Genomic DNA, 66,906 nt, shown 5'->3' with positions numbered 1-66,906 from the left:
GAGCCTTCCTCCCCCGCCGGGGACGGCACCTCGGGGCTGGCGCGGCTGTTGACCGCCTGCCCCTCCCTGGAGGCGCTGGAGCTGACGGGTCCCGGGTTCATCTCCGCCCTGCCCCGTCTGGAGCCGTGCACACGCGCCTGCTTGAAGCCCCGGGGCGTGTGCGCGTGGACGCGGGGGGTTGGCGACGCGCACGTGGCTGCGCTGGAGGCGTTGCCGTGGTTACGGCGCCTGACCCTGGCCGGCCTGCCGGGGGTCCTCAAGGGCACGGGGCTGGCGCGGGTGGCCGAGCGCTGCCGGGACCTGCGGACATTGTCCCTGGCCAATCTGGGGTCCCTGAAGGCCATGACCTACGCCCCCGCCCTGCTGGACACGCTGAGGCACTGCACACAGCTACAGGAGCTCAGGTCAGAGGGAACCTCCGCACGGTAGCGTCTCTAGATCTCATAGCCGGGAAGGACGCTTGTACATTAAGGGATAGAATTATAATAATGGTGACCTGCTGGCTCTCACTGCCTATTTATCTATCTACATGTTGGGTTGTGGTGGCCATTAGGGGCCATGTGGTAGGGTATGTAGCATCTATCTACACGTTGGGTTGTGGTGGCCATTAGGGGCCATGTGGTAGGGTATGTAGTAGGGATGCCCCGATCACGTTTTTTGCCACCGATACCGATCACCGATCGTCGTGATCCATATCGGCCGATACCGATCCGATACCGATTGTTTTTGATTAAAAAGAAATTAAAAATTATTTTATATAAATTTTTTTTTTATTTTTTATTTTTTTATAAAATATATATATTATATAATTAGACTTGTACTTGTATTATCTGCGACTGCGAGACATCGCCACCACGCAACAAGTCAAAATGCTCACTATCTGCAAACAGCTCCACTGTCTGTGTGTACTCTAGTAGCCCAGCTCAAAAGGATTCTCCGGCGCTGCAGCGGGACCCCATTGGTAACGTTAAGTGCTTTGGTCGTTTCACATTCAGCAAGCCCTCAGCTCGAATACGCATTAAATCAATGTTATAAGACATTGATATCAAGAGCTATCTGTAGCTACTGCTAGCTGGCTAGATGACGTTAAGACAGAACTTTAGTTCAATGGGACATTTCGTTTTGAACAGTAAACGAACGTCAGCTAACGCAAGCTAACTGAGGTATGAACATGAACTACTAGACTTTCTGGATCATTTGTTGATATCAGGAGCTATCGGTAGCTAGCCGGCTAAATACCGTTAGACAATGCCTACTAAACGTGAATAGTTGACTGGGTAATTTTGTTTAAACAGTAACGATAGCTAGGTAGCTAACGTTAGCGCAGGTCGAATGCAGTGCACTACAGACTCGAGCAGAGGAGCCGCACCTCTTTGTTTACAAACTCTACACGGGGGCGGGCGGGGCTAGGGAGGAGGAGCAGCGGCAGTTTGCAGGTCGTGTGTGTCTGAGACAGACAGCGAGTGAGAGCTTCGCTTGATCGGTTTCCGCTATCGGCGAATATGACTAATTATCGGAATTCACAGATTGCATATTTATACTGAGTATCGGCCGATAACGATCGGTGGCCGATCGATCGGGGCATCCCTAGTATGTAGCATCTATCTATACGTTGGGTTGTGGTGGCCATTAGGGGCCATGTGGTAGGGTATGTAGCATCTATCTATACGTTGGGTTGTGGTGGCCATTAGGGGCCATGTGGTAGGGTATGTAGCATCTATCTATACGTTGGGTTGTGGTGGCCATTAGGGGCCATGTGGTAGGGTATGTAGCATCTATCTATATCTACATGTTGGGTTGTGGTGGCCATTAGGGGCCATGTGGTAGGGTATGTAGCATCTATCTATACGTTGGGTTGTGGTGGCCATTAGGGGCCATGTGGTAGGGTATGTAGCATCTATCTATCTATACGTTGGGTTGTGGTGGCCATTAGGGGCCATGTGGTAGGGTATGTAGCATCTATCTATCTATACGTTGGGTTGTGGTGGCCATTAGGGGCCATGTGGTAGGGTATGTAGCATCTATCTATCTATACGTTGGGTTGTGGTGGCCATTAGGGGCCATGTGGTAGGGTATGTAGCAATGCATCATTGTCAATACCTGGAGGTATCACATCAAAGGGCCACAGCTTTGTTGAAGTTGGCAATGCTGTTTGGGGGCCATTATGGGCCATGTAATACATTCATATAGTGTGTAGTTCCATAGTGTAAGTGTCTATAGGCATGTTAGACTTTTGGACTCTTTTGGCAATGGGATTCAAGTTTCTCAAGTTCAAGTTTCTTTATTAGTTGTCATACAGAAGTACAGAATACTTTTATATAAAATGCTTCTTTCTGTTTTGCTCCAGAGATTGTGCTAGATAAAAATAGATAAGTATAAAAAGTATAGTAAGTATAAAATAGAAGTCAAGTACGTAGACAAAAGTGTTCAATATATACATATATACAATGTACAATGCAGAGTAGAAAAGTAACTGAGTTGAGGCCGGGATTGGGTTTCATTGAGTGCTTATGCTCATCATTAGGGTTAGTATTTTGTGTTTGAAGATTATGACAAGTTATGGCTTTGCAGCTTGGCCAAAAAGTGACAATTCCCATGAAAACATCCTTACTGGCTATTGGATCTAGACACTACTTACTGGTTATTGGATCTAGACACTACTTACTGGCTATTGGATCTAGACACTACTCTTCTATATCCCTCTTCATGTTGCATTATATGAATAAAGTCATTATAATATCTAAGGCAAATTTTCATTGTTACGACTTTGAAATAAAATGTGTATTCTGCTGTGTATAGTATATAATTAATTAGAGCTCTGTGGTATGAATACATTTTAACGCATTAAGAAATCCAATCGTAGAGCGGTCAGGTGGCGTAGCGGAGATTGCGCTCGTCACCAATGCAAGAGGCTGCAGTCTCGACTCCCGGAGTCAGCATTGCTTGAGGCTTGGGCTGATCGCTATACTAACCCGTTTGGCTGGGTTAGGGGGAGGGCAAGTCATGGGTGGGAATCTGGCGTTGTGGACAGCGACGCCTACAGGTCAGGTCTGGACGCTTGCTCAGCGGAGGCAGGACTTGATGAAGGCAGCGTGACCACCCACGCGTTACACTTCACCAATGAGAGTCCTCGCTGCCAGGTGAAAAAAGAGTCACTGGCTGTCGCCGCGGGGGTCATCCCTATGTTCCCCGGGTTCTATGTTCCCCGGGTTCTATGTTCCCCGCTTTTTTTTCCGAAAAAGGGTTCTATGTTCCCCCATCCGCAAAAGGGTTCTATGTTCCCCGGGTCCTATGTTCCCCCTATGTTTCCCATGTTCCAAAAGGGTTCTATGTTCCCCGGGTCCTATGTTCCCCCTATGTTTCCCCGGTAGCGATAAAGGCTCGCCCCAGGCTCGCCACAGCAGTGGATTTCAAAGATAGCCACTTTTATAGATAATTCATTTGTATCGCAACGGAGTCACGGATCTAGTCGGGCCACGTAGCATTATGTCGACAAAAATCAAATACAATAAACAAGTGTAAAATAAAGAATTTTAAACGAAGTTTAGCCTATTGCCAATGGCTGAATTGGAGTATTGCACTGTGCGGGATTGATTGATTGAAAACTTTATTAACAGATTGCAGAATGGGTACAGTACAGTTTCGTCTTGTTTACATCAGGGTCCCCCATTTTCAATTCATAATGACATTTATGACATACTCAATGCAGTACTGTTACATTTGTGACATACAGTAAATATATACAAGGGGGAGGGAACTGTACATTTATGATGAATTGAAAATGGGGGACCCTGATGTAAACAAGACGGAAGTCTTTCTCTGGTCTGCATCCCCTTAACAATTGTGTGTATTGAGCTGTACTGTACTGTACCCATTCTGCAATCTGTTAAATAAAGTTTAAATAAACGCATCGCGGATCTGCCCGCAGGAACGCCCTACCCAAAGCTGTAAAGGAATGTGAATCACTACCCACTTTCAAAAACACTCAAAGAACACCTATGGGAGACTGCAATTCGAAACTGGCCCCCACAAATGTCCTAACCCAGTTGTACAGTAAATGACCAAGTATGGCTTTGTCAGTATTCCAGTGTACAGTGTCCCCCACCCACCCCCTACTCAACCCCCCACCTCCAATGTACAGTCCCCCCACCCACCCAACCCCACCCCACCTACCCAACCTCCTCCAATGTACAGTTTCTACGTCAAATGTATATACACTCTTTTCTGGACACTTTTTGTATCACAAACAGTACTGTATTTGCAAATCTGGTATGTCATAAATGTATAGATGTAGCAGTATTGTCTATCTGTATGTCATATATGTTATGATTAATTGAAAATGGGGGACCCTGATGTAAACAAGACGAAAGTCTTACTCTGGTCTGCATCCCCTTAACAATTGTATGTATTGAGCTGTACTGTACTGTACCCATTCTGCAATCTGTTAATAAAGTTTTCAATCAATCAATCAATCCCGCACAGTGCAATACTCCAATTCAGCCATTGGCAATTCAGCCATTGGGTGGGTGGCGCTGCTGAGCGGGCCTGTGACGGCCTGACAGCGTGGGGACAGAGAGTGCTGGGCTGTTGTTCTGCAGATGGATGCTTCTCACACAGACAGCAAATAAACTAACGCTTATAAAATGATTTAATAGGCTAAACTTCGTTTAAAATTCTTTATTTTACACTTGTTTATTGTATTTGATTTTTGTCGACATAATGCTATGTGGCCCGACTAGATCCGTGACTCCGTTGCGATACAAATGAATTATCTATAAAAGTGGCTATCTTTGAAATCCACTGCTGTGGCGAGCCTGGGGCGAGCCTTTATCGCTACCGGGGGAAACATAGGGGGAACATAGGACCCGGGGAACATAGAACCCTTTTGGAAAATGGGAAACATAGGGGGAACATAGGACCCGGGGAACATAGAACCCTTTTGCAGATGGGGGAACATAGAACCATTTTTCAAAAAAAGAAAAAAAAAGCGGGGAACATAGAACCCGGGGAACATAGAACCCGGGGAACATAGACATGTTCCCTCGCCGCGCATGTCGGAGGAAGCGTGCGGATGACTTCAGGATTCCCTTGTACCGACCAGGAGGAGAACATGCGCACAACAACCAGGGAGGGGAGGGGGGGAATTGGCACGACAAAAAATTGGAACGGGGAGAAAACCGAGAAAGAGAGGATAAAAAAAAAATCCCAAAATAGAAATTGGGATAATGTGTGTATTTATTGTTACAGTGCTGCTGGCTTGTGTTGACTACTGTCTGTACTGTATCTATCTACACGTTGGGTTGTGGTGTCATTAGGGGCCATGTGGTAGGATATGTAGCATCTATCTATCTACATGTTGGGTTGTGGTGGCCATTAGGGGCCATGTGGTAGGATATGTAGCATCTATCTATACGTTGGGTTGTGGTGGCCATTAGGGGCCATGTAGTAGGATATGTAGCATCTATCTATCTACACATTATGTTGTGGTGGTCATTAGGGGTGGTAGAGTAGGTGTATGTAGTATTTATTGTTACAGTGCTGCTGGCTTGTGTTGAGCTTGTGTTGATCGTGTGCCTCTCTGTGTGTTTCCCCAGGTTAGAGCAGCCCTACCTGAGTGCCAACGCACCCTTCTTCCAGGCTCTGTCGTGCTGTTCTCGTCTACGCCGCGTCTGCCTCATCTCGCGCAGTGGGACCTTTGACCCCGTCGCCGTGGAGACCTTCATGGAGCGTTGCCATGACGTTGTCATGTGCCACATGTTTATGGGCGGGACCCTGGTCGCTTGTCGTACGTTGCAGAAAACGCTACTGGACAGGTCAGTCCTTCTCTCTCTGTGTGTGTGTGTGTGTGTGTGTGTCTCCTACCTCCGGTCAATGGTCTCGAACTACACACCCTCAAGGCCCCTATGCTCTGCATCTTCTAACTACACACCCTCAAGGCCCCTATGCTCTGCATCTTCTAACTACACACCCTCAAGACCCCTCCACTGTGCATCTTCTAACTACACACCCTCAACACCCCTACGCTCTGCATCTTCTAACTACACACCCTCAAGACCCCTACGCTCTGCATCTTCTAACTACACAACCTCAAGACCCCTACGCTCTGCATCTTCTAACTACACACCCTCAAGACCCCTACACTCTGCATCTTCTAACTACACACCCTCAACACCCCTACGCTCTGCATCTTCTAACTACACACCCTCAAGACCCCTACGCTCTGCATCTTCTAACTACACACCCTCAAGGCCCCTATGCTGAGACCTATTCAGGCTCCTGGGGGGTCCAAGAAACAAAGCAGGCTGTTCTCTGTTTTGGCTCCATGGTGGTGGAACAAACTTCCAACCACAGTCAGGACAAATTAAACCACCACAGTCGGAACAACTTAAACCATCACAGTCAGGACAGCTAAAACCATCACAGTCAGGACAAATGAAACCACCACAGTCAGAACAACTTAAACCATCACAGTCAGGACAGATGCAACCATCACAGTCAGGACAGCTGAAACCATCAGTCAGGACAGCTGAAACCACCACAGTCAGGACAGCTGAAACCATCAGTCAGGACAGCTGAAACCATCACAGTCAGGACAGCTGAAACCATCACAGTCAGGACAGCTGAAACCAGCACAGTCAGGACAGCCAAAACCAGCACAGTCAGGACAGCTGAAACCAGCACAGTCAGGACAGCTGAAACCACCACAATCAGGACAGCTTGATTGATTGATTGAAAACTTTATTAACAGATTGTAGAATGGGTACAATACAGTACGGCTCAATACACACAATTGTTAAGGGGATGCAGACCAGAGAAAGACTTTCGTGTCCTGACACCACCACAATCAGGACAGCTGAAACCACCACACTCAGGACAGCTCAAAACATCACAGTCAGGACAGCTAAAACCACCACAGTCAGCACAGCTGAAACCATCACAGTCAGGACAGCTGAAACCATCACAGTCAGGACAGCTGAAACCATCACAGTCAGGACAGCTAAAACTATCACGTCGGGACAGCTGAAACCACCACCGTCAGGACACCTGAAACCACCACAGTCAGGACAGATGAAACCATCACAGTCAGGACAGATGAAACCATCACAGTCAGGACAGCTGAAACCATCACAGTCAGGACAGCTGAAACCCGCCCAATTGTCTGCCGTCACTTAACCCTTTAATCGCCAAGGACGACTTAACACGTCATTCTCCGCCATGCATAATCTGCCAATGACGTCGTACAGCGTCTTTGAGATCAATATTTCAAAAATCTGTCATGGCAATCATATTTCACCCACAGAGACTTGAGATCTCCTGTAGATCTCCTCTCAACTCTCCAACGGTTCAAGGCCGCCATCTGGTGGCCGATCGGCGAATCGCCAAAACCGGAAGTGACGCGCCAGAAGTGGTGCTCGCCCATATTTCGTCCGGGCACTCGCTATCGCTAGCGGGACTCCATCTTGATACACTGGACATCGATCGGTTGCAAATAACTCGATAAATTGGACGCATATAGTATTATACAACCTGGAAATGGATCGCATATATCAACATCCCATAATAGCTATCTTTCTGCTCCACGCTGATCACCCAACGGTCAGAGGAAGCCGCGGTGAGTTTCAGCGTGTTTGATTATTTTTTTTTGGTCCACTTTTTCTCCCATTTTCTATATTTTCTCCCATCCCAATTTCGTATCATCCAATTCAACCCTCCCCTGTCACGAACGCTGTTTCTTGCCTCCCACAAGCCGGCTGCAATGTGGACTAAGTCATACATAGCACAAGTCCCCTCCGGTACTTGAGGTAACAGCAGTCGCATCTTTTCACCTGCGCAGCTCGATCTCTCAGTGGCGAGGAGTAACGCGTGGGAGGCTCACGCTGCCCCCGACACTTCCTGATTCTACTGCGCAGGCGCACCAACCGACCTGTAGGAGTCGCTGTCCACAACGCCCGATCCCCACCCATCAGTTTCCCACCCCCTAATACGGCCAATGTGTATTATAATGTATGAACGACCAGCTAAACTGAAAGCAATGTGGAGCGCTGGGCTCGAACAGGCGAGCCCAGCGTCTCCGCATTCGTGGCGAGCGCCTTGCCCACCTACGCCACGTAGCCGCCCAGCGTGTTTTTATTATTATTAACCATATAATCTGCTCTGATATATATATCGCCCATACTACATGAATCATTTAACGTCGGCCACGGACTTATAAACCCCCCCCCCCCCCCCCCCCCCCCCCTCCGGTCACCAGCAGATGATGAGGCATGACGTTTAGGACCTTGTACAATTGAAATTTTTTATCTGACGTCAATCGGTATCAAACTACATTTGATGATCTAATATATGTATTTGTGGCTATAACTCACGTTCTATGGAATGCTGCAGAAAACGATAAAAACATATTTATACTTTAGACTATATTTTAGTATGAATGTGTGAATGAAAAAGTAGAACGTTGCTACATCCTAAACGATAGATACTTGATGTTGAATGGGCCATAGTAATGTCAATTTAGCAATACAATTTAAAAAGTTATAGCCCTGCAAAGAAGTGCTATGCTACTATGCCTATACTACTACCTACTATGCTAATAAATCTATACTACTATGCACTAGGGCTGTCTTAAATACTTTGAAGCTTTGTTCGCTGGGCATGGGATTCGAATGGGGAAATAAAATTTGAATATTTTTTTTTAAATTAAAAGAAATATTATTATTTTTTTTTTTTGCAAAATCAACTCTGCCTCTTTGTTAACTACAACAAGCAATGCTGTTTGTTATTTAAGATGAGGTCGGACTCGGCATTGACAGATTTGTGTTCATTGTGCTGCTTTTATAAAGCCTCAAATGACGGCTTACACTATTTCATGAAAGCAAAGTGTTTCGTTTGTCTAAGATTTAAAAAGGTTTAAACTTTACAGCACTGACAAAGTTGAACAAAGTGCTTTACAAGTCCCAAAAAAATAAGAAGATTTTTAAATCTTGAAGCTTCGAATTAAAATCAAATCTCGGCCCCGAAGCTTCGAATGCCAAAAAAAAGAATTCGAAGGTCAGCCCTACTATGCACTCAAGAGTGCAGCACTCCTAGAAGAACAATACCACTTACAGAGGACTTGACATGGACCACACACATTGACAGTGTTGTGAAGAAGGCACGGCAACGCCTCTACTTCCTCAGGCGCCTAAGGAAGTTCCAAGTCAGTCAGAAGATCCTTAAGAACTTCTACTCATGTGCAATAGAGAGCATCCTGACTGGCAATATCACCTTCATATCATCAACCTATCACCTTCATTCATCAACCTGATGAATTGAAAATGGGGGACCCTGATGTAAACAAGATGAAAGTCTTTCTCTGGTCTGCATCCCCTTAACAATTGTGTGTATTGAGCTGTACTGTATTGTACCCATTCTGCAATCTGTTAATAAAGTTTTCAATCAAACCTCCTGGTTTGGGAATAGCACCGCACAAGACCGTAGCAGACTACAGCCGAACGCACAATTGGAGGGGGGCTTCCCACTCTCCAGAACATTTACAACAAGCGGTGCATGGGTAAGGCTAAGAGAATTATCAAAGACTCCAGCCACCCAAACAACTGCCTCTTTGAACTGCTGCGGTCAGGCAAGCGATACCGGAGTCTCATGGCAAGCACAGAAAGACTCAGAAGAAGCTTCTATCCCCAGGCCATCAGGATGCTCAACGAACAATAACACTATGTAACAACCATCAAATGCACTCACAGCACACACATTCACACGCACACACTCACTTTAAACAAACAACTCAACACAACCACTTTACACACTTTAGAACACCTAAACACACTTTATATTTATTGGTAAAGAATTTGCACTACAACCCATACCTCATTACACCTTACTGTAAATTGTACCTAAATTGTACCTCATCCCATTTCTGCTTTGCACTATATAGTATATTGTATAGTAACTCAGTTACTTCTACTCTGCATTGAACATTGTACATATGTACATACTGAACACTTGTGTCTACGTACGTGACTTCTATTTTATACTTGCTATTCTTATTTTATTTTATACTTATCTATTTTTGTCTAGCACAGTCTCTGGAGCGTAACAGAAAGAAGCATTTTGTATAAAAGTATTCTGTACTTCTGTATGACAACTAATAAAGAAACTTGAACTTGAAGCGCTATATAAATCCCATTTATTGTTATTATTACTCTTTTGATGTGAAACCTACGCTCCTCCTCCGACACACCTGTCCAAGATATACAGGTGTGTAAAGACACTAACCTCACCAGTCTCTCTCTCTCTGTCTGTCTCTGTCTGTAGGTACTCGGCGGAGAGACCAGCCCTGAGCGTGGTCATCTATCCCTTACAGCATGAAGACCTACCTCTGGTCATCAGAGACATGCCCCTCCCCCTCCTGGATCAGATCACCTTGTTCCAGAGCCACGTGGCCCAAGCCACACCTTCGCCGCCGTGGTGACGCTCCCTGCCGTAAAGGACTGTCCAGTTGCAGTAAAAGACCACTTGACCCCGTTTTACGCCAACGTCGTCTTGCCAATATTTATTTAAATAGCATATTCCACCTCTGTGAGATGGTCTACACAACATGAACAACTAACCCAGGGGAACGAACCCGGGATGCTCACATGGGAGGCAAGTGCCTTTACCTCAAGACTATCGAGACGCACTTTTCTGATAGCCTCGCCCCAAACCCTAACCACACTGTTACCATAAACTAACCATAACCTAACTTGCTATCTCAACGATAACCGTTAAAATGAACTATCATCATACTGTAGCTGTGTTTGTATCAGGGTGGGTGGTTGGCTTAGTCTAGTGGTGAGAGCACTATGTGTCTTGTCTAGTGGTGAGAGCACTCACCCGCAACCACAATCATTGTTAGTTCGACTCCCAGTACCGCTGTTTGTTTTGGACTTTCGTCTATACGAAACGTAAATATATGACTTATACAATAAGTAAATATATTACTTATGGCTATAACATAACATACATTATGTACCTTTTTTTCCTGTGGTGGATTAGTACTTTATTTACCTCTTCTGGTGGAGATGGTGTTGTCGTCGGACATGGTGGGGTTTAGAGTCTCTCCCCCTCTGAAGTCTCTCCCCTCTGAAGTCTCTCCCCTCTGGAGTTTCTCCCCTGTGGTTTGCTTTGGGAAGCAGAGTATTTACTACAAACATCATCATTGTTTACATACAGTAACGTAGTCTAGCGAGAGTATGGTGGGGTTTGAACACTGTGTTGACCTGGGTTTGAGGCAGGGATGGTTTTTCATAGTTTTGACGGTATTTGATGGTATTCAGTTTTCCAGTACAAATTTTGTTGTTTCTTTATCTTGTAATACAGTTGTGACTGTGCCGTTTCATTCAAAATGGTTTATATTCCTTTACTTCTTTAAATGAAAGAACAAGTTTTTGATTAAAAGGTGCTACTAGGAAGATTTTGACATCGGTATATTATGGTCAACTCAACGTCCATACCTTGGCAGGATTACTGCAGAAACATGTTGAGATCGATAGAGACTGAAAAGACGACTGCCGTGACCGCCGTGAGTCAAAGATAAGATGATTCGTTGTTAATCCCCTTGGGGAAATTCAGGTGTTAAAGCAGCATGGGGGGGCACCACAAGTAGCAACAGCAGTAAACTGAGTGGTGCAGTATTATAGCAGGACAGAGACTAACTGTATTATAAATAAATATGAGCAAATAAATAAATATATAGTACTGAAGACACTAGCGGTATGAACAGAATTAACACTATGGACAGTATAAACAATATGAGTATATATATATATATAACAGATAATAAGACTAATATGACTAGTATGAGTGTAAAGGAGTATGTCAATGATATATGGGTGAATAGGTGGATGGATATGAGTGCACGTGGTGAGAATAGGGTGAATAGGAGTCATCTCTCTAGTTGTTCTCGAGTTCTGACGCAGTTAGTTCTTCTGGCAGCAGAGCCGGCCATCCGAGCCCTTGGTTGAAGAGCCTGATGGCTGCCGGTATAAAGGACCGGCCCAGACGGTTTGTGGTGTGTCGGGGGGGAGGATGAGTCTTTGGCTGAACGTGCTCTTCATTCTGGCTAGCTCCTCATGGAGGGGGTGGGAGGGGTTCTCCAGGATGGCTTCTAGCTTTTTCCTCATCCTCCTCTCAGCCACCAGTCCATCGATATCCTCCATGTTCTACTGACGTTGTGTGTCTGGATCCACAGGGTTCTGCTGAAGGCATCAGCCTTTCAAACTAAACCTGCTTCATCAATGGAAATAACTTCACGCTCACCGTTGGCAACGCTTCATCAAAACATTTCCCCTGGCGGAGGCGACAGGGTTTATGGGAACTTGGGGTCTTATCGTGAGAATTAGGCTACCAATTGTTTCAGCAATGGTCTAATTTGTTTACCGTAGTTATACCAAGGTATCGCAACCATATATCATATCGATGATATGTTTTGTTGACCACCTCGTAGCAGCTTTAACTTAAAATGATACAGTATGTATATATCGTGGACGACGGTCAGGTAAAAACCCATACCTTTGTGTGAATCTGTGACAGTATACCTTCATATTTGGTAAACCTACATAGTTTGAGGGGACAGACCGTTTCCAATGTTTACTGTGGACTCGACCGGCTGGTGTTTCATGCTGGGTTTCCTGCCAAGAAAGGAGAATTCACAGCTATGACAACCCAGGCCAGTGAACTCTTGTTTCTGTGATCTTTACCGCCACCTAGTGGCACAGGCCCCACGCTGGAATGCTCATTATTAATTGTAATGTTTAGCAAATGTTGAGCTGTTTTGCAACTTTGACACAAAGCTGAAAATAAGTGCCAAAAATATGAAACGTGCAACATTCTGTACATGTGTTCTTTCAATTCAGAGATGTAATAAAACTATATAAATGATGGTATTAACTTGTCTGCCTTATATTTACATTTACATTTAGTCATTTAGCTGACGCTTTTATCCAAAGCGACTTACAAGTTCTGTACGACAAGTCATCAGGAAGGGTACAACTCTATCAGCTGAGTAACAATGGGTCTCATTCCCGAAATTTTTTCAAAGATATATTCTGGAAGACTTATCTTGGAACCACTGAGACATAATCTATGACAAGTACACTCTGAGTCCTGAACGTGCTGGAGATATGTCTTAAGTGGCTGAAACGGTCGCAGAAATTATATGATCTGATATCTGCTTGGAGAATGGCATTCTGTCGTAAACTCCAAAGCGCGTTCCCGTTCAGCTCATTTGCATACAAAACACCGCCTCCATAGCTCCTTATAAGGCAACTGGTGACGCAGCTGTGTGAAATGGAATGGCGGAAGTGCTTTGTGAGCCGCGTGATTACGAAACCTAGCGTCAGTCAGTGCCAATCAGAGAGCGTCTCCGAGAAATGCGGCTAGGTTTCGTAATCACGCTTGCGCCCATCAAAACTAGATTAGATTAATGTATTGGCATCATATACAGCTCGCGGTACACACCTGCCGCAGCGCGCGCGCACACACAGAAACACGCGCGCGCAGTACTGTATGAATGAATGAATGACATAATATATATAGCCTACGGCGGGCGTAATGAATGAACGCAGTATGGCTTATTATTCCATAATTAAGCCTATAGGCTACTGTTCATTCGTAGGCGCACACAAGACATTTACATTTACATTTAGTCATTTAGCTGACGCTTTTATCCAAAGCGACTTACAAGTTCTGTGCGACAAGACAGCAAGAAGGGTATAACTCTATCAGCTGAGTAACAATGTTCATAAAAGTGTTGCGTGTTACAGTGTAGGTTAGTTTATTAGGACAAGTGCATGACATTAAGGTTAGTCAGGGTTAGATTTTTTTTTTCTTTTTTTTTATCATTTCAGATAATGGTTGAAGAAGTAAGTAAGTAAGTAAGTAAGTATTTATAAAGCACCTTTCATACATGTCATGTAGCTCAAAGTGCTGTACACAATTATAGGCATATATAACGATAAAAGCAATAAAGTCATAGTGAGTTCAATGTTTAAAAAAAAAAAAAATAATAATAATAGTAACGTAAAAATGAAAATAACGTAAAAACAGTCATTTGCTTACCAGTTTGGGAGAACAGGTCCGCACAAACATTTCCGCTCAGTGGCAACCGGAAGTGCACTAAACCAATGCACTTGTATGGTAGGTAGCAATGTTTAGGTCTTATAATGCTAGTGTAGTTACGTTTTTATCAGTGGTCATAGTTGGGTCCATAGTGCTTTACCAAGTCCCATGGATTGATTGATTGATTGATTGAAAAGTTTATTAACAGATTGCAGAATGGGTACAGTACAGTACATCTCAATACATACAATTGTTAAGGGGATGCAGACCAGAGAAAGACTTTCGTCTTGTTTCCACCAGGGTCCCCCATTTTCAATTCATCATAACATATATGACATACATGACATACAGATAGACAGTACTGCTACATCTATACATTTATGACATATCAGATTTGCAAATACAGTACTGTTTGTGATACAAAAGTGTCCAGAAAAGGAGTGTATATACATTTGGCGTAGAAACTGTACATTGGAGGAGGTTGGTGGGGTGGGGTTGGGTGGGTTGGGTGAGGGCTGTACATTGGAGGTGGGGGGGGGGGGGGGGGGTTGGGTAGGGGACACACACACATTTTACACTGTACATTGGAATGTTGACAAAGCCTTACTTGGTCATTTACTGTACAACTAGGTTAGGACATTTGTAGGGGCCAGTTTCGAATTGCAGTCTCACGTAGGTGTTTTTTGAGAGTGTTTTTGAAGGTGGGTAGTGATTCACATTCCTTTACAGCTTTAGGCAGGGCGTAGGCATGGATCCATCAGTGGCCGTGTATTGTGTGCGTATGTACCCGTTCGCTCATGTGGTCAGTGGCCAGAGTTGGGTCCACAGGACTTATCCAAGTCCCATGGACCCATCAGTGGCCGCGTCTTGTGGTAGAAAGAAAGAAAAAGAAAAACGTATAAAGAAAACAGTCTCAAGTTAGAAAGTTTTGGAGGTCCGCAAAAACACGCCTTCAGCTCAGAAGCTGAGGCGTGTCAAAAACTTTTGAAAAACTGGAGGCGTGTCTCCTATTTTACCCATTCCTTCATCTAAAAAGTTTGAAAGTTTGGGAGGTCCGCAAAAACACGCCTTCAGCTCAGAAGCTGAGGCGTGTCAAAAACGTTTGAAAAACTGGAGGCGTGTCTCCTATTGTACCCATTCCTTCATCTAAAAAGTTTGAAAGTTTGGGAGGTCCGCAAAAACACGCCTTCAGCTCAGAAGCTGAGGCGTGTCAAAAACTTTTGAAAAACTGGAGGCGTGTCTCCTATGTACCCGTTCCTTCATCTAAAAAGTTGGGTCCACAAGGCTTATCCTAGCCTCATGGATCCATCAGGTTTTTCCAAGCCATAACTATTTGTAAGCTAGACTGTATAGGTACGTTTTTAATTTTCCTTTAAAAATGTGTATAGAGCTGGCGTTTCTGATGTGTGTTGGTAGTGTGTTCCATAGTTTTGGGGCATAGTTGGCAAATGCCATACTTCCTATCCTTTTTTGGTTTCTGGGCGTGTCTAGTAAACCTGTAGTGGATGACCGTAGCGTTCTTGAGGGCAGATAACTAACTAGGGAATTTGCTATGTATTTTGGGCCTTGCTCATTAAGAGCTTTATATGTTAGGAAAAGGACCTTAAAATCAATTCTATGAGTTATTGGAAGCCAGTGCAGAGTGGCCAGGACTGGAGTGATATGTTCTCTTCTCCTTGTATGAGTTAGTAATCGAGCTGCAGAGTTTTGGATAAGCTGAAGCTTCCCAATGGTTGCTTTGGGAAGACCAGTGAACAGTGCATTACAATAGTCAAGCCGACTTGATACAAAAGCATGAATAAGTTTCTCTGCATCCTTTTTATTTACGAAAGGTCTTACTTTCGCTATGTTTCTTAGGTGGAAGAATGACGTTTTCATGGCCTTATTTATATGAGACTTAAAGGTCAGGTCTGAGTCCAAGATGACACCTAGGCTTGTAACCTCAGTCTTTACATAGGATGACAGACTCCCCAGGTTTTTACAAAGCACTTCCCTTTTCGCTTTTGGGCCGATCAATAGGATTTCGGTCTTGCTTTCGTTTAATTTTAGGAAGTTATTGTTCATCCACTTGTTTATTGCTAACAGACAATTTGTAATGGACTGTATGGCTGTAGTGTTATTTGGTTCTGCGGAGATATATAGTTGTGTATCATCAGCATAACTATGGAAGCATACATTGTGGTCTCGAATGATGTCCCCGAGGGGCAGCATATATAGTGAGAAGAGTAATGGACCAAGGCAGCTTCCTTGTGCGACTCCAAAATTGCTGTCATGTTCCTCGGATACATTGTCTCCAAGCTTAACATAGAACCTTCTCCCCTTAATGTATGTTATGAGCCAATTTAGTACATGATCGGAAAAGCCAACCAGTCTTTCTAGACGACTGATCAAGATATTATGGTCAATCGTATCGAACGCTGCACTAAGGTCCAATAGGACAAGAATTGAGACTTTGCCAGCATCGGAGTTTAGCCTGAGGTCGCTAACTATTTTGGTAAGGGCAGTTTCAGTGCTGTGATTTGTTCTGAAACCTGATTGTAGTTCCTCCATGATGTTATTATCTTTGAGAAAGGAGTTTATTTGTACTGAGACTATCTTTTCTAATATCTTGCTGATAAATGGAAGGTTCGATATTGGCCTATAGCTTTTTAGTTCGTTTACATCCAAGTTTGTTTTCTTTAGTAGTGGTTTTACTACAGCTGTTTTAAATGCATCTGGAAAAGTGCCTGTTTGAAGAGACATATTTATGATTTCAAGGACATGATTTGAGACACTATCAAACACCCGCTTGAGAAATGCTGTTGGTATAGGATCGCGGCAGGAGGTGGCGGAATTACACTCAGAGACAATCTTACAGAGGTCAGGTAATGTAATACATGTGAATTCCCCCATAGTTATCTCAGGTGGGGTTTCACTCATAGTCAGATCTATATCAGCGGTAATGCTTGCTCTAATCAATGATATTTTTTCATTAAAGAAAACTGCGAACTCTTCACATTTTGTGGCTGATTGCTGCGGTATATGGGGGGGTGGTATGTTAATCAGCCGGTCAATGGTGGAAAAAAGTACCCTGGAGTTACCCATATTTTCTGAGATCATTTTGGAAAAATATTCCTTTCTCGCAAGTTGTATTGCCTTATTGTATGCGCCCATGGCGTCTTTGTATAAATTAAAGTGAGCTGTGAGTTTGAGTTTCCTCCATTTTCGCTCGGCTATCCTACATTTTCTCTTGTTATCTTTAACATTGGTTTTATTTAGCCATGGAGAGATTCTATCAGTTTTTACCTTTTTAACCTTTAGAGGGGCAACAGTATCTAACACAGTTGACAAGGTGCTGTGGAAGTTTTGCACTTGCTGATTTAAGGAGGATTCACTGCATTGGTCATATGATTTCATCATACTAGAGAATTTTGCTTCAGCTCTAGCGTCCAGAAGCCTTCTGTGAACTAGGAATTCGCTTCTGGTCTTATGTAATATTAGGCTTGTACCATAGAACACACAATAATGGTCAGAAATTGGAATTTGTTTTACTGATATATTCTCAATGTTTAGCCCTGTTGTTATTAGTAGGTCCAGAGTGTTGCCATGTTGGTGGGTGGCCTCGTGAACATGTTGCATCAGTCCAAAACTGTCCAGTAGGTTCAGAAACTCACAACCCCTGGGGTCATCCTTTTTGTTGATATGAATATTTAGATCTCCATTAAGAATGATTCTATCATACCTGGTAATGCAGATCGATATGAGTTCTGAAAATTCCTGTATGAAGAGTGGCGAGTACCTTGGTGGTCGATACAATGTCACACATATTACTGGCATTTCTGTTTTCAATACAATAGCAAGGTATTCAAATGATAAAAATGTTCCCAGGTCAATATCATTGCACACAAATTGAGTGGAGATGATTGCTGCTATTCCTCCTCCCCTCCCACTCTGTCTGTTTGATTGATAGAATTTAAAATTGGAAGGGCAGGTCTCAATCAGTGTTGCTACACCAGTGATATTGTCTAACCATGTCTCTACTAAAAACATACAATGTACACCATGTTTTACTATGAGTTCATTTATCAGAAATTATTTTTGTTTCAGCGCTCTAACGTTGAACAGTGCTAGTTTTAGCTGTACGGGTTCTGTAGTGGGGTGTGAGATAGTCTGTGGTTGAACACTGATATTGATAAGGTTAGATTTACATATGGGACGTGATAATGAGTAATTGATTAGTCTTTTGGTGATCAGAATCGGGATGACACTCAACGTGTTTTTTTGTAGTTTAGGCTGCTTCTGTATATAGTCTACAGAGCTAGATATGGTTGGTTGTCAGGCCAGTGAAGTGAGTCTTTAGTCGACGGCGAAAGATTGGACGGGATTCGGCTGTCCTAACTGGGATGGGTAGTTCATTCCACCATTGTGGGGCAAGGACTGAGAATAGGCGGCTTCTCTTTGATGACCCTCCGGGAGCTTGGATAGGAGTAGATCTGAGGCGGCCAGAAGATGCAGAGCGTAGGGGTCTTGAGGGTGTGTAGTTAGAGACCATTGACCGGAGGTAGGCGGGAGCGGTTCCCTTTGCCGCACGGTATGCTAGGTCGAGGGCCTTGAAGCGGATACGTGCAGCAATGGGGAGCCAGTGCAGGTCCCTAAGAAGTGGGGTGACATGGGCCGACTTCGGTAGGTTTGAGATCAGGCGGGCCGCTGCATTTTGAATGAGTTGAAGAGGCTTGGTGGCAGTGGCCGGGAGGCCAGCTAGCAGTGCGTTGCAGTAGTCGAGGCGGGAGATGACTGTTGATTGGACGAGGAGTTGGGTGGCTTCTTTTGTCAGGAAGGGGCGTATCCTTCTGACGTTGCTCAGGAGGAATCTGCAGGTTCTGGTTGTCGCTGCGATGTGAGCAGAGAAGTTCAACTGGTCGTCGAGGACAACACCAAGGTTCTTGGCGGTCGGTGACGCGGTCACAGCTGCATTCTCGACTGTGATGGAGAGGTCGGTCAGGGGGGAGGATTTGGCCGGCAGGTGGAGCAATTCTGTTTTGCTTAGGTTCAGTTTGAGGTGGTTGGTCGTTGTTACAAAGGGTCAGATTGAATAGTATTTGTATGTCGTTTGATATCCCTTGTATATTCTTTGTACATATACACTGAATATCCCTTTAGTCTACTACAGCCCATAATAGTTCATTCTCTCATTGGACAAGAACCTGGCGCCAGCAGACAGGCCCCTTGAGTCAAGTTCAATAGTGCCGACGAACATGTCCCAACTAGCCCCGGTTCCACGTAGGAATACGGCTACCGAAATACGAATGGTACTATTTGTTCACCGTGCATATAAATAGGGCGCAAGAAATGTAGAATTCCTCTTAGTCCCTTGTCCCGTTCAGTCTCGTTCAGTTCCAGTTATCCAAGCGACGTCTCTCACCCACTACGCAACGTGGGCAGAGTAGGGCTCGTATTGCCCCAAGATAGTCTCGTGTTATCCTAATACGTTTGTTTAACGTATCGTTTGCTCCCTACTAGTAAAAGCCTTCATTACGAGTCAAAGACCACGTGAAGTGGGTAATTGTGTGTCTACATAGAGCACTTATTGCCGCGTGCTAATAAGGATAGTAACGTCAAGTTCAACTGTGAACTACCGTGCACCACGGAGGATACCTACACCGGTGATTGCAGAGCCACCTTCCGGCAGGATTATTGCTTTTGACTGTGGCTGCTGGAGCAGAGAACCGTCTACCCCACTGCTGTGAGATCTACACATGCCCGTGAGGACATCACTCGAGCCCGTCTCTGTCGGAGCAGAGACTCCACGGCTTCACCTGTGCGACGCGCACCCTGGGATCACAGCTGCTGCTTTCCCCGCTGACACAGGGGTGATATCGCCTCCGTGGACCCATTGACTTGCATAGAGCATTGCCTCCCCCTGCTGGCTTACAACCGGTAGTAACTCTGAGTACCATAGATAATTCCTAACATTCATTATTGATTCGCCTATGCACATTCTATTTGCCTTATAAGCGCAATTAAAGTAATGTAATAATACCCTTTTGATGTAATAAATATTCTAAACAAGTATTTGTGTGGAAACCGTGTTATTGTGGAGAAGTTCTCATCATATACCTGTGTACGGTATTGGCCAGTAATGTACATAATACGGTAGTGGTTTAATGATACCAATACTTGATTAATACAGTCAGGGAATTGTACCCCTCAGTTACAATTGGTCCTTCGAGCCCCGGATAATAATTAGCGTAATATTAATATAATATTAATATTGACATGGCCGATGACGAACACTCCACAAACGGTTCTCCTAAGCTAGATCGCCCGCAGCGCAGACGGCAGCCACCTCCCTATCTAGAGGCATACGCTGTCAGTCCAATACCTAGCTTTAAAGGGAAATTAGATACGGATAAAATAACTAAAGCGGATAGTAAAATTATGTCCGACCCTACCAACCAGGCTACCCCGCCAACAGAGGCCCTAGTGGGTTCTAATGTAACTGACCAAGCTCACGGTGGGGACCAGGAGGGAACTGACACGACTTTATCCCCCGACAACGCCGACGAGGTAGTCCCCGGAGCGCTCCAGGATAAAGAAAGCCCTCCCGGGATGGAACCCGACCCACCACAAGAAGAGACGCGCACCCAGGAGACGGATCTCCTCGGTACGCAACAGGAGAACGGGTCTCCAACAAGTACTGCCGGGAGCCGATCGCCCCGAACGGCGTCTTCCCCCAGCGCGGCGGACAAGATGCTGGCGCAAGCACTCATCGCCACCCTGGCAGGCTCCACCGAACGCGATCGACTTCAAGCGCAACAGACGCGCGAGCGCGAACAGTTTGCAGGCGAGCGAGAGCGCTTCCAGGCGCAACAAAGGAGTGAAGACGACCGCATAAGACTGGAGACCAGACGCCTCCAGACAGAAGAGAACATTGAGAGAAGCCGCGCCGATGCACAGCACGCCGCCGCCAATGCACAGCGCGACGTCGCAAATGCACAGCTCCACGCCGCCCATGCCAGCGCCAATGCCCAGCGCGACGCCGCCAACGCACAGCGCGACGCCGCCCAGGCCAGCGCCAATGCGCAGCGCGACGCCGCCAATGCCCAGCGTGAAGCAGCGCGCGACGCAGCCCATGCCCAGCGCGAGGCAGAGCGCGACCGGCTGCAGGCGGAGCTGATGGACAAACTGGTTGCCATGGCGACACCCCCTCACTCCGCACGGAGCTCTCAGAGATCGTCAAGACATGGGTCTAGGACACATTCCCCTACCCGACGAAGCGACCCGGGACTCCGCCAACAGGAGGATCCTGTCCACGTCTCCGAACCCCCTCCCCAGCCGGTCCATACGAGACCCAGCAACCGGGAAGAACCGGACCACGCCGAGAGACTGAACAGAAGACTCCAGGTCCTAGCAGAGGAAGAGGAGGAGGAAGAGGAGGCCCAGTACAGCCCCGACCAGCAGCAACGTACTCTGGCCCAGGAGGCCCAGTACAGCCCCGACCAGCAGCAACGTACTCTGGACCAGGAGGTCCAGTACAGCCCAGAAGTCAGCCCCGAGGCCCTGCGCTACAAACCCCCGACTCAACTCACGGGTGAGTTTGACGCACCGCCAGCCCCGAGGGACAGCACCTGGGTACCCGACCTTCGGTACCCACCAAGTACCAGCCCAAGACGACACGCATGGGGAGACTCGCCTAGGAGGCCTCTTCCCCAACGCTCAACGATGTGCCAGTCATCCATGACATCGTACCTTGGCGCACCGACGTTTCCAGACTTCACCCATGAGAACCGAGCACAGTACACGGAGCTACGGATGTGCTTAGAGACAATGATGGTTGATGTAGCTGATGAACGCCACAAGTATGCTACCCTATTGAAGCACCTCAAGGTGCCCCGAGCGCACAATATAGCGCTGGCCTATGCCAACTCTACTACCCCATACACAGCGGCTCTAGCAGCACTCGACCAACGGTATGGACGCGTATGGGACTACGTGATACAGGAGATAAGAGACATTGACCGTCTCCCCCCAGCCAGAGACAACAGAGCGCTAGATGACCTGTCTATCAAGGTACAGTCCCTGGTAGGGATGCTGGGGTCCCAAAAGGAAAAGGGTATCTACGAACTGTACGCTAACTCCAACGTAGAGAGGATATTAGAGAAGCTCCCTCCCGCCCGACAAGAGCGCTTCAGGCGGCAGAGAGACTACCGCGACCCCAACGGTCCAGAGGCATCCCTCCTAGACCTATCTGAGTTCCTCGCCAGGGAGGTCAGTAGCCTACGACTCGACACGTTCGTATGGAGTGGACCAAGCCCAAGACTCGGACCTCGGGGACAAACGGATAACCGCCGGTTGGTGACTGTTATGCACCAAGCCGAATCAGTACCACACAAGAACCACAACACCCCCTCGACGAAAGAGGACCAGTGGAAGATTGAGTGCCAGTACTGTGAGGGAGAACATCGGCTGTACCAATGCGACACCTTCGGGAAGCTGACCACGGACGAGGTGAGTCAGTGGACCAAGGACCACCGCCGCTGCTTCCGCTGCGCGCGCAGCCACCTGGCAGCTGAGTGCCGCCTGAAAAAGAAGTGCAGCAGGTGCGGTGGCACCCACCTGGAGGTCCTGCATGATATCAACAAGCGTCAGCCAGGACAACAGAGTGGGCCCGTCGCGGTAATGTACCATGCCGAGGCGGTGGCACCAGTACCGAAGAGCCACCAGACCGCTCCCTACTGTACCTACTGCAACGGCGGACACTGGCTGGCACAGTGCGCCGAATATAAGACACTGAACCCCGTCCAAGTGGACCAGTGGCGTGAGGCGGCCCAGGCGGGCGCCGCTTACCGCGCAGCACGGTGCGGAGCCCACCAGAAGGTCCAAGACAACCAACCAACAGGAGTGCTCCACATTGACCAGCATAGCGGGACCCCCCGTGTGCTCCTCAAAGTGGTCAGAGTGCTCCTGAGCTACGAGGACAAGGTCCTGGACACTTACGCCGTCCTGGACGACGGGTCTGAAAAGACTCTCCTCCTCGCTTCCGCAGCAGCCCAGTTGGGCCTGCGAGGTGTCAAAGATACAATGACCATACGCACCATCAGAAGGGACCAGAAGACCATAAAGGGTGAAAAGGTCTCCTTCAAGATAGCAGCGGTGGACCAGCCCGAGAAGCAGTATAGTATAACTAACGTCTTCACCAGCCACGACATAGGCCTGTCTCAGTACACCTACCCCATCCCACAGCTGATGGCTAAGTATGTGCACCTACGTCAACTACCTATACCGCTTATCGACGGCGCCACACCGACCCTGGTCATCGGCTCCGACCACGCGGACCTCATTCTCCCAATTGAGGCGGCCCACGTCGGACCCAAAGGATGCCCAGTCGCGGTTCAGACCCGACTGGGATGGACGCTCCAGGGCCCCCTCTACGGACTTGACAGTCAACCCACGTCTACACGCTGCCTACACACAGAGGCGAGCGACACCGGCCTCTCCCCCGTACAGCAGAGGCTATTGACATTAAGCGAGAGGCCCGTGAGAGAACCGTGGGCACCAGAGGGAGTTCGGAACTCCACCCCCCTCAGCTGCGCTCCAGACGTAGCTGACATCGAACCCAGCACCCCAAGCGACTCCTTGACGGGGCGGCCGGGACCGGCCCCTCCTCAGATGGGGTACAGAGCAAACAAGAGAAACAGAAGGAGGAGAAGGAGGCACAGCCAAGCACAGATCAAAGCAGTCTCAGGCCCGCTTCCTCCTAAGCCCCCCTTTATCCCGTCCAGTCGTCATGACCATAGACCAGTCACTACCCCGAGCTGCGTGGCCGGCCGGCCGCGTAAGCAAAGTGACCACTGGTGCCGACGGGAAGGTCAGAGTGGCAGAAGTGCTCGGCCAAGGGCGGACCTACAACCGACCCGTGGCGAGGCTGATAGAGTCGCCAAGGCTCCCCGACTCGCTTAATGACGACCATGACCCATGACTTTGTGAACTGACCGACCCCTCACAACGGACATTGAGTAGTGGACAGTGCGGTTAATCTGTCTCTGCTTAGCTAATTAGGTGGGACTAATTAGGGGGCGGCTGTTACAAAGGGTCAGATTAAACCGAATATATATATTTATTTATGGATATATATTGAATAGTATTTGTATGTCGTTTGATATCCCTTGTATATTCTTTGTACATATACACTGAATATCCCTTTAGTCTACTACAGCCCATAATAGTTCATTCTCTCATTGGACAAGAACCTGGCGCCAGCAGACAGGCCCCTTGAGTCAAGTTCAATAGTGCCGACGAACATGTCCCAACTAGCCCCGGTTCCGCGTAGGAATACGGCTACCGAAATACGAATGGTACTATTTGTTCACCGTGCATATAAATAGGGCGCAAGAAATGTAGAATTCCTCTTAGTCCCTTGTCCCGTTCAGTCTCGTTCAGTTCCAGTTATCCAAGCGACGTCTCTCACCCACTACGCAACGTGGGCAGAGTAGGGCTCGTATTGCCCCAAGATAGAGTCTCGTGTTATCCTAATACGTTTGTTTAACGTATCGTTTGCTCCCTACTAGTAAAAGCCTTCATTACGAGTCAAAGACCACGTGAAGTGGGTAATTGTGTGTCTACATAGAGCACTTATTGCCGCGTGCTAATAAGGATAGTAACGTCAAGTTCAACTGTGAACTACCGTGCACCACGGAGGATACCTACACCGGTGATTGCAGAGCCACCTTCCGGCAGGATTATTGCTTTTGACTGTGGCTGCTGGAGCAGAGAACCGTCTACCCCACTGCTGTGAGATCTACACATGCCCGTGAGGACATCACTCGAGCCCGTCTCTGTCGGAGCAGAGACTCCACGGCTTCACCTGTGCGACGCGCACCCTGGGATCACAGCTGCTGCTTTCCCCGCTGACACAGGGGTGATATCGCCTCCGTGGACCCATTGACTTGCATAGAGCATTGCCTCCCCCTGCTGGCTTACAACCGGTAGTAACTCTGAGTACCATAGATAATTCCTAACATTCATTATTGATTCGCCTATGCACATTCTATTTGCCTTATAAGCGCAATTAAAGTAATGTAATAATACCCTTTTGATGTAATAAATATTCTAAACAAGTATTTGTGTGGAAACCGTGTTATTGTGGAGAAGTTCTCATCATATACCTGTGTACGGTATTGGCCAGTAATGTACATAATACGGTAGTGGTTTAATGATACCAATACTTGATTAATACAGTCAGGGAATTGTACCCCTCAGTTACAGTCGTCATCCAGGCGGAGATGTCGGACAGACAGGCCGAGATCCGCTCAGAGACGTGGATATCTGAGGGAGGGAAGGAGAGGAAGAGTTGAGTATCATCGGCATAACAATGATATGAGAAGCCATGAGACGTGATAATGTTACCCAGTGATTTAGTGTAGAGGGAGAAGAGAAGGGGTCCTAGGACCGAGCCCTGGGGGACACCCGTCCGGAGGGGGCGGGTGGCCGACAGAGTCCCTCTCCATGACACTTGGTAGGAGCGGTCATTGAGGTATGATGTCAGCCATGTCAGCGCAGATCCAGCCACTCCCATTCCTGCGAGGGCCGCGAGGAGGATCTGATGGTTGACTGTGTCGAAGGCTGCAGATAGATCTAGGAGAATCAGGACAGAGGAGAGGCCTTTTGCTTTTGCTAAGTGAAGTGCCTCTGTGACCGCAATGAGGCTTGTTATGGAATATTAATGCAGTCTATTTCCACCGATTAGCTTTAGTTCTTTTTTTTTTTTTTTTACTTTGACCAGACAGCTGGTTCTTTTAGCGTTTATCGCTTTTTTCTGGTCAAGCATGACCGACAGAAACAGGTTGAATGGGGTATAGATCGGGGGAAGACACTCTGAGAAAATACGGCGAGTCCGGGAGTCGAACTCGTGTACCCCAGATCCGTGACGCACACGGTTGTCCCCGACGCCGAAATAGCGCCGAGATACGCGGTGAGCTACTGGAGCTCCCCTAGCTTTAGTTCTTATTTATTTATCCACTGTCATTTCAGTGTTGGTGTATAGGCTATATAGTGTATTTCAATATAAGTTTAATTGATTAATGCAGGTTTATAGCTATATCAACCCCCTCCAATGTACAGTAAATGACCAAGTATGGTTGTCAATATTCCAATGTACAGTTTTGCTTGTACAGTGTAAGTCTATCCCCCACCCACCCCTACCCAACCTCCTCCAACAGTCAGAGTACGTCAAATGTACTCTCTTTTCTGGACTCTTTTTGTATCACAAACAGTACTGTATTTGCAAATCTGGTATGTCATAAATGTATAGATGTAGCAGTACTGTCTATCTGTGTCATGTGTGTCATATATGTTATGATGAATTGAAAATGGGGGACCCTGATGTAAACAAGACGAAGTTCTTTCTCTGGTCTGCATCCCCTTATGTAATTGAGCTGTACTGTACTGTACCCATTCTGCAATCTGTTAATGAAGTTTTCAATCAATCAATCAAACAAAGGTCTGTCCCATTGTATACCAATCAATGGGATACATTGCATGTTGACCTGCATTCTTTCAAATGTATATAATTAATCATTAAAACAGATGTGTAACAAATAAGAAATACAAATTCCACAGAAGGCATTAAATTATTATTATCTTCAATCATTTCACAATAATTGCATAATTGTGTTTGAATATCTGAGTAATTATTTGTCCAAAATAGCTGGTTCAGATATGGTTAATCCAGCTGCCCTGTGATCAGATGAATCCATATTATTTATTTTTCCGACATCAAATTCGTAATTTCTTATCGTACAAATATTGTCATATTTATTTTAATTATGATTAAGTAATTAATTCCAAGGAGGCCTGTAGCGTTGACGTGAAGGAATCACTATGAGAACACAGTCTGTCAAGTTATAATAACATTTTAAATTAGTCAATCAATCATGAGATTTGATCGTGGGCTGAGAGCATATTTAAGTGTGCTCCTCAGCACTCTTAGATCTGCTCTCAAATAAGATCTCAGGAAAATTTGAGGACTCCCACTCCCAGCCCTAATATGTCTTAAATAGGCCGAAATCTGGCTAAGACGAAATATTTTGTCGTAACTTCGTTCGAGAATGAGACCCAATGTTCATCAAAGTGTTGCGTGTTACAGTGTAGGTTAGTTTATTAGGACAAGTGCATGACAGTAGCCTAAGGTTAGTTAGGGTTGACTTAGATATTTTTTTTTCTTTTCATTATTTCAGATAATGGTTGAAGATAAGAAGTGCGTCTTTAGTCGACGGCAAAAGATTGGACGGGATTCGGCTGTCCTAACTGGGGTGGGTAGTTCATTCCACCATTGTGGGGCAAGGACTGAGAATAGGCGGCTTCTCTTTGATGACCGTCCCGAAGCTTGGATAGGAGTAGGTCTGAGGCGGCCAGAAGATGCAGAGCGTAGGGGTCTTGAGGGTGTGTAGTTAGAGACCATTGACCGGAGGTAGGCGGGAGCGGTTCCCTTTGCCGCACGGTATGCTAGGTCGAGGGCCTTGAAGCGGATACGTGCAGCAATGGGGAGCCAGTGCAGGTTATCTGTCTGGAATAGAGCCATGGTGTTGGGGGGGGTATATCAGTGTTATTAGTGGAAGTGACGGATCACAAATATTAAGATAATTAACATATAATAAAAAAATAATAATACCCTGATAGATTTGTGCTCTGAAGTCATTTGTTTCACATTCTACTAAAGTGTTGGAGTATGTACTATTAGGTAATGTACAGTATGTACTATTAGGTAATGTACAGTACATTGTCAATATAATCAATCATTTCATTTATTTCTTCATCTTAATTTGACAAAGATTACAATCACTACTGATTATAAAGAGGTACATAGTGTTTATTAAACAAATAGACGATAGAATCTGCAACAGAATACATACAACAGTGACATGACGATAGTGATTCACTTTCTATTCAACCCATAAAGGTGACATGCATTATAAATGTCATTTTTCAGTCTCTAGAATTGTATTATAGTAATAGGAGTTAGTATCAATGTGTTTTTGTGTCTAAATACCATATTGGCGGATTGCTCTGATTCAGCTCAGACCATTTCCTGCTCCAGTAAATTAGGCCATCCTGATTTGAGCCATGTCGTGACGTCACTCGGGCTCTGGGTAGCGGACAGTGATGTGATTGGCTCTGTGGTTGTAGCTAATGCCCGCCCACAATCTACCTAGACTGACTACACAGCGAGTGGAAACCACTTCCTCATTCTCTCTCTAACTCTCTCTCTCTCTAACTCTCTCTCGCTCTCTAACTCTCTCTCTCCCACCCCCCCTCTCTCTCTCTATCTCTCTCGGTCTACCAGTCGCAGACTGTGTGGACTGACTGTCACTCAAAGTGCTTATGGGCGGAGCCAGGCCATAACAGCCTGAAATCCTGAGGTTGAAAAATGATGGTTTTGAGTACTTGATTAGAAATATAAAACAATGCATTTAAAAAACGTACAGATGTCTTCAATAGACTCACAGGAATTGTGTAAAGTTGCCCAAATAGTGCTAGGAATAGCAATGCATGTCCCCTTTAAAAAGTGTTCATACTATTCACATTGTCAGTTGACTTGATACAGTTTAATTGGGTTGCTGTACTGTAACTAGGGTATTAATTAACAAAGTATAATTTTTTTATTTTTTTATTTAAGAATCGAAATGCAAATATGTTACTTCCGGTAGGAACCGGTTCCTATTAATACGGCATTTGCTTTTGGTTATTATATTCCTTAATGACAGTGTTGGTGATATTGTTTATTTACCCTGACTGCCACTGCTGCTGCAGGATATTTTCCTAAATATAAACTTGAATAGCTTTCATTCAACATGTATGACCCGTAGAGGGTGAACCCTCTTGATTTTGGTGACCCCATGACCTTTCCTATTCACCATCAGTACAAACTTTCAATTTTGGATTATATATTTGGATAATTTACCGATATGTAATATTTGCAGAGGATAATGAATTGATTAATTATATATTCAGGTTTGAATATAATGTGAACTCAAATGTTCTTATAATAAAACAAATTGCTGACAGGCTCACTAGAATGAAATGACTCATAACTAAGGCAACCCCTCTTACAGAGGTTTGTCCGTTATTAACGATTGCTGATTTAATAAAGAAAATCCTAAATGTTATTAGTTCCTTGCCGTCTATGGTTATTAGGAAAAGATGAAATTACATACCTAGGTTCCATCCTAGAGGCAAATCTTTCCTGTGACAAAATGGCATCCAAGGTAATAAAAAAAGTCAACCAACGAACTCGATTCTTGTACCGGATCTCCTCTCTGGTAAACAAGAATACCCTGAAGACTGGCAGGAGCACTCATTCAAGGGTACTACGACTATGCTTGTACCTCATGGTACCAAAGCACCCCAAAGGCCCTAAAAACAAGCCTACAAACATCACAAAACAAACTGTGGCGGCTGGTGAATTCTTCACGGGGGGGGGGGAATTAATTAGTATCCCCCTCTATCTCTCCTTCTCTCTCTTTCTCTCTCTCTCTCTCATTCACACACAGCGCGACGTGGAATCGATTCATTACACAATCAGACCTAGTATGTGTAGTATATACCAAGAATAACTTCAGTATGAGTACAGGGCTGTACACATATTTTGCATATTGTTAAACGAGCCAAGGCTAGCTATTAAACTATCGATATGAATCGAAAATGGGGGACCCTGATGTAAACAAGACAAACGTCTTTCTCTGGTCTGCATCCCCTTAACAATTGTATGTATTGAGCCGTACTGTATTGTACCCATTCTGCAATCTGTTAAATAAAGTTTTCGTTCATTCATTCATTCAAACATAGACGATATTGAACAAGCCATAATCCACTTATTTTAAATCCAAAAGAAACTCCACTCTCTCTCTGATCAATACAATAATGAACACATGTATATCTTGTCATTTTAAACAAGTTACCATTCATTGTCTGGTTGATTATGAGAGAGAGAGGAGAGAGGAGAGAGGAGAGAGGAGAGAGGAGAGAGAGAGAGAGAGACTGCATCCAGCTAGCCATTATAGCGTGTTGTTGTTGTTTGTTGTCGAACCAGCTAAGACAGAGTATAGCCTACCCTAGTTCGAGAAGCTTTGTGGTCCAGACTCCAGGCTTGAACTTTCCATAAAAGTGTCCATATAAATCTATTTAGTTAGATCCAACACTGTCTGAATGTACAGTTCCTGCTCTAAGACAAACTCTAACCTTAACCAACTTCGAAGAGTAACTAAGCCTGTCTCCGAGAAATGCGGCTACGGAAAGTACTGGCGTCGGCCAATCAGAGAGCGTCTCCGAGAAATGCGGCTACGGAAATTACTGGCGTCGGCCAATCCGAGAGCGTCTCTGAGAAATACGGCTACGGAAAGTATAGACGCTGCTTGCTTAGATGATAATAGATCGCTTGAAAACGCGCCCGGCTTCCATCATAATACATCATATTTCAACGCACAGCGTGTTACGCACTGATTGGCTGCGACGGATACAGCGATGAAACCAGTGCACGCCCACTGTAAGCGCTATTGCGTCTAGCCCGAGAGAAATGCGGCTACGGCTAGCCCGAGAGAAATGCGGCTACGGAAAGTATTCTCTATCAGACAGTCACTTCCTGTTAATGAAAACAATTATTTATATTTGATATATTAACGTTATATTGTGCATTGGAAACACAAACATACTTAAAATGAGTAAATATTACTCATTTTAAACATGTTTATTTTATTTATAGGGCTCTAAAAAAAATTAAAAAATCTTCTTCTTCTTTTAACCAGGGAGGGCGGCGCTCTAGCGCCCACTATCGGCCGGCCGCCACACTCAGACCACACTCAGACCTTGCTCCTAAAACCCACCTCACCCCTGCCCACTTTGACTACCTATAGGATGGCTTAGAGTAGACGACAGAGTACAGCAACTTGCAATGGGCCTGGTCTACAAGATACACTATACGACTAAGGTATCCATGTACATGTCAAAATACTTCCCAAAGGTCAGTGAATACCATGACCACAACACCAGAGGAAGCTCAACAAATCATGTTAAACCCAGATTCGTCTCAAACAAGGGACTAAACACGTTTCGCAATTATGCCACATCAATGTGGAACGCCCTACCCAAAGCTGTAAAGGAATGTGAATCCCTACCCACATTCAAAACCGCTCTTAAAGAGCACCTATGGGAGGCTGCAATTCGAAACTGGCCACCGTAAAAATGTCCAAACCCCCCCACCCCCTCCTAATAGACAGTCTCCTCCCCACTGTGTGTATATATTCTCTCCCCACCGTATGTATATTTCTCTCCCACCCACCCACCCCCTCCAAATGTACAGTCTCCTCCCCACCGTATGTATATATTCTCTCCCCACCTATGTATATTTCTCTCCCACCCCCCCCCCCTAATGTACAGTCTCCTCCCCATTATGTATATACTCTCTGTCAGGATATATGGGTAACAGTACTGTATATTTGCATATCGTATATGTCACAAATGTAACAGTACTATATACCTGTATCATGTCATGTAAGCACAACAGCGACATCTGGCGGGTCAGTGCCCTGGACAGAAATCTTAGAACTTCATAATTAAAATGACTGCCATGATCAGTTAAAATCAGTTAAAATGATTACCACATATTAACTAGTCTAGACGTATCAAGTTAGTTAAATGTTTTCAAAACATTTAGGGAAATATTTGACGGTGTTCAGAGAAACCGAAAAGTCTGGTTCCGGTGGGCGTGGCACCGCGACAGGAAGTATGTCCGTCTCTCAAAGAGTTCCGATGTTGTTCCAAGTGGCATCAGACTTGTACTGAGCCAGACAGTCGACATATTAATAAACATGAACACGAATTTGACAGGAGTATTGGAGGACATGGACTATCACATTATACAGGTAAGAGTGATTGAAAAGCACCGAGAAGATCCAGCTAACATTAGGTAACGAGTAACACGTTAATGACAAGCCAGCCAGTGGTATTAGCTAACAAGCTAACGTTAGCTAGGTAACCGTTACCTAACTGTTATTATATAAATAGTTTTTCGTTGTGAATATAGGGCGGCTCAACTAACTAGTCTACCATAACCCTTTATACATTTTGGGGTATAAAAAATCTGCACTGAAATGACGAGGCATCTCTGCATTTCGTATATTAGGTAGTTTATTAGGTAGGGCCTAATTCGTGTTCTCTCTTTCTCTTGGATCAAATAACAAACTCAGCAAAGGCCAACGGCTTCTCAGTTACAGTGGGTGACAATATTGTCACAAGGAAAGATGAAATTACATACCTAGGGTCCATCCTAGAGGCAAATCTTTCCTGTGACAAAATGGCATCCAATGTAATAAAAAAAGTCAACCAACGAACAAGATTCTTGTACCGTATCTCCTCACTGGTAAACAAGAATACCTTGAAGACTCTAACAGGAGCACTCATTCAAGGGTACTACGACTATGCTTGTACCTCATCGTACCAAAGCACCTCAAATGCGCTAAAAACAAGCCTACAAACATCACAAAACAAACTGGTCAGACTACTGCTTGACCTTACTCCTAAAACCCACCTCACCCCTGCCCATTTTCACAACCTAGGATGGCTTAGAGTAGACTACAGATTACAGCAACTTGCAATGGGCCTGGTCTACAAGATATACTACACCACTAAGATACCCATGTGCATGTCGAAATACTTCCCAAAGGTCAGTGAATACCACAACCATACCACGACCACACAACACCAGAGGGAGTTCCACAAATCATGTTCAACCCAGATTCGGCTCAAACAAGGGACTAAACACGTTTAGCAATTATGCCACAACAATGTGGAACGCCCTACCCTCAGCCGTAAAATAATGTGATCCCTACCCTCCTTCAAAACCGCTCTCAAAGAGCACCTACGGGTGGCTGCAATTAAAAACTGGCCCCTGTAAATTTTCCAACCCCCTCCAATGTACAGTTTCTTCCCCTTCGAATGTATATATTTCTGTTTCTCATGATCTATGTCTCTTATACAGTACTGTATACTTGTATGTCATAAATGTATTGATAAAACAGTACTGTATAGCTGTATGTCATAAGTGTCATGATGAATTGAAAATGGGCCTGGGGGACTCTGATGTAAACAAGACGAAAGTATTTTTCTGGTCTGCAACCCCTTAACAATTGTTTGTATTGAGCCGTACTGTATTGTACCCATTCTGCAATCTATTAATACAATTTTCAATCAATCAATATTTTTAAGGAGCAGCAGTACAGTTAGGCTGCTGCTGGCCGTTCATCAAGCGAGACATTGCTGATTGTTTATTTATTTTATAAGACAAGACTATGACTACCAACTGCCTAGCCAGCCGTGTATCAATCTTGGACGTAATGATAACTTTACCACACTGACTGTGTCGATGGCTCATCATTGATTTACCTGTAGCTAGCAAGCCAAGTTACTTACCGTTATTTGTGCAGCTTCAAATGTCGAACGAAGTTGGAAGTTGTTGCGTCTCCATCCGTGATTTCGACCCGCAGCACGTTTTGCAAACTGCAATTTGTTTTTTGTTGACCACCACGTCGTTTTTATAAGCAAACGAAGCAAATCAATCTTTGGTATCATTTCCCACTGGATCCGTCATTCTGAATTGTAACGTGTAACAATTGTTTCAAACAAAGTGGGCAGTAGATAGCCAAGATTTTCTTTGAGCCAAGACACAATTTACATTTAATTAAAACTTTCTTTTCTTTGTGCTCAATATATAATATTTGTGAGAATATACATAAAAACTCGACTATTGGGCGCCGCCATGACAGTCTAGACTGGGGTAAACAAAACACGCCCCCCAACGGACAGGAGCCAGGATGACCTGATACCTCGGCTGCACTGTGGGAAAACCTACGATGGAGTCTTTCTGGCCAACGTGCTTCATCAGCACCCAGGATGACTAGGTCCATGTAGCCTAACGTGCTTCATCATCAGCACCCAGGATGACTAGGTCCATGTAGCCTAACGTGCTTCATCATCAGCACCCAGGATGACTAGGTCCATGTAGCCTAACGTGCTTCATCATCAGCACCCAGGATGACTAGGTCCATGTAGCCTAACGTGCTTCATCATCAGCACCCAGGATGACTAGGTCCATGTAGCCTAACGTGCTTCATCATCAGCACCCAGGATGACTAGGTGTTAGGATAGGGGTTTGGCGGAGCCCAAAATTGCAGAACACAGGAGGAGAGAGAATGGAGCGGTTTAGGTTGGTTTTAATTATGACCTCCCAAGCAGACAGTTTTACAAATTACGAATGTGCGAATGTTCTTGAGATGAGGAATGGTGCGTTCCATGTGCCGTACGGGGCGTCCAGGTGAGCGGAGTACCGGAGTGGTGGTCCTGGGGCACAGAGAGAACTTTTAGGATTAGGACAAGGCAATTCAACAAGGCTTGAGTAGCAAGGCTAGGGCTAGTCGTCGTACCTAGGAAGTAAGGTTAACACTCCGACGAGGGTAGAGAAGGATCCGTGGGCTGAAGTACCATCTCGCTGATGAGGGGATCCCTCTCAGCCGTGTCAATTAGTATACTGGCAGCGTGGGAATCCGGGATCGGATGCTGCCCATATAAGGGTGTGAGAGGATGAGGGGTGAGGAAGGCTTCCGCCGTGATGGTGATGGTGAGGAAGGAGGAGGGGTGAGGAAGGCTCTCGCCGTGATTACAACACTAGGTCCATGTAGCCTAACGTGCTTCATCAGCAACACCCAGGATGACTAGGTCCATGTAGCCAAATGCTTCTTCGGTTAGTTATGGTGGTGGCTGGTGGCCATGTAATAATGACAATAATAATACTAACTAGACAATTCCGCGCGGGGGAAATTGTGAAAGTGTGGGTGACGCCTGTGCACCGCCGGCCAACAGGGGAGAGGGTCTCTCGCGAGTCTCTATGACAAACGGTTCAAAGGATACAAAAAGGGGGCGCGGCCTAAGGATCGGGGGAGTGGTCAACATAGACCAATTAAAGAGGATATCCCTACTGAGTGCAATGACACAACCCGCAACACTATTACACTATTACACAATATTACACTATTACACACTATTACACACTATTACACACTATTACACTATTACACACTATTACACACTATTACACTATTACACACTATTACACTATTACACTATTACACACTATAACACTATTACACTATTACACACTATTGCACTATTACACTATTACACACTATTACACTATTACACTATTACACACTATTACACTATTACACTATTACACACTATTACACTATTACACACTATTACACACTATTACACACTATTACACACTATTACACTATTGCACTATTACACTATTACACTATTACACACTATTACACTATTACACTATTACACACTATTACACACTATTACACTATTACACTATTACACACTATTACACACTATTACACTATTACACACTATTACACTATTACACACTATTACACACTATTACACACTATTACACACTATTACACACTATTACACACTATTACACACTATTACACACTATTACACTATTACACACTATTACACACTATTACACTATTGCACTATTACACTATTACACACTATTACACTATTACACTATTACACACTATTACACACTATTACACTATTACACACTATTACACACTATTACACTATTACACACTATTACACTATTACACACTATTACACACTATTACACTATTACACACTATTACACTATTACACACTATTACACTATTACACAATATTACACTATTACACTATTACACACTATTACACACGATTACACTATTACACACTATTACACACTATTACACTATTACACTATTACACAATATTACACTATTACACACTATTACACTATTACACTATTACACACTATTACACTATTACACTATTACACACTATTACACTATTACACACTATTACACTATTACACACTATTACACACTATTACACACTATTACACTATTACACACTATTACACTATTACACACTATTACACACTATTGCACTATTACACTATTACACACTATTACACTATTATACACTATTACACTATTACACTATTACACACTATTACACTATTACACACTATTACACACTATTACACTATTACACACTATTACACACTATTACACTATTGCACTATTACACTATTACACACTATTACACTATTACACTATTATACACTATTACACTATTACACTATTACACACTATTACACTATTACACACTATTACACACTATTACACTATTACACACTATTACACTATTACACGATTACACGATTACACTATTACACACTATTACACACTATTACACACTATTACACACTATTACACACTATTACACTATTACACAATATTACACTATTACACTATTACACACTATTACACACGATTACACTATTACACACTATTACACACTATTACACTATTACACTATTACACAATATTACACTATTACACACTATTACACTATTACACACTATTACACTATTACACACTATTACACTATTACACACTATTACACTATTACACACTATTACACTATTACACACTATTACACACTATTACACACTATTACACTATTACACACTATTACACTATTACACACTATTACACTATTACACTATTACACACTATTACACTATTACACACTATTACACTGTTACACTATTACACACAATTACACACTATTACACTATTACACACTATTACACTATTACACACTATTACACACTATTACACTATTACACTATTACACTATTACACACTATTACACTATTACACACTATTACACTATTACACTATTACACAATATTACACTATTACACACTATTACACTATTACACACTATTACACTATTACACACTATTACACTATTACACTATTACACACTATTACACTATTACACACTATTACACTGTTACACTATTACACTATTACACACAATTACACACTATTACACTATTACACACTATTACACTATTACACACTATTACACACTATTACACACTATTACACTATTACACTATTACACACTATTACACTATTACACACTATTACACTATTACACTATTACACACTATCACACTATTACACTATTACACACTATTACACGATTACACGATTACACTATTACACACTATTACACACTATTACACTATTACACACTATTACACACTATTACACTATTACACTATTACACACTATTACACACTATTACACTATTACACACTATTACACACTATTACACACTATTACACTATTACACTATTATACACTATTACACTATTACACTATTACACACTATTACACTATTACACACTATTACACACTATTACACACTATTACACGATTACACGATTACACACTATTACACACTATTACACTATTACACACTATTACACACTATTACACAATATTACACTATTACACACTATTACACACTATTACACTATTACACTATTACACACTATTACACACTATTACACTATTACACACTATTACACTATTACACTATTACACACTATTACACTATTACACACTATTACACACTATTACACAATATTACACTATTACACACTATTACACACTATTACACTATTACACACGATTACACTATTACACACTATTACACTATTACACACTATTACACTATTACACTATTACACACAATTACACACTATTACACTATTACACACTATTACACTATTACACACTATTACACTATTACACACTATTACACACTATTACACTATTACACACTATTACACACTATTACACTATTACACTATTACACACTATTACACTATTACACTATTACACACTATTACACTATTACACACTATTACACTATTACACACTATTACACTATTACACACTATTACACTATTACACTATTACACACTATCACACTATTACACACTATTACACTATTACACTATTACACACTATTACACACTATTACACTATTACACACCATTACACTATTACACTATTACACCATATTACACTATTACACACTATTACACACTATTACACTACACACTATTACACTATTACACACTATTACACTATTACACTATTACACTATTACACACTATTACACTATTACACACTATTACACACTATTACACTATTACACTATTACACACTATTACACTATTACACAATATTACACCATTACACACTATTACACAATATTACACTATTAATACACTATTACACTATTACACACTATTACACACTATTACACTATTACACACTATTACACTATTACACTATTACACACTATTACACTATTACACACTATTACACTATTACACCGAGTACAATGGCACAATCCGCAAGTCTCTACGACAAACGGTTCAAGAGATACACTGATGGGGTGTGGTCTAAGGGGGCGTGGTCTAATGATCGGGGGAGTGGTCAACATCGACCAATGAAAGGTGGTCAACATCGACCAATGGCACAATCCGCAAGTCTCTACGACAAACGGTTCAAGAGATACACTGAGGGGGTGTGGCCAAAGGGGGCGTGGTCTAAGGATCGGGGGAGTGGTCAACATCGACCAATGAAAGGTGGTCAACATGGACCAATGAAAAATGAAAGAGGATATCCCTACTGAGTACAATGACACAACCCACAAGACAGAGGGCGCTGTCCAGCAATTCAGTACTGCAACACAGTGATGGGCAATGATGGGTTAAAGTGGATGAGGTCATTGGCAGCTCAGCCACGAGCCACACAGCTGAACCAATCATGAGTGAGCCATGAGCCACACAGGTGAAGCAATCACTATGACTTGCATATTTTCTATCCAATGCATTTCTATGGAGGCAGATGCATGACTGCATTGTCACATTGATTAAAAGAAAACTATAAGAGATGAAGCGTTGTGACTCGCACAAGAGCACTACAATGAGTAGGCGAAGGGTTGTGCGCGAGATTGTGGCATTCGTGCGATATTGTGGCACTCCTTCGGCGATCGGAACAGAAGGCTAAAAAATAGTGTGAAAAAAGTGATTTCTAGGGTGCGATTGCATGGCGGTCAATGGGGAGGAGAACCTTCAAACAAATGGTCGTCAGTTGAGATAGAAATGTCCAATTCCATTTATTTTTCTTTTGTGAGCGGACTGACAGCCGTGTCATCGTTTTGATGTGTTTGTTTTATTTCTACGTCCAAAATTGAGATCACACTCGCAATTCACCCAAGGTAGGGGGAAAAAGATTATTTCAGCTGCTACACTCTAAATTGCAATGCATTCCCAATGGGACCGAAATTTTACCGTTTAAAGTCGATTCGTAGCCAGACGGTGCGGTGAAACTTTTACGAGTTCGAAGACCGCAGTTGCCATAGGCAAGCCGCTCGTTTTGATACCTTTCACGTGTATGGTGCGCGAACGCTTACGTGTTGCAAAGTGTTTGAAACTCTAAATTGCACTGTATTTCCGAAATTTTACCGTTTAAAGTCTATTCGTAGCCAGACGGTGCGGTGAAACTTTACGAGTTCGAATAGCACATCGAGTTGGAGCAAGCCGGTCGCTTTGATACCTTTCACGTGTATGGGGCGCGAACGCTCTGGGAGGAGTTTGTTGGCAAAATCGGTGGATCTCGCACTCTAAATTGCATGCATTTCTGAAATTTTACCGTTTAAAGTCGATTCGTAGCCAGACGGTGCGGTGAAACTTTACGAGTTCGGAGACCGGTGTTGCCATAGGCAAGCCGCTCGTTTTGATACCTTTCACGTGTATGGGGCGCAAACGCTTACGTGTTGCAAAGTGTTTGCAAAATCGGTGGAATAAAGAATAAATAAATAAAAAGAGTATAGATATGTATAGTGTGGGTTGCAACCTGGCTTCGCCAGGTCACCCACACTAATAACAGTAGTAGTAGTGAACAGTAGTGAGTGGCAGGATTCAGTAGTAATGATAATGAAATAAAGAATAACACACTGCACCAGAGTCCGAACAGTGTTTATTATTAAGAATCAGATAGTCCAACAGTGTTTATTAAGAGTCAGATAGTCCTAACAGTGTTTATTATTAACGCATTCAGCGCCAGAGGTCGCTGTGGGCCGTGTGTGCCAGCGCTTTAATGAATGGGGATACATGCCAGTGTTTGCAGGGCTAAAACTATATTAAATATCATAGCTAGGGCTGGGCGATAAAACGATAACGATAACTATCGCGATAAATTATTTCCTCGAAATAAACATGAAACGTGGTCGCAAAGTTTCGATATATCGATTTTCCAAGCTTGGCTCCGTTCAGCCTCGGCTCACCACACTCACTAACAACAACCAACGTTACGTGATGACGTATTTACGCACAACAGCTAACAACCAATCAGTGAAGGAGATGGCCGAGAGCGAAGTATACCCGGAAGGAGGTAGGACTCACTCAACAACCAGGCTTGCTAGGCTAATTAGCTTGCACGGCAATGTTTTATATATTTACGTGCCGAGTATGTGTGTGACGTGAATTCTGAGGCCACGTTTATAGTAGTGGGGGTATACAGTGGACGTCGTTTCAATATATTGTGGCGGAAGAGAGTATTTTAGTGTAATATTTAGCACATTGTCATGGAATACACAGCTTAGATACTACAGGCTTGCTAGGCTAATTAGCTTGCACGCCGATGTTTTATATATTTACGTGCCGAGTATGTGTGTGTTTTGAATTCTGAGGCCACGTTTATAGTAGTGTGAGGTATACAGTTCGTTTCAATATATTGTGGCGGAAGAGAGTATTTTAGTGTCATATTTATTGTCATGAGATACTCCGCTTGTCGGCTAACGTGTAACGTGCGCGGACTGATGACGACATCAACTCGACTTGAGACATTCGCAGCAGCATAAGAAGTCAATTAAACTTGACGGACATTATATCGACGATAATTATCGATATCGAATTATATGAAAATAATTTTATAATTTTATCGCGATAACGTTTTTGGTCATATCGCCCAGCCCTAATCATAGCTATGGATACAAAATTATTGCCCATTTTACATCGAGTATCGTTCAATTTGTGAAAAATAAATAATTATTTCATCCATACATTCCCGCTTTATACCATGGTGAATATGAGTATAGTTTTAGAGTAATTCTGTGTAATCCCAGGAAACGCCGCTAGCGTTTAGTGCATTCACTAGAAACCATGCCATTCCTCGCTTGGATCAACAATCAATCTGAAATCAACGCTATATTATCGGTATTATGTTTCATCATGCATGCATGAACGGGGGGGGGGTTCTATGCTTCGATCGTCACCTACGGAATACGACGTTACACAGTACATTACAGACACATGCTCCGATCGCGGGGAAGGAATTATTGGATCAACGCAAGATTGATAGCATATAGCCCTTACCTTGACTAGGATGTACTGCAAAAAGAATATTCCAATTATCTGAGTTAACCCGACTTATCTCGGGTCTGGCGTCCAATGTGTTAAGAGTCAGATAGTCCTAACAGTGTTTATTATAAAGAGTCAGATCCTAACAGTTCTCAAGTTCTCCAGCCGTTAGTTCTCCAGCAGTTGGCGCCCACGGTTGTGTAGATACACACAATCAGCAGTGGAAAAGAATGTCCATAACCCACAAGCAGCTTTGTCGAGATGTTATTGTTTCAGGTTTGGTCAATGTATCTGTGGTGGATCTGTCTGATATTGTAGTCGGCCGCCGCAAATAAATCCATGTATGGGGAAACTAGGGCTGGGCGATATGGCCAAAAACGTTATCGCGATAAAATTATTTTCATATAACTCGATATCGATAATTATCGTCGATATAATTTCTGTCAAGTTTAATTAACTTCTTATGCCCGGCGCTGATGGACGGGCTATTAATAGACTTGTTTTGCTGCTGCGAATGTCTCGAGTTGATGTCGTCATCAGTCCGCGCACGTTAGCCAGAGCAAGCGGTGTATCCCATGACAATGTACTAACTATCACCCTAAAATACTCCGTTCCGCCCCAATACATTGCAACGACGTCCACCGCATACCCCACACTACTCTAACCGTGGCCTCAGAATTCACGCCACACACCCACTCGGCACGTAAACTATAAAACAGCGGCGTGCAAGCTAATTATCCTAGCCAGCCTTGTTTACTACTAGAGTCCACGGGTCTCCTTCACTGTCGGCCATCTCCTTCACTGATTGGTTGTTAGTGCGTGTGCTCATATCCAAGCTTGGAAAATCGATATATCGAAACTTTGCGACCACGTTTCATGTTTATTTCGAGGAAATAATTTATCGCGATCGTTATCGTTTTATCGCCCAGCCCTAGGGGAAACACTGAGTGGCAGGGGGTGAAGATACACACATTTTCAGATACGATACAAATTTAGATTTTTAGCTCGCAATTCAATTTTTTATTGTTAGTGTTGTTGTTAAAATGTATTCATATTACAGAGCTCTAATTATTGATTATGTATATGTACTTCACAGCTTGGTTTGGCTCAGAAAAATCCCAGTTTTATTTCAAAGTCGTAAAGAATGAAAATGTGCCTAATTGATTTACATTTATATTAGCCTAATTGATTTAGATACATTAGCCTAAGGGATGTTATTTTTACATTAGCCTAAGGGATATTATTGTACATTAGCCTAAGGGATATTATTGTACATTAGTCTAAGGGATATTATTGTACATTAGCCTAAGGGATATTGTTTTACATTAGCCTAAGGGATATTATTGTACATTAGCGGTCTAAGGGATATTATTTCAGCATTTTACTGCAGTCAAATGATGAAGTGAAGATAGTGTGATAAAGTATAAAAATTGGATTGCAGCAAAATGGGATTGTTGAGTAAATCTCAATTCCTCAGCATCAGTGTATCGATATAATATCGGCACGCAAAATATTGTGATATATATCGCTAATTGAGAATACAGCTGTCATTGTGTCGTGACATGCTCATTACCAGATTGGGAGCACTGTGGCAATTACCACCTCCAATTATGCTGTCTCTGTCTCCTGTGTTGTTTTTTATGTTTCTTTTCCCAGGCTGAGTACGAGGAGGATGTGACGGCGTCCGCCTGTGTGGGGATGTGGGGTTTACCCGATGAGGTCCTGCTGGCGATCCTTCGCCACGTTCCCACGTGTGACCTCCTGCTGAAGGTTGCTCACGTCTGCAGGAAGTTATACGCACTCTGTCACGACAAGACCCTGTTGTCACACATCTGTCTGTCTGAGGAATACACGGTAATATAAAACATCTGTCTGTCTGAGGAATACACGGTAATATAAACATATGAAATATATATATATATATTAGGCGTGTAATGGTACACGTATCCGTACCGAACCGTTTCAGTACTGGACGGTACGTTAAAAACCACTAAGGCTATGTGTCCACCAGGGACGTTTATTTTAAGGCGTACCGCTTTGAAAAAAGAAGAAAAAAAAAGCTGCGAGCGGTTTTCTGGGTCTCCCCAGAGCTCGCGCCAGCCGCGGCTCCGCCCCTTCCTCGGTGAGTTACATTGATGAGCGCGCTCATTTTCAAAAAAGTTTAACTAGTTTCAACTTTATGAGCTGGGAGCGCTCCGCCAAAAAACGCTGCCGCCCAGAGCTCATAAAACACGAGGCGCGGGGAGCTCCCGTAGCTCACCGCATATCTCGGCGCTATTTCTGCGTCGGGGAAAACCGTGCTCGTCACGGATCTGGGGGACACGAGTTCGATTCCCGGACCCGCCGTCATTTCTCAGAATGTCTTCCCCTGCTCTACATCCCATTTCAACCTGTTTCTGTCGGTCATGCTTGACCAGAAAAGCGATAAACGCTAAAAAATAAAGTTAAAAAAATAAAGTAAAAAAAAAACACGAGGCTCGTCGCTGGGAAGAGGAGCGCGCCTGGCGCTTCTCCAGCATAGAAATGAATGACAGAAAGGAGCTGACAACTAGGGCTGACCTTCGAAGCTTTTTTTGGCAATCGAAGCTTTTAATTCGAAGCTTCGATTTTTTTTTTTTTTTTTTTTTTTTTATCTTATGTTGTGGGACTTGTACAGCACTTTCGTAAACTTTGTTGTTTTTAAATGTGCTCTATAAATAAAGTGGGTTGGATTAATTAATTAAGTAGCCCCTTTCGTGACTGTGACGCATCCAACAAGGTTTCACTCGGCTGTGTGATTTAATTCAAGGTGGATCGCTGTTGTCGTTTGAACAACTTCAGATTTCATGGGAACTACCAATCCCCCAAATCAAGAATGTTTAAGATGAATGAAGTACGATTTTGATTATTTGAAATATGGCCTGTGTAGACTAAACTATGCACAGAATTATGTCAGTCTACAAGGTCCGGATTCTACATGGTCCGGCAATGTAGACCTTGTAGACTCCACTACAGACCAATTATCAGTGAATGTTCATGCATTTTTAAGAAGGGCAACTTCCACAAAAAAACAAAGAACTCACCAAAACATCTCAGTAGCACCTTATCTAAATGTTATATTTCATATATGGAGATTCATATTTATTTATGTATTGCATGCATTTCTACATTTTATTTCCTATTTTGTTTATTCATCCCAGTATCTTTCTTTCTTATGCGTGGAATTCTACAAGGCGCGCGCGCACACACACACACACACACACTTACATTTAGTCATTTAGCTGACGCTTTTATCCAAAGCGACTTACAAGTTCTGTACGACAAGACAGCAAGAAGGGTACAACTCTATCAGCTGAGTAACAATGTTCATCAAAGTGTTGCGTGTTACAGTGTAGGTTAGTTTATTAGGACAAGTGCATGACAGTAAGGTTAGTCACGGTTAGATTTTTTTTTTAATCATCATTTCAGATAATGGTTGAAGAAGTTAGTCTTTAGTCGACAGCGAAAGATTGGACGGGATTCGGCTGTCCTAACTGGGATGGGTAGTACACAACACACACACACACACACACACACACACACACACAAATCGAAGTAAAAAAAAAAAATTGAGAATTTTTTTTGTGAAAAAAAAATCAATATTTTTTTTTATTTTTTTTTTTTAAACTTCGATTTTTTTTTTAATGTTCGAAGCTTGTGCCATCGAACGAAGCTTCGAAGCTTCGAAGTATTTAAGACAGCCCTACTGACAACTCATAAAACGTCCCTGGTGGACACATAGCCTAACGGAACGCATATGCAGAACTTCTTTTTGCGTGCAGAATTTGATTTAAAACTCCAAATTCACCCCTTCCCAAAATATGTTTGTAACACAACAGGGTCATTACTGAAAATGTTCATCATTTTCTTGTTCGCCAAATAACACACACACACAAACTTTCTTCCGCGTGACTTTCACTCACAGCTGATCAGACAAAAAAACGCACAACATACTTTTGCTGAGCTCCTCCCCAGTCGAGCTGCTGCTGTGTTTAAATCCAAAATATTGATAAATCCTCTGCCATTGTTGTGTAAGATGTCATCTCTTCTCTAGAGTCTTTCTCTGCTTCACGTGAAGTCATATCTACTCTAGAAGTGAAACTGAAACTATACACCGGTGGGGGTGGGGGCTGGTGGGCAATTAATTTACTCAGTGGATGCCTGAACACAGAATAACACTGGTATCACTGACTACCGTGCCAAGCCTAGGTGGAACTAAGTATAACTTAATAAAAGATCATTATAATTATAATAATAATAATAAATATATAATAATTATTATAAATATCTTTTTCCTGTTGTACCGAACTCGTACCGAACCGTGACCCCAAAACCGAGGTACGTACCGAACCGTGGCGCAAAATAACCGTGGTTATGTTAGAAAAGATGCGACAGCTGCCTCCTCGTGTACCGGAGGGGACACGTGATGCAAGGCTTGGTCCTCACTGCAGCCGACCAGTGGGAGGCATAATCTAGCAACGTTCGAGACAGGGGAGGGGAGAATTGGCAAAGCGAAATTGGGATCGGAGAAAAAATGTAAAATAAGGAGAAAAAGTGGAGCAAAAAAAATGTCCTGTTGTACCGAACTCGTACCGAACCGTGACCCCAAAACCGAGGTACGTACCGAACCGTGGCGCAAAATAACCGTGGTTATGTTAGAAAAGATGCGACAGCTGCCTCCTCGTGTACCGGAGGGGACACGTGATGCAAGGCTTGGTCCTCACTGCAGCCGACCAGTGGGAGGCATAATCTAGCAACGTTCGAGACAGGGGAGGGGAGAATTGGCAAAGCGAAATTGGGATCGGAGAAAAAATGTAAAATAAGGAGAAAAAGTGGAGCAAAAAAAATGTCCTGTTGTACCGAACTCGTACCGAACCGTGACCCCAAAACCGAGGTACGTACCGAACCGTGGCGCAAAATAACCGTGGTTATGTTAACCCTCCTTTTGTCCTAGGTCGTGAGGTGGGTCAGACCCGGGTTATTTTAACCCTCCTTTTGTCCTAGGTCGTGAGGTGGCGGGTCAGACCCGGGTTATTTTAACCCTTTTTTTCTCCAGCTTGACGTTTTTACACAGAACTCAAACCGATAACCTGGTATAAGTTCTGTGTAAAGACACTTTTGTTCTAGGGCGGCTGGGTAGCGTAGAGGTCTAAGCACTCGCCTACTACCACTGCAGAGGCTCTGGGTTCAAATCCAGCTGTCAGCGGTACCTCCGGCTTGGTCAGTCGTCCCTACGAACACAATAATTGTCAGTGTTCGCGGGTGCGAAGCCAGTGGGGTATGTGTCCTGGTCATTGCAAACAGCGACTCCTACTGGTCACTGGACGCGTGTTCAGCAGGGAGGGGATCTGGGGGAAATACTGTGACCCTTCGCACGTGTTACGCTCTCCCAGTGAAACTCCTCGCTGTCGGGTGAAAAGAAGCGGCTGGCGACTCCACATGTATCGGAGGAGGCATGTGATAGTCTACATACCAGGGGTTCACAACGTTTTTTAACCCCATTTTATTTAGGATTTCTTTTGGCGACCCCACACTTAATGTATCGCGTAATTTCAACGTGGAATTAAGGAATATCAAACTAAAAGCACACGTTGTTGAACTTGATCATGCATATTTATTAGAACATTTTATTACAGCACTGTTATCAATACACATGTATAAAACAAGGCATATTTAGTCAAAATATGTTGCCAGGACAAAATATATATATATAAAAAAAATACACTTTTAGTTAACCATACACATAGTTAACCATATAGGACGGTTGTTGCCTGGGTTTATTGTTGTGTGGTTGTCTCCCCTCCTCCTCCCAGGCCAGTGACCTGTCTGTGAGGCAGACCCTGAAGCAGCTGGCTGGTCACGTTCAGTCCCTGAGCCTGAGCGGCTGCTATTGGCTCTCCGGCTCCACCATGGAGCACCTGGTCCGTTGCCGGACGGTGACGCACCTGGACCTCAGCGGCTGTCGTCTCACGTCGCTCCGCCTGTCCCACCTCCTCTCCACCCTCTCCCTCAAGTCCCTGGCGTTCGACGTGGCGCCGGGCTTCAGCTCCGCCCAGCTGAGCTCGGAGGCGGTCGATTCGCTGGGCCGCCTCTCGGAGCTGAGACAGACACTCCTGACGCCCAGTTATGGCGTGGTGCCCTACTGCGCCCAACTCCGCAGGTTAGAACCCCCCCAGACGACCACCACACATGCTTGGTTGTGTTCTGGTACTGGACCAGGTGCCTGAGAGATGAGGACGATGTTTACACATGCTGTCAAATTATGTTTATTTTAGGGATGCACCGAATGGGAAATTCTTGGCCGAAACTGATACCAAAAATAGGAAACGGTTGGCCGAAAACCGAATGCCGAAAGGCCGAAAATGATTAATATATATATAATGTATTTTTTAATAAAAATAATTTAGCTACCTGATTATGGCAAAAGACATGATTATGGCAAAACTTTACTTAAATAATATTAATAATCACTTATGGCCCATAAAACATTTATTCAGCACTTTTGAATGCATACGTTAATTCCAGAATGACTGCTGAAAGATTGTACAATTAAAAAAAATTCTCTTTGCATACAACAAAATGTGCATTAAAGTCAAGTGCATTTTATTTTCTCTGTAGCATAACTACAACAAAGTGCATTCAGAACAAAGCCACGGTGCTTTAAAACTGCATAACGATCTGCATAAAGACACATACACAGGACTGTTGTATTTACTACATCTCCCATGACTCTTAGCGGGGGATGACGTAGCTTACGAGGAATGGAAGCGTTAGCTAGCTTAACGCTAACGTTAGTTCAAAAGGTTTTAACCGCGACAGGCATATAGTAATGGCGAGGATATAAAGCATGTTAAAGACGCATTTATTGGATGTGTTGCTCGCGGAGTTTATAGAAACAGCGCGACTCCCAAGAGGAGTTAGTTATCACAGGCTGCAGAACGCAGGAAGAGCTGCCAAGCTGCTCACGTTACACGTTGCACGTTTTGATTACGTCATCACAACAACACTTTAGGTTACGAACGTTACGTAACCCTGTTCTTTGACATTCAGTGATATATTTTCGGTGCTAAAACCCTTTTCGGCCGGAAGCCGAAAGAGCCTTTTTAACCATTTTCCGCCGCTAATTTCCGGTGGCCGAATTTTCGGTGCATCCCTAGTTTTTTTTTTTTTTTGTGTTTTTGGTAGATTTTTATTAGTTTGTACTACCGGGCAGTCCGGTAGAGAGAGAGATAGAGGAAGAACGGGAGACAGAGCGGGGGGAAGACATTCTGCAAAGGACGCCGGGTCCGGGAATCGAACCCGGGTCGGCCGCTTCGCGACCCAGCGCGTTACATGGGTCGCCACTTGGGTGCGCCAAATGATTTTTTAAGTTGCAGGAAATTACAGCAAATTGCTTTCTTTATTGCAAATCTTTCTGCCCCCCCGCCCTCTGGACCACCCCCTAGCTGTGACTCGGCACCATCTTGTTTGAAAATCCTGGGGAAATAAATCCCTGAACAAATAGGAAATAGTCAACTTAGCCACTCTGCCACTCAACAAATGTTTAAGTGACTATTATAGCACAGACTGTATTTATTCACAATCATTCTGAATGCCATACAAGAGTAATAACAATAACAACCCTTTTCCTGTTTTCTTATCAAATGTGTGTGCGTATGTGTACTGTGTGTGTGTACTGTACGTGTGCGTATGTGTACTGTACGTGTGTGTGTGTACTGTACATGTGTGTGTGTACTGTACGTGTGTGTGTGTGTGACTGGCCCCAGGTTGGCGCTGCAGTTTGACATCCCAGATGTGACCAGAGAGGGGGCGCGTGTCTGCTGCCAGCTGATGGTGGATCAGAACACCGTGCCTCATTACCAACAGCTGCAGGAGTTCAGTGCTACACTGGCCCCAGGAGAGGTACTGATTTCGATCAATCAGCCAGTATCACCTCTTCATCTGTTGGCTTGTGTAGTTCTGTGTTGTGTTTATTTCTTTGACGTCCTCTCATACTGACTGTACAATCTTTGTCATTCCCCTTTAATGTAATCCGTAATCATAATAATTCACACCGTCAGACATGTTACCTTTCTTGGAACCCGTTGTTTATTACATAAACAAAAGCCTCAGATGTTACCCATCTCGTATTGTCCTTGAAAAGTCTTTGATGGAACACTAAATTCATTATTCTAATGATCTCCTGTTACCCCGCTCGGTGGTCGTCGCGGCCTTGTCGTAGCCAACAACCATATCTGCTAGCCGAAGCTAGTGATGAGGTGTCACTCCCCTCCCCCACCCAGCGAGGGTGGAGAGGGATGAAAGTCTTATCAACGCTAACGTACACTCGGAAGACACTCATTATAACTTCCACTTTCCTCGTTACTATGTGACGCTGCCATGGCAACTGCTATTCACCTTTAAACACACACTAGACGTCTGTTCTATGGATGTCAACCACTTTTCTATTCTGACCATTCTGCAGTCCTTATCAGTGTTATGTGCTCAATGACCTTGGCATGCACACACTCTGCTTACTATCGTGGAGACAGACTGCCTGCTAACACACTCTCTCTCTGACCGCCTCCTCCTCCACCACCTCTACCTCTCTGACCTGGCTGCTCTCAGATGGCTATAAGCAGTGCTGTCTTTGACCACAGCTATTTGACCCAGATCACTATAGCAACCGCTCAATTGTTGATATTATCCCCCCTAGTTCTCTCTGTTCCACCCAGCTGATAACGGCCCTCTGTCTGCACAGTTTTGGCTGGAAACACACATACATGATAATGATGGTGGTGATGATGATATTATCCTCTTAAAACTCATATCTATGCAAATGAAAATCATCGATTTCCTTCAGGTAGGTCTGTGTCTCTCTGTCTGTCTGTTTGTCTCTCTGTCTGTCTGTCTGCCTGTCTGTCTGTCTCTCTGCCTGTCTGTCTGTCTCTGTGTCTCTCTCTGTCTGTCTCTGTGTTTGTCTCTGTCTGTCTGTCTCTCTGTTTGTCTGTCTGTTTGTCTCTCTGTCTGTCTGTCTCTGTGTCTGTCTGTCTGGCTCTCTGTCTGTCTCTCTGTGTCTCTCTGTCTGCCTCTCTGTCTCTGTCTGTCTGTCTCTCTGTTAGAGCCATATGAAATCCGCGTTCACGGAATCGCGGACGGAATCGCGGAATTGAGCAATAAAAATGGAATCAAACAAAACACTTTGCTTTCATGAAATATTGTAAGCCATCATTTGAGGCTTTATAAAAGCAGCACAATGAACACAAATCTGTCAGTGCCGAGTCCGACCTAATCTTAAATAACAAACAGCATTGCTTGTTGTAGTTAACAAAGAGAGGCAGAGTTGATTTAGCAAAATAAAAAAAATATGTATCATTTATATATATATATATTTTTTAATAATCACATTTTATTTTCATTTCGAATCCCATGCCCATCGAACGAAGCTTCGAAGTATTTAAGACAGCCCTATTAAATGGACTGTTATATCTTATTAAATTGTGGAAATAAAAAAAAAAATTCATTCCCACTTAGACACTATTTCTGATGGTAAAATGAGCGTACAAAGCAAAATACAGAATTCTGAAATATAAAAACGGAAAAAACGGAATTTGGAAAAAAGAATTATGGAATTTGGAAAAAATAAAACGGATTTCATATTGCTCTACTCTCTGTCTCTGTGTGTGTGAGACCACATCATTTGTATATCAGGGATGATATATATCGGTGTGATGTTCACAGGTAAAGCAGATTATAATTCCCTCCTCTCTGTGTGATGTCCTCAGGTAAACCAGATTCTGCTCCTTCTCTACCTGGCTGTGTTCAGCGTTCGTGTCCCCGAGCGTCTCCAAGTCTTCCTGGTGTCGGTCCCCGGCCCAAACCCCGCCCACTGGGGTGGGGTCCCCACCTCATTCCACACTAACATTGAGACCTTGCAGCTTCCTCGCTCTTGGTTGGATTCGCGGTCACTCCAGCGGGCCCTACAGGGCAGCGCCCTCAAGCACCTCGGCTTCAACCATTGCCCCGCGTTACGGGCGGAGGTCCTCCAATCGCTGATAGAGGGCGGGATCAAAGACGCCACGCAACTCATCAGCCTCAACCTCAGCGGGTTAAGCGACGTCCCTTACCCAGAGTGCAGCGCGGTGCGCGGGGAAGACGAGCTGATCGCCGACACGATGAGTCGGCTGGTGACCAGCTGTCCCAACCTGAGGCACCTCAACCTGACTCACACGCACTATCACCACGACAACAACACGCCCGGACACAGCGGGGAGACGCACCTGTGTGCCAGTCTGTCCAAACTAGGACACCTGCGCTCCCTGGCGCTGCCCGCTTGCGCCCTGTCGGACGGTTCCGACGCGCATGTCGCCCCCGCGAACACCACCTCGCTGTTCGGCCTGAAGAAGGCTCCGTGCGTGGGGCTCCCGACGTACAGGCCGGACTCGGAGCCTTCCTCCCCCGCCGGGGACGGCACCTCGGGGCTGGCGCCGCTGTTGACCGGCTGCCCCTCCCTGGAGGCGCTGGAGCTGACGGATGGCACCTCGGGGCTGGCGCCGCTGTTGACCGGCTGCCCCTCCCTGGAGGCGCTGGAGCTGACGGATGGCACCTCGGGGCTGGCGAGGCTGTTGACCGGCTGCCCCTCCCTGGAGACGCTGGAGCTGACGGGTCCCGGGTTCATCTCCGCCCTGCCCCGTCTGGAGGCGTGCAAGCGCGCCTGCTTGAAGCCCCGGGGCGTGTGCGCGTGGACGCGGGGGGTCGGCGACGCGCATGTGGCGGCGCTGGAGGCGTTGCCGCGGTTACGCCGCCTGACCCTGGCCGGCCTGCCGGGGGTCCTCAAGGGCACGGGGCTGGCACGGGTGGCCGAGCGCTGCAAGGACCTGCAGGCATTGTCCCTGGCCAATCTGGGGTCCCTGAAGGCCATGACCTACGCCCCCGCCCTGCTGGACACGCTGAGGCACTGCACACAGCTACAGGAGCTCAGGTCAGAGGGAACCTCCGCATGGTAGCGTCTCTCTAGATCTCATAGCCGGGAAGAACGCTCGTACATTAAGGGATAGAATTATAATAATGGTGACCTGCTGGCTCTCACTGCCTATTTATCTATCTACATGTTGGGTTGTGGTGCCATTAGGGGCCATGTGGTAGGGCAGGGCTATTCAACTAAATTGTTCAGGGGGCCACATTGTCAGAAACCCAAGGGGCCAGGGGCCGGACTGCCACGGCGCCTCCCTGTGCTATGAATATAATATACACTTGACACAACACGCAACCACATTTTCACAACTTTTATTTAAAGGGGAACTATTTTACTATTTCTTTCACTATTTGGGCACTTTTACACAATTCCTGTGGGTTTATGGAACACCTCTGTAATTTCTTTTTAATTTTTTGTATTTCTAATCAAGTACTCAAAAACAGCATTTTTCTACCTCAAGATCTTAAGCCGTTTTGAGCCTCATGGGCTCCAACCACAGTGGGAACTGTGTGGAAACTCAGCTGATTATCATGCAGCAGTGTCTCTCTGACATCACAAATCAGCACATTTTCAGATGACTCAGTTCAGTGAGGGTGAATATTGTGAGAGGAGAATTGGAAGAATGCGCCAATATGAGAATTAGAGACATAGATCATATTAATATAAGTCCACATAGCTAGGAAACAATGCTAAACACTGAAAAAGGCCATTTATAAGATAGTTCCCCTTTAACTACATTGCAAAAGTAGTATACTTTTCAAAAAAAGTGCTTCATTTATGTGCCACATCTGCAACATCTCCTGCAAAAAGTGCTTCATTTATGACTGTGCAACAACTGCAACATCTCCTGTGCATCTGAACATTCTAACATCAACACTTGAACAAAAAAACACATTTATAGTGCAGCTGAGCTTATGAAAAAGTGCTTAATTTCTGTGCAACAACAGCAAATCACAGCATCTTATTAGCACTTATTGTCGACTCTTAACTCTCAAACATCAGGGGGGTGGGGGGCAGACAGGCCTAGCCTACATACACACATCTAATGAGAGCGATTGCACTTCTTTGACTGGGCAATGGCAGAGAAAGAGGGTTCATAGGAAGTGAGGGCTACCCGCAAACAGTGATGCAAATGCTCATTTGTCAAGGAGGCATGGTTGCTTGTTTTAATGGCATTCATGTGAGAGAAACTGGATTCACAGGTGTATGTTGAGCCAAACATTGTTAGCACAGATATTGCCAGCGTTTTTATTTTGGGGAATGTCTTGACATGAATACACTTTATCCAAAATGTTGTGGTGGATTCATTCTCAAGTGCCTGCTTCAGAGCAGATGATGCTTGCATGTCAATTATTTCAAGTTGCAGGAGACCTTCATCAATGTGAAGTGATGCAAGGAACTCTTGTCCTTTTGTGGAAATAGCAGCTACATTGGCAAATGGGTTGCTCACAAAATGCATCAATTCTCTGGACATGTCAAATTCATCAAATCGACTTGCAAAGTTTTCCCTCAATTTATCAATGAAATCTGTCATTAATTGAGTGACTTTTGGCTCAATTGTGCGTGTTAACGTTGAAATTTTTTTTTTTAATCATGTAATCTTTGGCGGGCCGGTCAGAATCATCCCGCGGGCCGGATCTGGCCCGCGGGCCGCCAGTTGAATAGCCCTGTGGTAGGGTATGTAGCATCTATCTATACGTTGGGTTGTGGTGGCCATTAGGGGCCATGTGGTAGGGTATGTAGCATCTATCTATACGTTGGGTTGTGGTGGCCATTAGGGGCCATGTGGTAGGGTATGTAGCATCTATCTATACGTTGGGTTGTGGTGGCCATTAGGGGCCATGTGGTAGGGTATGTAGCATCCATCTATCTATACGTTGGGTTGTGGTGGCCATTAGGGGCCATGTGGTAGGGTATGTAGCATCTATCTACATGTTGGGTTGTGGTGGCCATTAGGGGCCATGTGGTAGGGTATGTAGCATCTATCTATCTATACGTTGGGTTGTGGTGGCCATTAGGGGCCATGTGGTAGGATATGTAGCATCTATCTATCTATACGTTGGGTTGTGGTGGCCATTAGGGGCCATGTGGTAGGTATGTAGTAGCATCGTTGTCAAAACCTGGAGGTAGGGCTGGGCGATATGGAAAAAAATCATATCGCGATAACGATATGATAATTTTATTTTATTTCTCGATATCGATAATTATCGAATTGTTATAAGTATAAAAAAAAACATTTTTTTTTTTTATTTAATTTTTTTTTAACAACAGATGTATGTTTCTTTTGCAGCAATTCTTTGTCATTGCCGCCATCTTTAGTGTTACATCCCCTCACACTCCAGTTCTCAGGCTGCAGCTGGTTTAAAAGCTAAAGTAAACCGGCTTCTCTGCTGGCTGTGGCTCCAGAGGAGTTGAACAGTTCTGGCTCTGCTAGTTTATTTTCGATCTTTTGGCGCTTTTTTGGTGGACAAACCACCGCACATGTGCACTGTGACTCGTGACTGGAGTCTAGTTCTGCTAGCACACATAGCCTACTGTGTACAGACGGTTTCAAAATGTATTTTAAATTAGAAAGCAAACAAAATAAATGGACAAGAGAAAAAGAAATCTGAATTTGGTCAGTATTGTCATTTGGACAAGCAAAGCCATTACTTTAAGTTGCAGGCAAGAAAGACAAGTCTGTCCACTGTCTCTGGTTTTAAAACTGCCCTGTTGCAGGTAAAAAAAAATAATAATAAAAAAACGATTTTTCGATTTTATTTTATTTCGATATTCGATATCGATTATTAAAATATATCGCGATATTTATCGTTATATCGCCCAGCCCTACCTGGAGGTATCACATCAAAGGGCCACAGCTTTGTTGAAGTTGGCAATGCTGTTTGGGGGCCATTATGGGCCATGTAATACATTCATATAGTGTGTAGTTCCATAGTGTAAGTGTCTATAGGCATGTTAGACTTTCTTTTGGCAATGGGAGTGGGTTTCATTGAGTGCTTATGCTCATCATTAGGGTTAGTATTTTGTGTTTGAAGATTATGACAAGTTATGGCTTTGCAGCTTGGCCAAAAAGTGACAATTCCCATGAAAACATCTTTACTGGCTATTGGATCTAGACACTACTTACTGGCTATTGGATCTAGACACTACTTACTGGCTATTGAATCTAGACACTACTCTTCTATATCCCTCTTCATGTTGCATTATATGAATAAAGTCATTATAATATCTAAGGCAAATTTTCATTGTTATGACTTTGAAATAAAATGTGTATTCTGCTGTGTATAGTATATAATTAATTAGAGCTCTGTGGTATGAATACATTTTAACGCATTAAGAAATCCAATCGTGACCTCAAAATAGAAATTGGTTCTGAATGTGATAATGTGTGTGTTTATTGTGAAAGTGCTGCTGGCTTGTGTTGACTACGGTCTGTATCTATCTACAGTACACGTTGGGTTGTGGTGTCATTAGGGGCCATGTGGTAGGATATGTAGCATCTATCTATCTACATGTTGGGTTGTGGTGGTCATTAGGGGTGGTAGTGTAGGTATATGTAGTATTTATTGTTACAGTGCTGCTGGCTTGTGTTGATCGTGTGCCTCTCTGTGTGTTTCCCCAGGTTAGAGCAGCCCTACCTGAGGGCCAACGGACCCTTCTTCCAGGCTCTGTCGTGCTGTTCTCGTCTACGCCGCGTCTGCCTCATCTCGCGCAGTGGGATCTTTGACCCCGTCGCCGTGGAGACCTTCATGGAGCGTTGCCATGACGTTGTCATGTGCCACATGTTTATGGGCGGGAACCTGGTCGCTTGTCGTACGTTGCAGAAAACGCTACTGGACAGGTCAGTCTTTCTCTCTCTGTGTGTGTGTGTTTGTGTGTGTCCTACCTCCGCTCTGCATCTTCTAACTACACACCCTCAAGACCCCTATGCTCTGCATCTTCTAACTACACACCCTCAAGACCCCTCCACTGTGCATCTTCTAACTACACACCCTCAACACCCCTATGCTCTGCATCTTCTAACTACACACCCTCAAGACCCCTACGCTCTGCATCTTCTAACTACACACCCTCAAGGCCCCTCCACTGTGCATCTTCTAACTACACACCCTCAAGGCCCCTCCACTGTGCATCTTCTAACTACACACCCTCAACACCCCTACGCTCTGAATCTTCTAACTACACACCCTCAACACCCCTACGCTCTGCATCTTCTAACTACACACCCTCAAGACCCCTACGCTCTGCATCTTCTAACTACACACCCTCAAGACCCCTATGCTCTGCATCTTCTAACTACACACCCTCAAGACCCCTCCACTGTGCATCTTCTAACTACACACCCTCAACACCCCTATGCTCTGCATCTTCTAACTACACACCCTCAAGACCCCTACGCTCTGCATCTTCTAACAACACACCCTCAAGACCCCTATGCGCTGCATCTTATGGCTGCCTGAGACCTATTCAGGCTCCTGGGGGGTCCAAGACAGGGCTCTACAGTGCGACCATATTGCTCGCATATGCCCCTAGAAATATGTGTGTGCGAACCGGAAAAATTTAAAACTACAAGTCCCACATTGCACTCAAGCCAACGGTCCAATCACAGTAGAGTGACGTGACTGGTTTCAAGGGAAATAAAGGAAATGACCAATCGAAGCTCTCATTTTCTTTTTTACTTCCTGAAAGTCCGCCATTGCGATATGCGAGAATTTCCCGAGACAGTAACATTAAATTAATGTAACTTATTCTAGTCTTACCAATAGCAATAGATTTTAGAACACCTAGATTTATCGATAGCAATAGTAATATAACGTAGGGGTGGACGGTATAAACGGTATACGGTATAAACGGTATGAATTTGCTCTACGGTATGGATTTTGAGTATACCGTGTAACCGGTAGTGCAGCTCTAAAATAGCAATGACGTCATGTAACCACAGCGCGACTATTTCACTCGCATTTGCCCCTAAAAATAGATAGAATTAGTCATAGATAATAGATATGTGCGAACTGGAAAAAGTTATTTAGGAGGCTTCGCGCAGTGGGCGTGCCAGCCCCTACCGCACGCATGTAAACACGGATCTAGTAGTCTAGTGGGACGGGACACGGGAGCTGTCGGCGTCTCCCTGAGCTAACGTTAGCTTAGCTACCGTTACAAAATGACCCAGTCAACTATTCACTTTTAGTTTAATACATGATGGGGCATTGTCTAACCGAACGGTATCTAGTCGGCCAGCTACCGATAGCTCCTGACATCAACAAACGCTCCACAAAGTCTAGTACTAGAGACGTGTATGCTACCTGTTAGCTCACGTTAACGCAAGTTTGTTCACCGTTCAAAACGAAATGTCCCATTGAACTAAATAATTCACTGAGGCGTTGTATTAACGTTATATATGCAGTAGCTACAGATGGCTCATGATATCAATGTCTTATAACACTGATTCGATGCGTATTCGAGCTGAGGGCTTGCTAACGTTATAATACCAATACAATAGGGTCCAGGTGCAGCGCCGGAGAATCCTGGCCGTAGCTCTGCTCGAGGCTACTAGAGTATAGGTCCAGGTGCAGCTCTGGAGAATCCTGGCCGTAGCTGGAGGCTACTAGAGTACACACAGACAGTGGAGCTTGTTGCGTGGTGGCGATGTCTCGCAGATAATACCAGTACAAGTCTAATTATATAATATATATATTTTATAAAAAAAAAAAAAAAATTATATAAAATAAAAAAAATTTTTTTTATCAAAAACGATGATACCGTGATATATACCGTTACCGTCTATGCTTCAAATTATACCGTGATATAAATTTTAGACCATACCGTCCACCCCTAATATAACGTTAATGCAACAAAACGAATGCCTTGCTTTGTTAATCATAACGTTGATGCGCTAACTTGGCTAGCGTTATCAACAGCAGAGGTGGGCAATAGGCCCAGCTGCAGCGCCGGAGTGCAAGCGGTGTGTCGTAATTGGCAGAATCGACTGTCAATCAATGGTCTACCTGACACGCAAACTCATAAACAATGTTTCTGTACTGGAGGTGTACAGTATTTCAATAGACAACCCTGAAAGGATTATTTTTCTAGAAGAGCAACACTAGCCAAAACATAGGCATTGTATGCATAAAAGGGGCAAAAGCTAAAGTTAAGTGACTGTTATGTGGGGCACTCTCTAATCACAACTGGTGGGCTATTCCAGTAGTTACCACCTTTAACAGAGAACACAGTTTTAGCAAAGGTAGTATACCGAAAAGGCACCTTACAGTCCCCTCTACTGATGGCCCTGGTGGTAATGCCAGTGTCTCCTTTTTGTTTAATGTCACTGCCTTGTCACTGTTGGCTACAACTTTGCCACAGTAGGCATTAATCACTTAATAGTTCAAATGTCTGTGTCCCATTCCCGTTTGCACACGCAGATACACACACGCACACAGTGGGCCAGTGACTTTGGTGGTATGTGCTATTGCACAGATGTGTGTCCCGTCCCCGTTTGCACATGCATGCACAGTACAAATATACATTTATTTAAAAAAAAATTATAATAAACTCTGTTACTTGAAATATTTTCACTGTGCTCCTAAATATTTTTATGTGGTCCTAAATTTCTTTGTGTGCTCCTAATCTTTTTCATTTAGGAGCACATGTGCTCATTGGGAAAAAGGTTAGCCTAGAGCCCTGCAAGAAACAAAGCAGGCTGTTCTCTGTTCTGGCTCCACGGTGGTGGAACAAACTTCCCACCACAGTCAGAACAGCTGAAACAATCACAGTCAGGACAGCTGAAACAATCACAGTCAGGACGGATGCAACCATCAGTCAGGACAAATTAAACCACCACAGTCAGGACAGCTGAAACCATCACAGTCAGGACAGCTGAAACCATCACAGTCAGGACAGCTGAAACAATCACAGTCAGGACGGATGCAACCATCAGTCAGGACAAATTAAACCACCACAGTCAGGACAGCTGAAACCACCACAGTCAGGACAGCTAAAACCATCAGTCAGGACAGATGAAACCATCACAGTCAGGACAGCTGAAACCATCACAGTCAGGACAGCTGAAACCATCACAGTCAGGACAGCTGAAACCATCACAGTCAGGACAGCTGAAACCCGCCCAATTGTCTGCTGTCACTTAAAAAGAAAACACACTATCAATATAATAAAACTAACCTTCTTACTGTCTTTTACTGTTATGTGCTATGCTACTTAGGGATGCACCGATCCGATATTGGTATCGGCCGCCGATATCAGTAAAATAGCTGGATCGGGTATCGGTAAAAAATATATATATATATCGGATATTTTTTTAATTGATTTTTTTAAATAATAAATAAAATAAGAAATAACCATTCAGTACATTTATATCTGTATTCATTTGTTACATTTAGTTTCACTAAGTTAGGAAAGTAATGTTTTAAGTCAAGCCTGATGTAGCCTTGCACAAAAGAATTATCCCAGTCTCAGAAGTTTATTTTCTGTCTTTGTTTACAACAAATCAAAAACACACTTGTGATCCTTTACAATTCTTAAAAACTAAATATATTTTAACACTTTGATCGCCATGGTTCAAATTCATAATTTACCATCCCTAGCCAGCTCTATTTGTCTATGGAGAAGTTCCCCTTCTTTGCAGGGCTATAACTTTTTAAATTCTATTGCTAAATTGCCATTATTATGGCCCTTTCAATGTCCTATATCCATTGTTCAGGGTGTAGCAACGATATACTTTTTCATTCACATATTCATACTAAAATATGGTCTAAAGTATAAGTATGTTTTTATCGTTTTCTGCAGCTTTCTCCAGAACTTGATTTATAGCTCCAAATGCATTATATTGATGATCAAATACAGTTTGGTAGCGATCGTTGCCAGATGAAAAATTTCAACTGGAGGTACTTCTAGAAGTTACTACGTTTCATCTGATATTGACCGGATGGGCGAGGGGGCGTTTATAATTCCGTGGGCAACTTTATACCATTCATCTAGTGTGGGTCATATGATCATCAGATCAGTTAGTATAGAATACGTTAGAAAATAACGCTGGATCTTACCATATCTTCCTCGCGCCGTTGGACGATCAGCGTGGAGTAGACAGTTTTCGATTATGGGATGTTGATCCTGATGAACCATTTCCAGGTTGTATAATACTATATACGTCCAAATAACGTTGTTTATTGAGTTAGGGCGAGCGATTGATTATCCAGTGTGTTGAGATGGAGTCCGGCTACCGATCGCGAGTGCCCGGACGGATTATGGATGAGCACTTCCTGTTTGGCGCGCCCCTCCCTCTTGGCCGATCGGCCACCAGATGGCGCTCTCAAACCGTTAGACAGTTGAGTGGAGCTCACCAGTACATCTCATGTCTCCGGAGGAGAAATATGATTTCGATCACAGATTTTTTAATTATTGATATCAAAGACGAGTTACGGCGTTTTCGGCAGAATGAGCATGGCGAGGAATGACGTCTAAACACGTCATCGGCGATTAAAGTGTTAATATAAAAGAAATTGATACAATTATTTATTTTTTTTATTTTTTTTGTAAAATAAATTTGGACAATAGGTATCGGATCGGTATCAGTTAGGGGTGGGAATCACCAGTTTCATCATGATACGATACGATATCGATTCTTTGGACAACGATACGATATTTGCCGATATCACAAAGTCTCTCACGATACAATACAATACGATTAGATTCAGGTGCCTGCGATCGATATGAGATGATATCATATGCCCATTTAACACAATCAGTAACATTTAGATCAACAAAAAAAAGGTAATGAAAATATCATTTGACATTTGTATTTTTGAGCTCTTCCAGACATTTAAAGGAAAATCAATCTATTGTTTTTAATACAAATAGACCTCCTGTTCACTGTAAAGTGCCACGTTTTTATGTATTGAGCTTTAAACTTTAAGCTACATTTTTTGGAACTCAAAACTCACAACCTCCCTCTCCCAAACCGTTCCTACAACAATTTGTTGATGTTGCATGATCATGTATAGGCCTACATTTATTATGTATTATATTGTTTATGTTTAAATAACATTTAAACATCGAACTCCTCTGACCTCATCTGGTCTTTCCAAAGACGCGCGCACACACACACACACACAGAAAGGGAGAATGCTATGCTGTAACGTCTACACACACGGAGCTACTGCTGTTGTTCTTGGGCGGATATGAGACTCGCCACAGGATTTTCAAAATAAGAGTATCGATATGAATCGATCTTATTACATCGCATCGATCCGATTCGATTGTTGATAATTACATCGATGTATCGATCTGGATCGATGTATCGTCCCACCCCTAGTATCAGTGCACGTGAGCGGCGCGGGCGGTTTTGACGCGAGCGAGGAGTGGGTTTTAAAATGGGTCTGTGCGACGTCCAGGCCGCTCACAGTGGTTTAACACTGATGTAATATACATGTAGTACAATGCCAAAGCAACAGATGGCGATGTACAAACATGAAGGCCATTTTCAACCAATGAGAAGGGTGAACCTGTGATATCCTGTTCAGGCTTTGTCACTCACATCCTGTTAAAAAAGGTTTTGACGCCATTGTTGTTGTCGTTAGCTTACATGCTAACGTTAATGGCAGCGACCATAGCATTGTGGCTAGGCTAGCTATCATCGCTTAATAGCTAGTGAATGGATAAACAACGTTATTTAACATTGCAGAATGGGTACAATTACAATGCGGCTCAATACAAACAATTGTTAAGGGGCCCAGGGGGTGTAGACTGTTGTAGTTTGAGCTAATTTACATCATGCTCAAAAAATTAAAAAAAAAAAGCTGCCGAGCGATGTGGCGCGGGGAGCGGGGAGCGCTCGATTCAAGGTGAGCGAGCGGAGAGCGACTTGGGGGCGGGGTCAACATGAGCGATTAGCGGAGCGGACCAAGCTTTAAAGAGCGAAGAGCGGATTTCTCGCCTGCGCCGATCCGCTCACGTGGCCTGATCGGTATTGGCCGATACCCAAACCCAGGTATCGTATCGGGACTGAAAAAGTCGGATCGGTGCATCCCTAATGCTACTATGCCTATACTACTACCTACTATGCTAATAAATCGATACTACTATGCACTCAGAGTGCGGCACTCCTAGAAGAACAATACCACTTACCCTTAGCCGCCTTAGGTGTACCCCTCCTGCTGACTTGTTTCACACATTGACACACGCATAGCTAAATTACTAAATGTGAATGTAATGTAAATGTAAATATGATCGATGATGATAAAGTAGGTTTTCCACTACTGTTTGCGGTTAGTGTTAGGCGTGAGGTCTCCGGTAAGGGCAAAATTTCCGAACAACCTTTTTTTTTTTTTTTTTTTTTTTTTTTTTTATCTTTCTTCCCCTCCTTTTTTCCCGATTTTTCTCCCATCCCACCCTTCCTGGTTGTTGCGTACTTTCCCCTACTGTTGGTCCGGGAGACCAGAGACTGTCACATGCTTTCCTCCGACGCATGTGCAGCCTGGGGCAGGCCAACCTGGCCGCGCAGGTTCTCACCGGGGAGAGTGTAGCGTGTGTGAGGCCACACTATCTCTCCTCAGATCCAACCCTCGCTGAGCAGGCGCCCCGACCGAACTGTAGGGGTCGCTGTCCACAACGCCCAGGACCCACCCTTCAGCTTCCCACCCCCTGATACAGCCAATTGTATCAGCGTGAGGACAGCCAAGCTGATAGCAACGCCGGGAGCTGGATTCGAACAGGCGAATCCTAGTGTCTCCCGGTGTTGGTGACGAACGTAATCTCCGTGCGCCACCTGCCCCCCTCCGAACAACTTTTTAGGGTTAAAATTATGACGAGTTCGAACTTTTCAGCTTGGCCAACGACCGATGGCAACTATATTGTTATGTTTCAGAATCCTGTGCGATTCTTACAGGAAGAAGGGAGTTGTTTATATCAGTAGCATCAGTATATCGGACCCCTTGACCCAAAACATTGTACTCAATTTAGTTGATTGTAAGACGAGACAAGTGTACAGGACTTTTGATATAACATGGACTAAATGGACTGCATTTATATAACAGCTTTTATCCAAAGCACTTTACAACTTATGCCTCACATTCACCCATTCACTCACACATTCACACACTGACGGTGGAGGTAACCACGCAAGGTGCCGACCTGCTCATCGGGAGCAGTTAGGGGTTAAGCGTTTTGCTCAAGGACACTTCGACACGCTGCCGTAATCTAACCGGGAACCTTCCGATCACCAGATGACCGCTCTACCTCCTGAGCCAAGGACATTAACCCCCCCCCCCCCCCCAGCCTGTATGTTGTTTGTCTCACTAGCCCCGCCCCTTTTGTACAGCGACGTTGAGTTCTAGAAGCGCTATATAAATCCCATTTATTGTTATTATTACTCTTTTGATGTGAGACCTACACTCCTCCGACACACCTGTCCAAGATATACAGGTGTGTAAAGACACTAACCTCACTGGTCTCTCTCTCTCTCTCTGTCTGTTGTCTGTCTGTCTGTCTGTCTGTCTGTCTGTCTGTCTGTCTGTCTGTCTGTCTGTCTGTCTGTCTGTCTGTCTGTCTGTCTGTCTGTCTCCGTCTATAGGTACTCGGCGGAGAGACCAGCCCTGAGCGTGGTCATCTATCCCTTACAGCATGAAGACCTACCTCTGGTCATCAGAGTCATGCCCCTCCCCCTCCTGGATCAGATCACCTTATTCCACAGCCACGTGGCCCAAGCCACACCTTCGCCGCCGTGGTGACGCTCCCTGCCGTAAAGGAATGTCCAGTTGCAGTAAAAGACCACTTGACCTCGTTTTACGCCAACGTCGTCTTGCTAATATTTATTTAAATAGCGTATTCCACCTCTGTGAGATGGTCTACAACATGAACAACTAACCCAGGGGAACGAACCCGGGATGCTCACATAGGAGGCAAGTGCCTTTACCTCAAGACTATCAAGACACACTTTTCTGATAGCCTCGCCCCAAACCCTAACCACACTGTTACCATAAACTAACCATAACCTAACTTGCTATCTCAACGATAACCGTTAAAATGAACCATTGTGGGGGACAATAATGGACAATAGAATTCACATTCACATTCTGTCACATCCATGTTCAATGTTATGCACAGGGTGTGGTTAGAGGGCATTGACGTTATGTAGTCACACGGGTTGACATGATGACATATTAGATTGTATTAACACTTTCAGTGCCCAGCAGGGGGCGCACATTTAGTGCTTGAATGCCCACCATCCACTGCAATGTTAGCATTAATATCGCCTAATCTATGTTTTAAATTATGGCTGTGTCTAATTTGCCCGTCGCATTATCAATGACCCATTTCCAGTCAACATTGTCGAAGCGGATTGTTTTTTTATCGGTTCATTTCCGTTTTATAGCATTTGAAAAGCCCTCGTTTTCACGGGGAAAAAAAGAAGAGATTCCATGATAATCGCCCTGTACTGTAATATTCTAGAAAGTTGTCATTTTTCGGCCTATTTATGAATAGTTTTCGAATAAACGCTAGATTATCGATAGTATATGTGTACGTGTGCACGCTGGTGCCGCGCGCTGAAAATCGATTCTCTCAGTTCCTGATCGCTCTTACAGTCAAACAGCCATATCACATTATAGGGGAAAAGCTTATATCTCCGTGAAAACGGGTCTCATTATCCTAAGACTGGTCAAATAGATTCCTTACCTGAGATCAGATGGTATCCAAATGGATTATTCCAATTCCTGATAGCCATTCCAAAAATCGATCCTTTTATTGATCCCACGTGTATACTGTAAAACACAGTAACCACGCTGTGCTGAGGGTCCAGCATGAAGCTGATCGGCTCCGGTTACATGCGTGAGAAGTAAAATGTGGAGTCCGGGTTTTTTTTTTCTCATGCATCTTCATTGAGTCCAATCCAAAAGGGTGAATTACCATCTGGGAGACGATAGGGGGTGCTTTTTTCCACATCTGAGCGCCTGGGGTGGCTGATTTACCAACGGTAGACTCGGTTGATGAAATATGAATTCAGATCGCTAATAAAAAAAAAGGATTGTATTGCATGTATTGCATCTAACAACCGTCTGGCAGTCCGTTTGTTCCGCACTCCTACATTGGTGATCCTGACTATCGTTTTTGGACACTTCCAAAGACTGGATTACATTTTTGAACAAGCAAACATGAGTGTTAACGCTGTAGCAATGAAGCTACCGGAGTTCTGGGAGCAGCAGGCTGCTGTTTGGTTCGCGCAAAAGGAGGCGCAGTTCGCTATACGGAGGATCACGGAGGATGATACAAAGTATTATTAAGTGGTATCTGCGCTCGGCGGTGCTGCTCGGGAATCCTCCAGAGGATGGAAGTAAGTACGACACACTGAAAGACGTTCTGCTAGAAACTTTGGTCAGACTGAGTCTGAGCGTGCACGTCGGCTACTATCTTTGCCGGGCCTGGGCGATGCTAAACCATCGGAGCTAATGGATCGAATGTTGGCTCTACTACCAGGCAACCACAAGCCTTGTTTTATCTTTAAGGAGCTATTCCCACAGCAGCTACCATGGCAAGTGCGGTCGGCTTTGGCTAACTCTCCCATTACAGACTATCGTGCATTGGCTAAAGAGGCTGATAAGTTTTTCTCTGCTACACAACAGTGTCAGGTGGCTAATAATATTGTGTACCAGGTGGATGACTCTCCGCCCCCTGCTGTTGCTGCTGCCCTGTCCAGAGCCCCCGCCCCTGCCCAGAGACAAAAGCCCACAGATGGTGGAGGTAAACGGTACCCTATCCGCCCCCCTCACAGTGAGCTGTGGTGTTCCACAAGGAAGCATACTAGGACCGCTACTGTTCCTAATTTATGCAAATGACATGTCAGCATGTGACTGCAACTTGTTCCTGTTTGCGGACGACTCAGCTCTGCTGGTCTCTGACAAGAACAAGTTACAGGTTGAAAAAACCCTCAGCTCGGAACTAGGCAAAATCTGCATATGGCTCGCTTATAACAAACTATCATTACACATGGGCAAAACGGAGTCCATTCTCTTCGGCTCAAATAACAAACTCAGCAAGACCGACGGTTTCTCAGTTACAGTGGGTGACAATATTGTCACAAGGAAATAAGAAATTACCTACCTGGATTCCATCCTAGAGGCAAATCTTTCCTGTGACAAAATGGCATCCAATGTAATAAAAAAAGTCAACCAACAAACTCGATTCTTGTACCGGATCTCCTCACTGGTAAACAAGAATACCCTGAAGATTCTGGCAGGAGCACTCATTCAAGGGTACTACGACTATGCTTGCACCTCATGGTACCAAAGCACCTCAAAGGCGCTAAAAACAAAATTACAAACATCTCAAAACAAACTGGTCAGACTACTGCTTGACCTTAATCCTAGAACCCACCTCACCCCTGCCCACTTTGACAACCTAGGATGGCTTAGAGTAGACGACAGAGTACAGCAATTTGCAATGGGCCTAGTCTACAAGA

At 44.2% G+C, this 66,906-nt stretch overlaps 2 protein-coding genes across 2 annotated transcripts in view; both read left to right on the top strand.

Annotated features, from left to right (window-relative positions):
- fbxl18 (F-box and leucine-rich repeat protein 18) overlaps positions 1 to 12,890 on the top strand; it is a 31,172-nt gene extending 18,282 nt beyond the window's left edge. Inside the window, exons 5-7 of the mRNA XM_084318506.1 lie at positions 1 to 404; positions 5,595 to 5,813; positions 10,312 to 12,890. The exon at positions 1 to 404 is cut by the window's left edge and continues 702 nt beyond it. Coding sequence (XP_084174632.1) covers positions 1 to 404; positions 5,595 to 5,813; positions 10,312 to 10,468 — 780 coding nt within the window. The 3' untranslated portion in view covers positions 10,469 to 12,890. The remainder of the gene's footprint in view (positions 405 to 5,594; positions 5,814 to 10,311) is intronic.
- A 19,009-nt stretch (positions 12,891 to 31,899) lies between these two features.
- LOC311232470 (F-box/LRR-repeat protein 18-like) lies at positions 31,900 to 65,359 on the top strand. Its single transcript, XM_084319281.1, has 7 exons — positions 31,900 to 31,988; positions 43,127 to 43,324; positions 47,302 to 47,648; positions 49,255 to 49,390; positions 51,253 to 52,448; positions 56,065 to 56,283; positions 64,024 to 65,359. Exons 1-7 carry the CDS (start codon positions 31,935 to 31,937, stop codon positions 64,178 to 64,180), a joined length of 2,307 nt encoding a protein of 768 aa, XP_084175407.1. The 5' UTR covers positions 31,900 to 31,934; the 3' UTR covers positions 64,181 to 65,359.
- The last annotated feature ends 1,547 nt before the right edge of the window (positions 65,360 to 66,906 follow it).

This window comes from Notolepis coatsorum (assembly GCF_963971535.1).
Source record: "Notolepis coatsorum genome assembly, chromosome: 7".
Classification (NCBI taxonomy): Eukaryota; Metazoa; Chordata; class Actinopteri; order Aulopiformes; family Paralepididae; genus Notolepis; species Notolepis coatsorum.
This window is presented reverse-complemented; position numbering and strand designations above follow the sequence as displayed.

Excerpts from the sequence above, each read along its gene's own strand:
- LOC311232470 (XM_084319281.1), top strand. The coding sequence starts at position 31,935 with ATGAACACGAATTTGACAGGAGTATTGGAGGACATGGACTATCACATT. Across the intron at positions 49,391-51,252 it reads CTACACTGGCCCCAGGAGAG|GTAAACCAGATTCTGCTCCT; the intron begins GTACTGATTTCG and ends TGATGTCCTCAG. Across the intron at positions 56,284-64,023 it reads CAGAAAACGCTACTGGACAG|GTACTCGGCGGAGAGACCAG; the intron begins GTCAGTCTTTCT and ends CTCCGTCTATAG.